Below are 72,089 nucleotides of genomic sequence, written 5' to 3'. Positions count from 1 at the left end.
ATACATAATGGCATGAGATTAGTGAGAGTGTGGAGTGTGGCATCTAGGAAGAAGGTATTGAAAGCCTTCTTACCTAAGCTTTTTTTGCAGGTGAAAGAGAAATGATGTGTCATAAAATCCATATGAACTATGAACACGGGACAAAATGCAAAGATAGATCTGTGTGCTGGTTGTTGTTGTTGTTGTTGTTGTTGTTTAGTCGTTTAGTCGTGTCCGACTCTTCGTGACCCCATGGACCATAGCACGCCAGGCACTCCTGTCTTGTGTGTGCTGGTAATCAAAAGCAAAACAAAAGCAATGAAATGCATCCATACAAGTTAGTTGACCTCAAGCCCCATTGATTATGATGCGACATAAGCCCATTCATTTCAACAGGAACTGTGTTGAACTTAACTTGGATGCAACTCAATGTTTTTTTTCTGTACAGTTCAGCACTGAGCAGCTTCTACAAGCTGTTTGGAGTCAACCTTACCCTGCTTCTATGAGCTATTCAACATTTAATTGGGGGAGCTATTAAAATAGCTTATAACAAAAAGGGAGAGAGAAAGAAACTGAACCCCATTCTGAGAACTGCCATGTTGGTTGGGTGTTGGAATCCATTAATATCTGGAGGGCCGCAGGTTGCCCATCTCTCCCCTAAATTTTGGGCTAAGAGGAAGCTGCAAATGCAACAGAAAATCTTTGGAATGATCCATCAAATACTGGGAAAGCCTCAAGGTTTTTTTGCGTGTTTGCCAAACAACAACAAAACAACAACAACAACAACAACCCTTAAAGAAGCAGCAGCTTTGATTCCTTTCAGGACAGGAGAAATTGGAGAACCATCACTTTTACCTTGTGGACAAGATTTTCTGAAAGTAGAAAATATGAAAACACTCAGATACATGTTCCTTTCTGCCTTTCTCATAATTCATTTGTGAATCACTTTCTATGAAACATCACAAAGTGATTTAACAACATGTATAAAGCTATTTTATATATAGGTAAAGGTAAAGGGGCCCCTGACCATCAGGTCCAGTCGTGTCCGACTCTGGGGTTGCGGCGCTCATCTCGCTCTATAGGCCAAGGGAGCCGGCGTTTGTCCGCAGACAGTTTCCGGGTCATGTGGCCAGCATGACAAAGCTGCTTCTGGCGAACCAGAGCAGCACACAGAAACGCCGTTTACCTTCCCGCCGGAGTGGTCCCTATTTATCTACTTGCACTTTGATGTGCTTTCAAACTGCTAGGTGGGCAGGAGCCGGGACCGAGCAACGGGAGCTCACCCCGTTGCAGGGATTCGAACCGCCGACCTTCTGATCAGCAAGCCCTAGGCTCTTCGGTTTAACCCACAGCGCCACCTGGGTTATATATATTATTTTATATATAAAATAATTTTATATATAAAAGCAGTCAAATCAATTTTGTATAACAGTTTCAGCAGGTATTCTTTAAGGTAACAGGAATTTATGCTTCTAATACATTGTGCATTCTTTTCTTTGATTTTTTTTTTTAGTGTTCTCATGTACCAAGGAATTTGGTTTTTTATGAGCTGTAATTTTTCTGCTCACAAAATTAGATTTCCCTTTTAATAAAAGTACATTTTATGAACACTCACTAATCCTTTCTCAGCCATGAGCTAGCACTTTATAATCCAGCATCCCTCATGGAACTATAACAAGATGGATGGAAGCTGGCTCAGCCTGCTCTGAGCCATCATCAGCACCAACAATTACAGCCTCATTTTTTAAAAATGCCATCATTATTAAGATAATTAAGCACTGACTATCTCTGTGGTCCATCAGTCGATGTCTATCACACCCATTCCATTTTATTTCTTCATTGCTTGATCCCTGGGACAGAGATTGCTGAAGAATGGCATTTTGCCATTATATTAGAAGCAGTAAGTTATTCATCTTGGATTCCCTCCTGAATTGGATTATATTTTTAAAAGCGTCCTGTGATCCAACTCTGCTCAGTGTGCCTGATGGAACTTTAATGATTCAGTGGTAAAAGTCAGTAATAATAATTGTCTGAGTTTTATTTCCCCTTGGAACAATTTCCCCCTTCATTCTGTCTTGCTTGCCTCCGGTGGAAGGCAGGAAATATAATAGAAGGGCTAGTGTCTACTTCTCAGTACAATGGTATCTACGTTCACCTCCAGTTACGTATCCTTCGGGATACGTGCGTGACAAACCTGGAAGTATTTTTCTGGGTTTCGCCAGGCGCGCATGCACAGAAGTGCTCCATGCGCCACGTGCATGGCAGAAGCTGCACCTCTGGATATGCACACCTCGGGATCCGACCGGAGCTCTGGAACAGATCCCGTGCACAACCAGAGGTACCACTTATGTGGGAATGTATCCCCCCCCAACTTCCCCTCCATCTCCATCTTCAGTAAATTAGGAATCACTTGAACATGTGTGAGCATTGAGAACTGGGTGCTGATGCAAATAAAACTTTATCTCTCTCTATATATATTTAAAACATTTCTATGCTTTTTTAAAAAAAGATAGGTCAGTGCTTTGCAACGTAGATCAGTGATGGGGAACATCTGGACCTCCAGATGTTGTTGGACTCCAACTCCAATAATAATAATAATAATAATAATAATAATAATAATAATAATAGATATATAACTTTTATTAAATTTTCTAATTTACATTTCAAAATATTCATTTAAACAACCTTAAATCAATGAACTCCCTTCTCTTTCGGTGGTTCATTTTGCATACCATACATCCCTGCATATTTTACATGAACTAAACCAGGCACTTCCAACAGGTAGATTGTGATCTACCAGTAGATCACTTGATGTCTGTGGTAGATCACTGGTAGATCACTGGCTCTCCCCAAACAAGCTCAACAACATTGGCTCCCCTAATAAAAGTTCAACAGTGTTGGCCTGCACCCCCCCCCAAAACAGGGCTTCCTTCCTAAAAGAAAAGCTCAACAACATTGACCTGAACCCCAAAGAAGGGGTTAGATCACTGCCAGTTTTTACCGCAGTATCTTGGGAGTTGGCCACTCCTGAGTAATCCATTGTTAAAAATTATTTTTTTATTTGTACCCCACCCATCTGGCTGGATTGTCCCAGCCACTCTGAGCCATTTTCATTCCGAAAACATAATAAAATATTAAACATTTAAAAAACCTCCGATACAGGGCTGCCTTCAGATGTCTTCTAAAGGGGTTGTATAGTTACTTATCTCCTTGACACCTGATTGCAGAGCATTCCACAGCGTGGGCAGCAATACCAAGAAGACCCTCACTAGCTATTTGCTATTCTACCTGGAGGCTGATAGGAGTTGGAGTTCAATGGCATCTGAAGGGCTGGGCCATAGGTCCCCCGCATCTGGTTTGGGTCTGTGTGTATTGTAACTCAGAGCAATCTGGATTTGTTGTTTTACATCTTCAAAATATAGAATTAATTTTGAACCAGAATATAGGAGAAATAACCCAGAGCAAAGCAAACTCCTGGAACAACAAGGGGACAAGATAGGGAACCTGGAGCTTCAACACCCATCAGCTAAAACCAGGGGGGGCTAATGGTCAGGGATGACGGCAGGGGTGTACGAAGGGGGGGCACGCATGCACAGTCTGTATGGGTGCCAAGCGTGTGCGCCCCGCCCCGGGTGCCAGAGAGGCTTCCTCCACCCCTGGATGATGGGAGTGTGTAGTTCAGCATTCCATGGAATGGTACATTCCATTTCACTGCTTTATGTAAATGGGAATGGCTGCCTTGTCCTGATGCTACTGCTGTTCCCACAACAACCTATCTGCTCCTGCCACCACCTGCCATTGTCCTGATTTCGGGCAAGATCTCACCCAGAATAGACATGAGCTTGTCCAAAATTGGTGCTGCTGCTTCTCTGCTGCCAGCAGAGACGGTAGGGCATGCGGGGCACTCAAGTGTGTGGGCCTGCTCTGCTCATTGAACACAGCGGGGAATACTTCCAAGTAAAAATGCCTAAGCTTGTTCTCTGAGTCTGTTTCTTCAACACCCATGATAAATCAAGTTGGCTTGCATTCCCAAAATAACAGAAAGGAAAGGAATTGTCTGGACAAGTCCTCTGCGATGGTTTGCCATGTGTGAAACCGCTACCAGAAATCAAAACACCTGGACAAAGTTGCCATATCGCCTCCGATGCAACATGTAATTGAATTCACACATTTGCTTACAAGTCATGAAGCGATGTTTGAGCGATGAGCCGTCGGATGACCAGTGTGCCTTTGTGAAAGAGCCCTCGGTGCACAGCAGCAGTGAGGTCATAAATCACTGAGTCATCCTTAGCCTTTCACAGCCCGGCATGACAGGAGCCAAAATGTTAAGGAGTAGGATTGCTTAGGCAAGCCAACATTGCAATACTAGGGACTGCACCTTCCTCCTCTAGATACAACACACACACACACACACACACACACACACACACATACACACACACACAATTTGAAGGCATCACTAATCCAAGGGCCATGCTGTGTGGCCTTTATTATAGTGCATTCACATGCTGTGCAGCCTTTCATAATAACCCAATTGATTTTTCTTGTCAAGGACTGGCAGGGTGCATGCAAGGTTCCCCTGGCTGGTAGAAAGCATGTGTGAGGGAGGGAGGGTGTTGTTCCAGGCTTGGTGGGACCTGACCTTCAAGCCAGGCGGTGGATCTCCACCCACCCACCCACCCATCAATCAATCAATCAATCAATCAGCACAGAAAACTGAATTAAGTCTGCTAGAGTGCTGGACAGCCAGTCTGGGCCACTCATTCAATATCTCCTCACTCAGCCCAAACTGCTATGTCAGTGACTAGCAGGACAACTGGATATCCTCCCTCCCTCTGACAGAGTGTGCATACAACAACATGCTATCCAAATCTTTTGTGTGTGTCCAGAGTTCACTCTTAAACTACAAGTGATATTCCAATCCTACTAACAAGTTTAACTGTTTACAATGGTCTGTAAGATAAATGATAAATTTCCTCGATTCCTTATTAAAATTTTGGTCTTCCTGATTTCTGATTCTCAATCAATCAGATTTTATTCGACCGTCAGTCAGAAATAAACATTTATCCCTACAAAAATTAAAACATCTAAACATCTAAAGGAACTTAAAACTTAGACCGACAATAAGAAGTAGGCTATACATTTAGACCCATGTCAAAGCTGTCAATTTTGACTTTATGATGCTTAAGGGCCAGAAAAAGAAATTTGGCCACCAAGGAGGCTGTTGTTCCAGTAAACTTGTTCAGCAGAAAGATTTCTGATTCTTCCGGCCATTTTAGCCATTTCGGCATAGTCCATCAACTTCATTTGCCATTCTTCTCTGGTAGGGACTTTATGTTCTTTCCCTCTCTGGGCCCATAACATCCATGCAGCCGTGATCCTAGTCGCATCTTCCAGACACCAGCTCCGTTATTGGTGGTGCTGGCTGTGGTGGACTTTGTAGAGGTGCTGAAGTGGTGCAACAGCTGCTGTGGGAGGAGCTGAACTGTCAGGAATGAGTCCTCTCCAAATGGAACTTTACCGCCAGCTGCAGAATACAGGAACAGAGAGGTTTAGACTTGACACAGGCTGAGCAGAGGCCAGAGCTGCCAGCGTTGACTCCCCCTGACTTTGGATTGCCGGTTGCCAAGGGAACAACTGAGAGTGGGCCAAAGCTCTCAAGAAGATCAAACAGGTGTGAACAGACAAAGAGACAGTCTTTCGGAACAGGAAGAGGTTGGAGCTGATCCAATAAGTCCAAAGAGTCGGTGAACGGGAGGGCTGCTAGACAGGAAGGAATACAAGAGACGTAAGGGGCGAAAGTTCAATATCTTCTGTAGGAACCAGAAGGAGTCTTCAGAAGACTCATCTTGAGTGATAATGCCGGCGGCTTTGTTAGAGCCGTCCGAAGCTATGTTTTTGGTTTTTTTGCAATAAATCCTCCTTTTTAATGACCTACGCTTACTGTGTTATCAAGCCGGGAACCTCGACTCCTGACATCAACTATGTCAAAGTGGCATACAAGAGGACAGCCCCCCCCCCCCGGTAAGCAGGGACCATGATCCAAGTGGGGGACCATGTGTGGCTCTCGTTCCATGATCTGAATTGGAAGGGGCAGTGCAAGCAGTGGACCCAAAGTGTACCAGTCCCTTTGAGGTGGATGAACAGATCAACCTGGTCGTGTTCTGCCTAGGTCTGCTGCTCTCCACGAAGGTCCACCCAGTGTCCCACAGGCCATTACTTTCACCGGAGATCCTGGGACACCATTACCACTGTGCTGTACAGGAGGGGCAGGAGGAGGTAGCATATGAGGTGAGGCAGATCCTGTACTTCCGTCACCAGGATTCTTTTCGAGGTATCGGGGGTGATGTCAGGGACTGGCAGGGATGTGTGTGTGAGATGTAGGCGGCTGGGAGGGGGCAGAGGCAGCCCCAGGAGAGGCGGCTAGTGATTTGAGAAGTTTGGTGCCACTGGCGAGGTGGGAGCCAGGGCAGGGGGAGAGGGCCCAAGCAGTCAGAGGTGGAGGTGTCAGTTTGCATTTCTTGGTGCAGAAAGTATTGATCTGATGTGTAGAGATCTTTCCTATTCTACTTAATTCAAGAGGGTCCTGGAAGCATCTCTGTGTGAAAGAAACAAGCAGAAGGTTCATGGTGTTTGGGTTATACCTTCAGAGAAGCTGAGTATAGCTGGTTTGAACTAGTTCTCTCACCTCTTCTGTCAAGATCACGCCGACTATAAATGTAAGGCCAGAAGGAGCCTGGGTTTCACTTTATCTATTTTCCTTCTGGTGTGGTGTCCTGTACATAGTATGCTATAGCGCTAAAGTTTAGACTCATTATAAGTTTAAGTGAAGTCTGCTGCAACTGGATTTCTTATGGCCAGTGCCAATTCTGAATGCATTGGATTGGTAACCATTATGCTCATTTGGCTTCAGTAGCAGCAAAGCTCTGCTGGATGAAATATTAATTGCCTCTGGTGTATTTTTTTGGGGGGGGGAATCCTGCAACATGTTTAAGTTTTTACTCTGCTAACTTTATACAGTGCTGCCTCGCTTAACAAATGCCCTGCTTAACGAAATTTCCCCTTAACGAAAGGATTTTTCGAGCGGAGGTTGCCTCGCTAGACGAATTCGTTTTACGAAAAATTCGTCTAGCGAATCGCGGTTTCCCATAGGAATGCATTGAAATTCAATTAATGCGTTCCTATGGGCAAAAAAAAAATAATATCAAAAAAATTCAATGCATCCCTATGGGATTCGCTAGACGAATTTTTCGTTATAAGAAAAGACCCGTGGAACGAATTAAATTCATCTAGCGAGGCACCACTGTATTGGAGTTCTGCTCTGGATCAATATTGAGTAGAATTTCATGAGAGGAGGTGGAGGGTGCAGGCTGGAAACAGAGGAAGAGGACCAGGAGGGGCTTGAAGAGGGAAGTGCAGTGATGACTTCTGTGCAGGTTGCATTTTCACTCTTCGTCAGACGAGGGTACATAAGCCCGGTGCGTGTGTGGTCTCACTGTTGCTTCAGCTGCTCCACTGGGCCTGGAACCTGGAATACAGCTAAACAGACACTAGAAGTGTGTGCGCGTGTGCATCCAGTGCACCTTAGGAGCTGCTGTAAGTGTGTGCTTTTTTGCAAATAAAGAATTAACAATCTGCCGCTTGCTTTCCTTGGCTGGGTGTGCGCAGGACACCCTTGCTGTAAACAATGAACCCAAAATCAATGAATACAGTCACTTCAGGAGCCTGTAGGAGGAATTATAGATCATTTTTGTCTTCACAGTCTGTATAATTTTAAATCCTCGGCTTCTCAATAACGGAAAACCAGCCTTTTTGTTTCTTCTTGAATGAGGCAAAGCAAATACCAGTTAACTCAGTAGAAAAAGGATAATCATATGCTTCAGCAGGCAAATTTGGTGCTCACAACCTTTTTTTTTGGAATAGAATCAGTAGAGCACAGATCTGTATTTGCATTTCTTTGCCTTATATTGTGAAGCTTTGCATAGTCAGATCACTGATCTTTTGGCCAGTTTTAAAAAGAAGATTAGGCAAATTCATGAAGGTTAAAGCTATCAGTGGGTACTAGCCACAATGGCTATCTTTTACCATTACTGTCGGAGGCAATGTGCCTTTAAATACTCCATACTGGAAGCTGCAGTTTGGGGAGAAACTGTTGCACTTAGGTTCTGACATCTCCAGCAAAGTCCGGAGTAGTTATTATCTATTCCAACTGAAGTTAGATACCATTGATACATAGCTTGAAAACAGTTTTCTCTTATGTTTGCATTTAATGAGAATTTATGGGCCTTCCTCCAAAGATTTCCCCAAGTTTCCATGGGAATATAAAACATCCAATATCTTTCTGCCCACTTTGTCATGTACTCTTTAGCTTGCTTTCGTTCACAGTCATATTTCAACACTGGGTGATATATTTTGGGAAAGCCTAACACATGACAATTTCTTATGCGATCACTATATCTCAATAGGTTATTTTTCTCCTAATCTTTACAGATGTAATCTGACAGTGATATCACTGTATATTTGATATCTAAAGCCTGTGTTGACTTGAATCCTCAGATTTTGACCCAAAGCCAGACATTTCTTTGACAAAAGTGAAGGATGTAAGCAGTGGCAGAGGAAAGGGGGGGTGCAGGGTGTGTGGTCCGCACTGGGTGTCATTGTAGCGATCAGTTTAAAAGTTAGCCAGGTTGTAGAGGATTAATCTTAGTAGAACTCTGAGAACCCAAGGGGGAGGGGGAGGGGAGAGTATAAAAACCCCACCCCAGGAGTCAGTTGGGTTGTTGAGTTGGTTGGTTATTCGCAGAGAGAGCTGGTTTAATATTGAGGTGGATAATAGATAGTGGTTATAGGCAGACAGGATACAGAGCTGTGTGATTATTGACAAATATTTATTTAGTTGACTTTAGCGGTAATAGGCCGGTAATTTATATTTAGAGGTAATAGGCTGGTATAGGAACCATCTGTAATTTGGAACATCTAAGATTTGTACTGCAACCATTAAGCTTATGAACACAATAAATCATCTTGTTTTGTTTACCTTATCCTGGTCTGAGGTGTGTGAGTGTCTGAAGGTATTTATTTTGTCGTTGGCACATCATCAATAGACCGTGAAACGTCCAGGGGTGATGTGCAGGTCAGAGTGATAGCGACAGTCATCACTGGGGTGTGTGTGACAAAATGAGTTGGTTTTTTTTACAAAAATTGGGCTCATGAAACATTTTAGGAGTGTCGTGGTGCCTTAGGCGCCTGCAGGCTGCACACTGCCTGAAACGGCAACATGGCACATGCTTCTGCCTACTGCCTCTCCCTCAGCCGTCCTACAGCTGAGGGGGAGGCGGCGTAAAGGCTCCAAGCATCGGAGAGGCTCGTCCTGCCCCCAAGGGTGGATCGCTCTGCCCCCGCCTGCAGGACACGCCCCCACACCAGGCACCCGAGCAGCTAATAACAGCAAGTTAAAAGGTAAAAGTAAAGGACCCCTGACAGTTAAGTCCAGTCGCGAACAACTGTGGGGTTGCAGTACTCATCTCGCTTTACTGTCTGAGGGAGCCAACGTTTGTCTGCAGACCATTTTTCCAGGTCATGTGGCCAGCATGACAAAGCCGCTTCTGGCGAAACCAGAGCAGCGCACGGAAACGCTGTTTACCTTCCTGCCGGAGCGGTACCTATTTATCTACTTGCACTTTGATGTGCTTTTGAACTGCTAGGTTGGCAGGAGCTGGGACCGAACAAAGGGAGCTCACTCCGTCACGGGGATTCGAACCGCCGACCTTCTGATCGGCGAGCCCTAGGCTCACCCATTAGTTAGGGGCATGTTATAGGGTGAGGGTGGTGAACAAAAGAAGAAGAAAGCTCCTGTGGGATACTGTAGCCAGCACAACACTGAAGATTTTTTGGAATACTTTAGTTCTAACTATATGTTTCATGGCTTCCACAAACATTTTAATACTTTGTTCTAGGGACATTTTTTAAAATTTGGCATAGAAATGTTTATTCCCAACAGTACAATGTTCAGACATAGTATAGTGGTACCTCGACTTACGAATGACTCGACTTACGAAGATTTTGAGTTACAAACGGAGCTCCATCCGCCATTTTGGATGCGGTGCGCATAGGATTTTTCCGACTTCCGATTTTTTTCGCCAATGCATTCCTATGGGATTCGACTTCCGATTTTTTTTTTACTTACGAATGTGCGTTCGGAACGCATTAAATTCGTAAGTCGAGGGACCACTGTATGTATGATTACCTCCCCTCTATACATATAAGATACACTTGCAATATTTCTCGCTGCTATGCAGAGCAAGAAAATAGGTTGTTGCCTGTAATTATACTGTAGGTACTCTCAGGAATATGTTGCTACAGGTGAAGCGATACCTGCAATAAAATGTTGCCTCCAATCTGGCCCCATCTGCATGTACCACTCTGCCACCAGTGCATGTACCAATCTGGTGAGAAATTGCGCAGGCAGGTAGGGTCTCAGCCTGCGTACCAGATGGAGCTGGTAGACAGGTTCCCTGGACACAGAATTGACCTGTGCCTCCATGGACAGTTGTGAGCCCAAAATGACTCCCAGGCTGCGCACCTGGTCCTTCAGGGGCACAGTTGCCCCATTCAGGACCAGGGAGTCCTCCACACCTGCCCACACCCTGTCCCTCGGAAACAATATTTCTGTCTTGTTGGGATTCAACTTCACTCCATTAGCTGCCATACAACCGCCTCCAGACACTCACACAGGACATTCACCGCCTTCACTGGTTCTGATTTAAATGAGAGGTATGAAGCAATCTGCCTGCCAATCACCTGACAGCAGATGATTGATGGAGGTCCCACCCACCTAGCAATGTCCCTTGCCCAGCTCTTTCCAAGCTGATTGCACAATCTAGCCATGTCTCTACCTGCTTTGCCTGCCAAATTTGGCCTGTGGACTAGAGGTTCCCCACCCTGGTGTAAAGTCTACACTGTAGACATTATTGAGCTAGATGGACCAGTAAGACAGCTTCTTATGGGTCGTTGGAGAAAAGATCCTTTCGGGGGAAAACTTTATTTACTCGAACAGACCGACAACTCCTTCCTCAGCTCCTCTCATGGCAATACCAAATTTCTGTTTCTTGAAGTAGAATCTGCTTGGAAATAAAAAGCCAAAGCGATAAAGATGCCTGCAGTATCTCACAAAGAGTAGATTTTAAAAAGAAAACCCTATTCCTTTGCTCATGGTGCTGCTTGACTCTTAAATAATGATAGATGGTTCCTATTCCCTGCTATGTGACACAGATATTGACTGTTGGATTTTTTGTTTGATTTTTATTTATTTATTTGTTAAAAGTTCATTTCTGTCTGAGCTGGATTATCCATTAGGCTAAACACAGTACTGTATAGAATCGGGAAAGAGTGGAACCCGTTGAGTGTAATTATGAAAGATTGATCCTGCCTTGAGAACAGAGAAAAACCACAGAAGGGGCTAAGAAAGGACAAAATTGATCTGTTAAAAAAGTGCTAACAATATTGTGTGCACAAGCAATTGTTCATTTAGCAGCTATAATTCTACCCAAGTCTGACCAACAGGGCTGTCAACTGGTTTGTGGAGACTCTGAGCAATTTTTCCTCTGTTGGGTAGGGATGGGCATTTCGGTTTCTCTCTCTCTCTCTCTCTCTCTCTCTCTCTCTCTCTCTCTCTCTCTCTCTCTCTCTCTCTCTCTCTCTCCAAATCTGAAGTTCAGTTCTCTGCATTTCCACATCGGTTTGTGTGAATCTGCTTAGCCAAAACTTCTTGCCTGCCTGACAATAGAATAAACTTACAGCCCTGCCGCTTTCCAGAGCAGCAGAAGCCAACAGGGCCCTTTCAAAAGAGACAGGAAAATACTGGCGGGCATGAAAACTGGACTCCAAAAAGTAATTGTTCTACCTTGGGATCATATAAGCCATTTCAAATAAAAATGTGCCATGAACTTTAAAAGCAGAAGGCTTCCTTAAGCACAGCTGCAGCAGGAAGGAACAAATGAACAAACGAGAGCTTGCTATCATACGAGGTGCATTCTAGTACTGTCTTTGTGGAGGTGTCAGAGATTTTTGTTTTGTGTGTGTTAATAAAAACTATGGAGCCCTGCGTGCCTCTTTTTATTGCTGCTTCTAGTCATTGTTCTTTTGATTAAAGCTGCTCAATCTCTTCCTCATTATTGTGTGCAAGGAAAGCCTTGGGTTTCTGATTCCTAAGGTTGGCATAGTGTTGGGATGCAAGCTACCCTCTCAATTGTTGGCCACAGCCAAATTGACTGAGATGGAGCAAGCGGATGATGCCTGTGATTACCACCTCACATAGCCAGATTCAGGCATTCATCACAAGAGCAGCTGGGAAGAGTGGGGATGAGCATGCAGCCCTGTATAGGGAAGACTTTTAATGTGTAATGTTTTATTATGTTTCTATATATGTTGGAAGCTTTCCAGAGTGGCTGGGACAACCCAGTCAGATGGGTGGGGTACACTAATAATACTAACACTAATACAACCTTGATGGCAGAAAGTGAGGAGGAGTTAAAGAACCTTTCAATGAGGGTGAAAGAGGAGAGCGCAAAATATGGTCTGAAGCTCAACATAAAAAAACCAAGATCATGGCCACTGGTCCCATCACCTCCTGGCAAATAGAAGGGGAAGAAATGGAGGCAGTGAGAGATTTTACTTTCTTGGGTTCCATGATCACTGCAGATGGTGACAGCAGTCACGAAATTAAAAGACGCCTGCTTCTTGGGAGAAAAGCAATGACAAACCTGGACAGCATCTTAAAAAGCAGAGACATCACCTTGCCAACAAAGGTCCGTATAGTTAAAGCTATGGTTTTCCCAGTAGTGATGTATGGAAGGGAGAGCTGGACCATAAAGAAGGCTGATCGTCGAAGAATTGATGCTTTTGAATTATGGTGCTGGAGGAGACTCTTGAGAGTCCCATGGACTGCAAGAAGATCAAACCTATCCATTCTGAAGGAAATCAGCTCTGAGCGCTCACTGGAAGGACAGATCCTGAAGCTGTGGCTCCAATACTTTGGCCACCTCATGAGAAGAGAAGAATCCTTGGAAAAGACCCTGATGTTGGGAAAGATGGAGGGCACTAGGAGAAGGGGACGACAGAGGACGAGATGGTTGGACAGTGTTCATGAAGCTACCAACATGAGTCTGACCAAACTGCGGGAGGCAGTGGAAGACAGAACTGCCTGGCCTGCTTTGGTCCATGGGGTCACGAAGAGTCGTACACGACTAAATGACTAAACAACAACAACAATACTAATACTAGGTTCCCATAATCCAGTGATCACATTTTGACTAAGATCTGGCAGGCAGATAAAGCTATCTTCAGATCCAGATCTGACCCCTAGGTTGTTATCTGGCCAACTCTAGGTTGAAGGAGTTAAATTTTCCTGATTATAACAGTCAGCTTAATACATTTCTCTATTGATAAGGAATCACACAGGCTGAATGATGCCTTCTCCAGCATCCCTGCCCTTGGGACCAGTGCAAGGCTGGATGTTCACAGGATGAGTATGTGGCCGTGGCCCCATTAGAAACAAATATTTAGGCACATCCTTGGTGATGCTGATAAGCTGAAGTAGAACTAAAGGCTGGCTTTTTACGACCGACTCTGTGAGAAGCTAACCTGATGGGGTGGGGTGAATGCTGTTGCAATTAATGTGGCGACAGAACTCTTTATCAGTTTAACAACAGGGCATACATTTTCTTTCATGGCTGACAGCGATTGAGCTGCCAATTTGTCGCCTTCTGCAACTTCCGCCAGTGCCCTGTGAATTGCTGCTGATTCCCAAAGGCATGTCAGTGTTAAGTGACAACTTCCAGAAAGCTTTATCGAAAGCATTGAAGGGGGTGTGTGTGTGTTACCAAAAACATTACTTTTTTGAGCGACAATGGCTTTCAAGAGCAATGGCTTTGGCGGCTCGGAATCAGAAGGAGGCTTCTGAAAGGAGAGCCTGCAAAAGTATCAGTGATCAAGGAGGCAAGTGAGAAAAAGGAAAAGGAGGGGGAATGAAAAAGGAAGGAGAGAAGTGAAGTGAAAAAGAAGGCAATACAGCCACAAACAAAGGAGACACAAGGCTTGCATTGAAAAGATAAGAGGAAGAATAGTGCAGAGCCCTGCATAAAGCATTGCATTTAAAAAATGTATATAATATGGGACAAGGTTGCACTTTCCATGCATGCACCTCTGGCTAGGGAAGAGCCTTCCTAGATAAGTATGTGGTTTTCTATCAAATATGTTATATCTGATTGCAATATTGGTCATTCATATCTGTATCAAAATGCTGTTGGCACTGACAATCCAACCCATAGCAACTAAATATTATTAAGCTCAACTCAGCCTCATATTGCAAAGCAGAAAGTAGAGCCTGGCCACCCAAAAACCAGCAATACCCTCATTGCTGGCAACAGATACATTCTCCCTGACACAGTGAGCCACTGCATGCTTGGCAATCTCACATGTGAGTGCGCCTTGCCCCATCTTTAAAAGCTGGCTGGGTGGGTGTGCCATCCTGTTGGGACAGCTCCATTGTTTCTGGGCAGTTGTGACCTCCTTGTGCTGTTCTTGAACTCCTTAAACCTGGACTGCTCCCTGCAGCCCTGGTAGCCTTTCCTTTCCTGCCATCTAATCTGAGTGTAGCAGCTGCTGTTTTTGAGCTTTTTATCTCCTCTCTGCTTCACGAAAGATTTATTCCTTTCCCTCAAGCAAAAGCTTCTGCCGTCGTGGGCTGGATGGGGGCCTGGACAGTGGCTCTCTGGCAAGCAAGCAGGTGGTACCAAGGTGAAGGATGAGGAGCAGCTGATGAAATCCTTATGGTGATGAAAAGGTAGACTCACTGGGGGAGGGGACCTAGTGCCCTCCAAAACCTGGAGCCAGCACTAGATGGTTGGTCTTGTCATCCAAAATGTTTGGAAGGCCCCAGATTACAGAAAGCGGGTATAAACACAAGGAGCCAGTGTATTTACAAAACCAAAATGCCTTATGGATAGAGAATCTCCTCCCAATTCCTCCCAGTAATATTGTCAGTGAGAAATATGGTTGTGTGCAACTTCCAAAGCAGCCTGAATGTTGAGACAGCACGCACATTTAATCTATTGGTAACAATCAAGCTGAGTCACTTGATTAACTTGATTTGCTTCAGCTGTCTCTTGTCTGACAAACAAAAGCATAACTCGAACCATCTTTGATTGCATAATTGAATGGCATTGTCTCTTGAGATTAAAAAAAAAAGAGATTCAAAGTTTTGGTGCAACGGCAGAATACAATGTGAGTGGCAGAAGGGGGGGGGGAACAAAACAAAACACAAGCAGGGTTATTTGCCTGAGGAATTAATGGAGCTGTTTTCCCAAAGTTAATTTCTGACTCTTGAAAGTTCTTAAAACAACCGAGACTTGGAGGAGAAGTATCAGGCCATGTTGCAATGTGTTTGTGACATCTCCTCACTTTTTCAAATGTGTGGATACAGATAATAATTTACAGGTGCTTCACATGTGCATCTTGATGCATGGCGGCATGATACAGACAGCAGGTTTACCCAGTGGTTACTTGCACAATATGGTAAATTTTACCATGCACCAGAAACTTTCCCTGCCACAAATATGCAAAAGTAGGTGATGGCATCAGGCACTTGGCTGGAAAAAATTGCTACTGACCATGATGCTCACTGAGTGATCTTGAGCCAGTAAGGATAAAATGGAGTAGGTGAGAAATGTATATACCACCTTTGGAGCTCTTTGGAGAAAAGATGGGATATAAATGTAGTAATAGACACATAATACATACCTTCTGGGTCCACAACTTTGCAGGTAAACCATAGAGAAGTGACAATGGGAAATCAGGTACAATCAGAACACTCTTTTGATCCATTCTTTCTTCCAGGCCAGAGGAAGTAGATCCGGAACTGAGCTTATTGAATCCATCTTTTGCTATCCATTTTAAACCCCAAATCCAGTAGGGTTGACATTCTGCTCAAGTCAAGACCTTGATAGTTCTACACAAAGATAGATAGATAGAAACTGCACAATTATTAAAACCATCATAAAAGTGCTTAGAGGACATGAGAAATCATGGCAGTTTACACCAATTGGCAATAAAACTTGACTATTTTTTTAAACTGCAACAGGGATAAACTAGTTATGTGGTTCAGGCTTTTTGGTTATTCATCCCTTGTATAACCTAAGGACCTTCCACCATCGTATGCTACACTGACTACCCCAATATTCTGATTTTATTGTATGTTATTGCTTCTCCAGTGAGAAAACACAGAATTATTTCCCCATAAACATTTTTAGAAGGTTTGCACAAGAACGTCCTGGCCGAAGAATAGAAAGTGGCTTGGGCAGCCTGTTGTGCAGGCCTTAATTGATAGCATGGAAGCAATTTCCATTCCTGTATCCTGTTCCACCTCTAGAAACTAGTGCTATAAATAGGAAGGTGAGAAAAATGCCAGGACCCTCTCATGCCTGGCCCAGGCAGGTAACTTTGAATGCATTCTCCATCAGAAAGATTCTTAAACTTTGCCAAAGGAAGCTTTCCTAAACCGAAATAAACAAGACACACAGTTTTCACCCACAACGAACTGTCTTACTGTTTTCATAACTTTTAAGGCACATAAAAAGGCAACTGGGGGATGGTTGGATGTGCATTCAAAGAGGCACCCACAGCATGTTTTGCAAGTACAAGGTTCTGATTTCAGCCCCTACCTCAAGTAGTTTGCTTCAATGAATATGTTACCTCTTCTCATTGTTGAAGATCTGCTCCTCAAAAGACTCCTGTATTATTCCCCTCCCACATTCATATCTTCATGTTGCTGCCTGTCTGTGCCTAGGATCTAAGCCTACTTTTAAAAACAACCTTCAAATCATTTCTTCCTCAGCTGCTTTTCTTCATTTCTTGTTTCCCTTTCTGACATTTGTGAAATGTCTTTCCACAATGGTGGCTCAAATGGTCTGATAGTACTAATTTTGTAGGATGGATGAACAGGTGATTAGCCTTTGTTTTCCCTGGCTAACCCTCTGATTTTGACATCCGCAGGGGATAGCCCTTTGTCCTGGATTTCAGGTGGTAGCATGTTTATTTCATTTGTTTAGATGGTCCTTCTTTCTCAGTGATTCTGGCTGTGTCTTCTTCTGCCTGTTCTTGTAAAGTCATTACATTCTCAACTGGTTCTTTTTGAAAAACCTCAATGTTACCAATGGTCAATTTACCTGTGGGAGCCAGTGTGTGTGGTGTAGTGGTTAAGAGCGGTAGACTCATAATCTGAGGAACCGGGTTTGTGTCTCTGCTCTTCCACATGCAGCTGCTGGGTGACCTTGGGCTAGTCACACTTCTCTGAAGTCTCTCAGCCCCACTCACCTCACAGAGTGTCTGTTGTGGGGGAGGAGGGGAAAAGGAGATTGTTAGCCGCTTTGAGACTCCTTCGGGTAGTGATAAAGCGGGATATCAAATCCAAACTCTTCTTCTTCTGTGTGTGGATTCAGAATTCTGTAAGCTTTGGCATGCTCACTGAAGCCAACAAGAATCTCTTCCACTGCTCCATGTTTTTTTCTGTTTTCTTGCTGCATTTTTCTTCTTGAACTTTTATGCAGCCAAATACATTGATATGAGTGATGTCATATTTTGTACAAAGTTGTACAACGTTTCCTCAACTGTCCTGAAATGCAGTCAATTTTGTAGGTAAGTAGCTGTGATTACTGACTGTCACCAGTATTTTTTCTGGTAGTTTGGAGTCTTATCATTTCTGTAAAGACTCTCTTTTTTTTCTTACAGGAACCCCATTTTGCTTAGCTTTGTATGGTACTGTCTTTTGATGCTCTATTTATTCCGCAGGTTCTCAGGAAGTCCTCAACTTTCTTCCCTATGAACTCTTCTTCATTGTCAGTTTGGATTGCAAGTGGCTTGCATTGAAGATTGTTGGTTGTCAAAGCCACATAATGCCGTACATTTTCAAGCACTTCATCCTTCCCTTTCACGACATACATGGCCGTACCTTGAGCAGTCATTGATAAAAGTGACCATGTCTTTGTTGCCTCCTGGTGTTGGTACCTTCACTGGCCTATACACACCATTGTGCGTGCAGTAAAGAGGTTTTGTGGCTCTGGTCAGTGACTTGACCTGGCCAGTGAAGCTCTTGTAGCCATAGCTCTTATGTTGCAATCATCTCTCATGATCATGGGACATGCAGATATCTTAAAGTCCTGTATCAATAGGAATCTCTGTGGTTCTTTTATGCTTTTTGGGTGTCTGTGTCCCAGTTGGTGATCAAGGCTGCTGCTTAAGGCAGTGGTTCCCAACAGGTGGTCCGGGGACCCCCAGGGGTCCGTGAGCTATGCCAGAGGGGTCCACAAGATGCTATTAGAATTAAAAAAAATATTAAATATATTTCGTATGATAACAGATTTTTTGTTTTGGCCGCTTCCTGCATGAGCAGAGTCTAGCGCAAAACTAGAATTAGATAGAGGCAGTAGTTCTGCTGTATGCCGTTAGGGGGTGCTTTACAAACACTACTGTTTTGCAAAGAGGCAGCGCGCACATTCTAAACGCTCACCTCCCCAAGATGCTTTGCGCGCGTCGGCTTCATTTGTGCGCTACTGCGCAGGTACCCTGTCTTCTCCATTCCCCTCCCTCCTCCCTGGCACGCGCTGCTTCTTTGCAAAACAGTAGTGTTTGTAAACAAAGCATTGTTTTTCGCGGAAGCTACAGTTCGCGTAGTTAAAAATGGACCGTTGGTTAAAAAGTGGTTCGTTAAACGACAAAGGCCTACAGATGAAGAGGAAGATAATGCATTTGATGTTCAAGCAAGTAAGTCAGAGACTCTCGAACCGATCTTCTCAGTGTCCATTGAACCTAAATCGTCGGCGTCCCTTGAACCTAACCCTTCCAAGATCAGTGTTAAACTTACTGGAAAAATTAGATTAGGAATTAGGAATTAGATTTAGGATTAGGAATTAATGGGGGTCCTTGTCACAATAGCAGCTCAATGAGGGGTCCTCGAGAAAATTTTGTTGGGAACCCCTGGCTTAAGGAATCAGTTGGCCTACTTTTTGCTGAGGTGGTAAACTTGTGTCAGAGCTGAGCTGCTTAAGATACCTACACCCTTGTGCAAATTAATTGAAACAAAGCATGTTTTCTATCTTACTTGTAATCCTGTACTCAAAACAAACACGAAAAGTCAGCTGGTCATTATTGTGTTGGAAGCCTGCAGCCAATAGAAGGAATGAGGCACTTGCCACAATATACTGAGGTTCTACGAAAGAGAGTTATTCCAGAGCTGGAAAAGAGGTATCTTGACGGTACTGGGATATTGCAGCAGGACCTAGCCCCCGTCACACATCAAAAGTGGTGAAGAAATTCATGACAGAGCCGCAAATACAGGTACTTGATTGGCCAGGGAATTCCCTGGATGTAAATCTGATTGAGAATTTGTGGGCTGTATGCAAAATTCGCCTCCGTGCTGTAGACTGTACGACAATGGAGAAGCTCATTCAGGCGCTGATTCAAGTGTGGTACAGGGATCCGAAAACCAACAGTGACTGTTCGAAACTAGTAGACTCCATGCCAAACCGTGTTCAAATGCTGCTTAAAAATAGGAGAGGTCATATCCGTTACTAATGTACGTTTATGTGAGTTTTGTACATGTATATGCGAGTTTTGTACAATAAGCTACATTGCTTGTTTCAATTAATTTGCACAAGGGTGTACAGAACGGCCAATCAGACATCTATGGGAAGCCCACGGGGGGGACATGAGTGCAAGAGTCTTCTCCTGCTGTTGTTCTCCAGCAACTGGTATTCAGAGACATATTGCCTCTGATGTGAGATTTAATATCTAGCTATCCTAACACTTTTCCAGCTCTGCAATGTCCTTTTAGGGGCAGGAGCAACCAGAGCTGCATTCCCAATGTGGTTGCTCCTTGTAATATTGTACAATTTTACAACGCTGGCAGTTCCATTTTCAATCCTTTTCCTAACCATCGCCAACAAGCCAGTTTTGTTGACGTTGTCAGTTAGAAATCCAAAGGACACGGGTCTGAAGTCTTAAATATTTGTGCATTTCTACCACCCTTCAATGTTTGTTTTTTAAATCAAGGAAGCTGTGCAGCCAATTAGTTTTTTTTATTTCACAAATGAGATCATTTGCATAATAATAATAATAATAATAATAAAGAAAACCCAGTTGCTCAGAACATCAAATGAGCCAAGGCATTCAGCTTTGTTGTTGCTGTTATTTCTCCCTCCACAAAAAGGGAGAAAACCTGCAATAATTTTTGAAATAAATAAAGGATCAGAATTTGTATAAGGTGCCCACATGAAAAGCTGAAATGCACAGCCATCATCTATACAGAAGTCATTCACTGAAGGTTTACCAATGCCTGCAGTTTATGAGAAGGAAAATTGGAAGCTAGGGTCGTAAAAGAAGCACCACATGGCCCCTAGTTCTGTGCATTTGCTTATCTTCCTTAGAATGTGTTTGAGACTTTGACACAGACAGCTGTTGCAAAAAAAAAAAAAAATCAAAAATCAAATGAGGGGCAGCCAGTGAATTACAGTGTATTCCTGGTGAAATGAATGTTAAGAGTCTTTTAAGGCCAGACATAAAAAAACACCCGTGAAGAATATGATTACTGATCATCTTCACACGAATTAGAGACCCCTGAAAAACATCTGCTATGAAACTTCCTCAATCGATTCATAGTTTTTTTCTAGGGGATATATGAGGTGTTACTGTAAAAAACAATAATTTTAACATGTGTATTGTTATAAAAAGCTGTTGTAAAATGCCTCGTGATGGATGGAACTCTAAAAAGCAGGTTAGAAATCTGTTAAATAAATGCTCCTTAAATCAAGTCTGTGGATCTAGAATAAGTGCCCATGTTGGTAATACGTGAGTTTAAGCAGCAGTTCTTGTCAATGGATATCAGATGGCAGGGTGGGGGATGCAGGGGTCAAAATCCACATACAGTGGCACCTCTACTTACGAATAACTCTACTTACAAATGGAGCTCCATCCGCCATCTTGGATGCAGTTTAGATAGGATTTTTTCTACTTACGAATATTTAGATAGGGTTACTTCGACTTATGAATTTTTTTCTCCCAATGCATTCCTATGGGATTCGACTTACAATTTTTTTCTACTTACGAATGTGCGTTCGGAACGCATTAAATTCGTAAGTAGAGGTACCACTGTACAGTGTACTGGGTTCAGGAAATCCTGTTGGCACCCCTGGAGTCGATCAACATCTGGAGCTTCACAAGTTAGCCATTGCTGCCTTAAATTTAAATGATGGGCAAACTCCCACCCCCAAATAAATCTGTAATGGGGTTCATCATATGCACTATTTGAGACTACCGTGTTTCTCCGAAAATAAGTCATACCCCGAAAATATGCCATACCCCCAAAATATGCCATACTCTGAAAATAAGCCATAGTGATAGGCAGTTTAACCTCGTAGGTTATACTGTACCATACTTATAAATAAAAAAAAGACATCCCCTGAAAATAAGCCACTGTTTTTTTTTGTTTTTTTTGAGGAAAAATAAATATAAGACGGTGTCTTATTTTTTGGAGAAACACGGTATGTGCAGAGTTCCTTGCAGCTCATTTGCTGAAACCAATTGCAGATTCCCTCACTGGCGGTTCCCTCACTACGAGAAGCCAAGTTACAGGGAACCAGGCAGAGGGCCTTCTCGGTAGTGGCACCCACCCTGTGGAATGCCCTCCCACTAGAGGTCAAAGAGAACAACAATTACCAGACCTTTAGAAGGCATCTCAAGGCAGCCCTGTTTAGGGAAGCTTTTAATGTTTGATGGATCTCTGTATTTTAATGTTTGATGGATTTCTGTATTTTAGAATTTCTGTTTTGTTGGAAGCCGCCCAGAGTGGCTGGGGGAACCCGGCCAGATGGGCGGGGTATAAATAATAAATTATTATTATATTATTATTATTCAGGAGAGGCTGGTTGCGTGTACTCGAGTGTCCCGATTTTTATCTGAAGCCTCACTGGCACGCTGCTGCAACAGTTACACCTGCTCTGCAGTAATACTCCGGCCTGGTCATAGCTCAGTTGTTTTATAGATTGTTGGCTTAATTGTTTTATCCTTCATTTACTCTGTTGTTTCATCCCTCGTTGCCTTTCAGTGGACTAGCTGATCTCTTCAGTAGACAGCTGCATTAGCACTTTGAAGTAAGTACCATCCTGAGGTTATATACTGCCTCAGGTTCCAACCCCCCTTCTATTTTTATTTTTGCAACTCTGCACACTCCAGTGTGATTGACATCTAGTGTCTAGAGCAGGGAGGCATCTTGGACTGACAGCTCCATGGAGGCACAGGTCAATTCTGTGTCCAGATCAGCTGTCTACCAGCTCCATCTGGTATGTAGGCTGAGACCCTACCTGCCTGCAGACTATCTCGCCGGAGTGCTGCATGCTCTAGTTATCTCCTACTTGGATTACTGCAATGTGTTCTACCTGGGGCGACCTTCAAAGGAGACCCAGAAACTATAATTAATCTAGAATGCGGCAGCTAGACTGGTGACTGGGAGTGGCTGCTGCCGAGACCATATAACACCGGTCCTGAAAGGCCTACATTGGCTCCCAGTACGTTTCCGAGCACAATTCAAAGTTTTGGTGCTGACCTTTAAAGCCCTAAACGGCCTCGGCCCATGATACCTGAAGGAGCGTTTCCACCCCCATTGTTCAGTCCGGACACTGAGGTCCAGCACCAATGGCCTTCTGGAGGTTCCCTCCCTGTGAGAAGTGAAGCTACAGGGGAAAAAAGGCAGAGGGCCTTCTCGGTAGTAGCGCCTGCCCTGTGGAACGCCCTCCCACAAGATGTCAAGGAAATAAACAACTATCTGACTTTTAGAAGACATCTGAAGGCAGCCCTGTTTAGGGAAGTTTTAAATGTTTGATGTTTTATTGTGTTTTTAATATTCTGTTGGAAGCCTCCCAGAGTGGCTGGGGAGGGCCAGCCAGATGGGTGAGGTATAAATATATTACCGGTATTATTATTATTATTATTATTATTATTATTATTATTATTATTATTATTACCACCTATGTGAACAATGCAAGAAATCCATTGGGGATCACTGCTGATCGTGGGCAGAGTCAGAACCACCAGAGGTACTCCCCCTCCCCTAACACCCCAAACAGCCCTAGTGCCCATGCTGAGGCTGTAGCAATAATAGGTAGCCTGGCTCTCAAATGTTATTAAAATGCTATGCAGAAGACTAGGTAAATCCCCCAAGTATCATTGCATATTCCAGTAGGTTAAGGCTTTCCCCCCTCACTGAGGTAGTTAAGTATGTCAGGACTAAAGGTAAAGGGACCCCTGACCATTAGGTCCAAGTTGTGAACGACTCTGGGGTTGCGACGCTCATCTCGCTTTACTGGCTGAGGGAGCCGGCATACAGCTTCCGGGTCATGTGGCCAGCATGACTAAGCCACTTCTGGCGAACCAGAGCAGCGCACGGAAACGCCGTTTACCTTCCCTTCCTGCCGGAGCAGTACCTATTTATCTACTTGCACTTTGATGTGCTTTCGAACTGCTAGGTTGGCAGGAGCAGGGACCAAACAACGGGAGCTCACCCTGTTGTGGGGATTCGAACCGCCAACCTTCTGATCAGCAAGCCCTAGGCTCTGTGGTTTAACCCACAGCGACACCCGTGTCCCATATGTCAGGACTACACTGCTTAAAAATGCAAATGAGTCACATATGAAGCAATGCACAACAATTCATTTTCTGGTCTTTAGGTTCCGCATCCACATGTAGCAAATTACATTCCAGCGAACGCTTGTTGCACGGGAAGAACTGAGTCAGTGACATTGGAATATAATGACTCATTAAAGCCCATTTTCTCTATAAATAACGGGCTGTAATGCTCGTCCCTCCCTTATTAGCCGTATCTCCATTAATCTGTCTATTTTGGCAGTGGAGAGAAAGTGCATATAAAATACTGAATTGGCTGGGAAATAAATGCCAAACGCTGCTTCCATGAGAACGGTGCAGTCTAGATCATTGATGGTCGAGACAAGCTTTGCCCGTGCCCTAACATATTGATCTAAGCATAACAGGCAAATCTCAAGCCTTTGAGTGTGTTTTATATTCAGAATTTTAGACAACGGAGGCCCATTGCACATTGCAATGTTGCTTGCCACAGAAAAGGAAAGCCAGTATATGAAGCTGCTCCCACATGGCTTATACCAGAGTCCAGGGGTGAGGAATCTTTCTCAGCCTGATGCCTGCATCCCCTTGTGGGGAACTTCCAGTGGATCACATGGGAGAGAGGAAGAGTAGGAGGCTAAGAAAAGCACTGCCCCTTCATCCCACCATCTGCTACACTGGGGAAAGCCTAATTCAGCCTTCTTCAACCTTGGGTCCACAAATGTAGTTGGACTACAAATCCCAACATCCCTGACCACTGGCTAAGCTGCCTGGGGATGATGGGAGCTGTAGTCTAACAACATCTGGGGCCCCAAGGAGGTGAAAGAACTGTGGTCTAATTCATAGCCTGTTTGGAAAGTGCTTTTCTTTAGGCTGTAATTGTATGCTTACTTTTCTGTGTCTACTTTTCTGGGAATAAATTGATGGGATTTACTTTTGAATAAACATGTATAGGATTGTGCTGTCGATCTCTTTCTGTTTTTTACTCCCAGTGCCTACAATGACTTACTTGTAATTGTTAACTAAGCATTTGGTAGTGTACTAGTATTGATTTTTAAAAAAAGAATCGTTCCGCTTTGGTCAACTGGTTTTAACAATGAGCTATTATAAATGTGGTATACTGTATGTATTTCCCTGCTACATTTTTAATGCTCCTCACATTTAATGACATCGATCCACAAGAAATCTCCTGGTGGCAACTGCTTCTAAGTATCTGTGGAGTAAAGAATCTCTCACCATGCCCCTCAGCAATAACAGACAAAGTGTATTAAAACGCTACATCAAGATTTAAACATTGGCATTTCTTGGCTGATGAAGAATTTTTCCCATTCTCAGTTAAACACATTGAGTGCAAATGTATTTATTGTTCTTAACAGGCTAGAGGCCTTTTTCACTGCATCGCTGCATCGGTTCTTTCATTGGTTTGTTTCTGCCCTACAACATGTCCTTGAATTTTGCAATGGCAGAGGGAGGGCCAGAGGAGAATTCTCCTCCAGTAGAAATTTCCTACCCCAGTGACAGCCCCTGGCCTTGTGTGCATCACACTGAACATATCATCTAAATGGATTGGATGGAAAACAAGGTCACACATGGAACAAAGTTTCTACGAGACATTTCCCAGCGCGGGCAGAGATGCAAAGGAGGGAAAGTATTGGGTCAGGAAAACAAAAAATGAATAATAATAATAATAATAATAATAATAATAATTTATTATTTATATGCGGCCCATCTGATTGGGTTGCCCCAGCTACTCTGGGTGGTCTCCAGCAAATTAAAACATCACAATAAGCGCACATTTAAAACACATACCTTCCACCCTTGGAATGGTACTTTACCCACCATAGAGCTACAATTCCCAGCACCTTTAACAAAATATAGTTTGCATGATTTCTAGTGGAAGCCATGTGTGTTAAATGTGCTTCAAACACACGGTGTGGACTATGACCTCCCCTTTCTTGGGGGGTTTGTCAGAAATGACTGAGCAGTACATTGCCGCATCTCTGCGCCAGTGCTAAACTTCACCTTCTGCTATTCACTATGCCAGGCACAACACCAAAGCTGTTTGGGTTTTTGACCATATTTCTGCATTTAACATGCTGCAAGTGACCTGCAAGCTCATTTAGTAATGTGGCAGCTGGAAGCTCTCCGACCCACGTGGGAGTTGCTCCCATAATTAATACAGCAATGAAGGCAGAAGTGAATGAGCCATGCTAAAAGGCAGCTTCCAAGAGGCCATTAGGACACACGGATAAACCAGGCAGAGATTCAGAAAGCAAATATACTTTGGGATGGAAAGAGAACCTCATCAAAACACATAACACACACAGCAAATGGGAGTACGGTAGTGGCACACAAAATCACAAAAAGATGTGCACCATCGAGGTAAGGTAACTGGGGCACAGCTTTATTTAACTTCAACAGAACAATGTTTGCAACAGACTCTGTGTAGATGGAACTGCGGCTTTGTTTTTTGTTGCTCACAGGACTTCTCCCTGCCCTGTTTCTGACCACCCCGAGATGCATCAAGGCTGTTGGTAGACATCAAGAGAGCCAGAGACTAATATCAATGGCTATGTTTTTAGGCTAAAGTAAAACAGCAACAAAAGAGGGCAGGCGGCTCCATGAAGAGCTTATCTTTCTTTGCCTCTTTTCTCAAAGCAATAGCTCTTGATTGAAATGGTGTGGCATCACTATAGGGATTGGACTACACAGCCACTCTTGTACTGATAGCAAATCAAGTAACAAGGCAAGAGAAAAATCTATACGAGAGCCATGAGTCTACTCACCATTTTCAGATCAAGATTCCTCCTTTTCTTTTTGTTTTGTTTTTTGTCCAAGAGATTTCCCCCCCCAGAATATTCTAATTCCTCCCTGAGTCTTCAAACAAGCCAATTTTAAGGAAACACCTCAAAGCTGGTCTTCTTCATTTCAAGCAGTTTTGAAGCCTCTGTGGAAATGCTGTATATTTGACATTACAAGAAATGTACAACGAAGAAGCTGAATTTTTAAGACTATTGTCTGAAAAGGAACTCTCAAAAGGTACTTACGTAATTATATCTCCACCAAAAACTAATGCCATGCTAATCATCTGCAAAGGTTTTTTGTGTGACATTTGATTAACTTGAAAGAAGATAAAGATTTTCACTTCTGACAGTTCACAAACCCTGTATTATTTCTATAATTAATTACTCCGTAGGGAGTCATTTCAAATTATTAATTAATATGCCTTGTTTTAATTAATATGAATGTGCTCTGTAAGATGGAGCTTTTTGATGCACATTTATCCTATTATTTCTTTTGGAGCAGGTTTTATGAAGTTCACAGTGGGTCTTCAAGTTCTCTTTGTTAGTTGAGTCAATTCAGGTGCTCCAAAGCCTTTGAAAAATATAATTAACATTGCATTCAGGAATAGGTGAATGGTCTTCCAGGTCCTAGCCCAACATGCTAACTATTACATTCGTTCAATGACATTTGTTCATTAATTTTTTTTAATTTAAAATATGTTATCAAGTTGTCCAAATGTGTCTTCTCTTCCCCCTCCTTTCCTTTTTCCTTTTTTTACTTTAGCTCATTGCATGCTTGATGCTTTGGGGGACATCAGCAATCTCGTGCCTTTAGCAGCTGTGTGGTAAAATTAATACAAATGAAAAGTGCAAAAAACTGAACTATTTTGCTGGTTTTTTTATATGAACTTTTCAAGCACACTCTTATTTATTTTATTTAGAAGTAAGCAAACCCTGCAGTGTCCTGTGGAGCTTTGCATGAAAGTGAATGTAGGATAACAGCCTTTCCAATGTGAGTTTCCAGCCAAATCCCTTGCTTTATGTGTCTGTGTTTTGAAGCAGGATTGAGATAGCACAACTGAATCTAGAGAGACCTAGATTTCCGTTCATTCCTGAGGAAGTATGACTTAACTTTGTGTACACTCATAAGACTAAGCATAGGACTAAAGCTCTGTTAGATGTTATATATTAATGAAACAACAGTGCCCAAATGGTCACTATTTCTTTGCAAAGGAGGAGGCCAGAGAAAGAATCAGAATGGGTGGAGGCCAAGCAATTCTTCTTCCATCTGAGAAGCAACTATGACAGCCAGTGCTGTTTTCCTAGAAAAAGAGATGCTGGAGCTCACCAGGAACTTCTCCCTTGTTCTCTTAGACTGGCCATGGTGTTAATCTTAAAGGCACCAGAGCTGAGCTCTCGTGAGCTCTGGCTGGAAAAAAAGGCCCTGTTGACAGCGACTCCTTCTGAACTAAAGTAGATGCTTTACAGTTTTGTTAGTGTTGCTTGTAAAACTGCAGCACTTAAATATCCACAGTGCGTTTGCAACAGAGAAAGATGGGAGCAAGCAAGAAGTTGACCTCACTGGCCATGCTTCCGTGACATCCTTGCAGCCCCACCAGGTTTAGTGGGCACCAGCTGTCCTTGAGAAATGCCTTATATTTGCTATACATGGCAAGGTTTTCTAATGGTAAATAAGAAAATGAACAGAATAGAACATATATTGAGAACCAAAAGCCATCAGTATCAAAACACCACTTAATCATATGGCCTTGTCCTGGAAATCTCATTACTTGGAGGCAGAAATAAACTAGTAACTTGCTCATCGCTGGGAAAGATGGAATACCACAGTGATTTAGTAGCAGACTCCAGTTATTCCATTGCCTCTCAACAGCCATCTTTGCAGCTACTAATGCTTTGTGCAATTCATGTGATCATATTTAAATCAGCAACATTTCAGCAAAGCAACTGTGTCGTAATCTACCACCCCTGAGGTAGCCGCCATCATTTCCCAGAAAAAGTGCATGATTAGGCTAGAGCTTGAAAAAAAGAGAGGACAATCTAGTCTAGTCCAATCTCCAAAATAAGATGCTCTGGACCTGAAACATGCCAAACAGAGGCCAGTCCAGCCTTTCTCTGCATTGCATCGCAGCTGTGACCCTCCAGACATTGTTGAAATCCAATTCCCGTCAGCCAGCGTGGTTAATGATCAGGGATGGTGAGAGTTGCAGTCCGATGACATCTGGAGGGCCACAGCTTCCCCAGCCCTGTTATGCATAGAACTGTAGCAGGACAGATGTATTTTACTGTCAAAAATGATAGAATACAGCACTGATTCATGCAGCAATGCCAAGGCAGAAATATTTATTAAGTATCAGTATTTTAAAAACTTGCCAGCGTTTCTCATCGGCCCAACAGAAGCTGTGTGTGATATTCATCAATGTGTCAGTCATTTTTCTGTGGGCGATGGTAATTTTTAAAACCAGATGAGGGCAAGGCATTGTGCTATATTTATATTGTGGTGAAGCTCACAGCAATTTCAGTGGAAATAAAAAAAAACAAAAAATGGGCCGCTTTGCTGATACTTGAAAGTGCGCTTCCCTAATGGAAGGCAATTGCTGGTAATATAAATCAGCAGCTTTCACTTATGGTAATTGAGAACGTCAGCCATGTAGATGCTTACCTTTGTTTTCTGGTGGAATGCAACTGTATTGTTAACTCTGTGGAAATTAGGTTGTTTATCAAAAACTGCCTGGCAAACATCTGTGAAGGTGGTATGCAAACTTTTCAGTCATTTGGGGCAGCCTAAATATAGCCCCCTTTCTCACACTGTTTGAAACACTAACCAAATTGCCTCTTCCAAAATGAAATGTCCTCCTATGACTCCTGTCAAATTGGATCATCTCCCTCATAATGCAATAGCACAGGACCAGTAGCAGCAAAGTATCTGCTTTGCACACAGAAGCTCCTAGGTTCAATCTCTGGCAACTCCAGGCAAGGCTGGAAAAGAACTTTGCCTGAAATCCTGGAGAACTGCTACTCAGGGATTCAAACCACCGACCTTCTGATCAGCAAGCCCTAGACTCTGTGGTTTAACCCACAGCACCACCTGGGTCAGGCTTGCATGCCATTGTTTGGCATACTGCAGCTACTACTGATGGTGGATAGGCAGATGTTAGAACACTTTGAAGAGAAGCAGAGGGCACTAACCATACTGATGGTAACCAACCAAACTGATTTCTGGTGCCAGCCCTGTTTGTCCAGTGATATCTGGAAGCCAAGGGGTGAGTCTCAGGACATGCCGGAAAGGCTATCATTATCCAGGCAAAATCCCAACCTGAGCAAAAGCACTTCCTGTTGAGGAAAGTCAATGGTCAGCCTTGGTGAACTGATTTAGTCCAGGATCTGGGAATCCTTTACTGACCAGGGTAGCCTTCCCCAACCTGGTACCCTCCCCTTTGGACCACAAGTCCCATCAGGTGGCTGGGAGAGATAGGTGTTGTAGTCCAAAACAGCTGGAGGGCTCCATGGCAGTCCGGGGATATGTTAAAATCTGTAGCTGCAGTGATTCCTCACATGGAGCAGCCAGGGGCTCCCAGCAGCTTCTCACCCTGCTGGTGATAAACATTTGCACTTTCCTGGGAATCCTGGAAACAGTGTATCTGAAGAAGTGTGCATGCACACGAAAGCTCATACCAAAATATAAACTTAGTTGGTCTTTAAGGTGCTACTGAAGGAATTTTTTTATTTTGCTGGAAACCATAGTTCTGTTAAGCGATTTTTAGTGCAATTCTCAGCACCTTCCTCAAGCTACAATTCCTAGGATTGGGGGGCAGGGTAAGCCAAGATAGTGTGTGTATTTGCACACCCGCACACCCACCACAAATCTGTAGAATTGATTTGCCTATTCTCTCTTTGCTTCCTTCTTTCCATATGGTGAACTCCTTGAAGGAAATCCCTAGACACATTGCAGTTTCTCCCTTTTCAAAAAGTACACTTTGATATTCAGAGAAGCAAAAAGCACCTTGCCAGGAATATGACATATGTGTTGTGGGATTTGAAGAAGTGAACAGAAAAGCAAGGGGTTTCTCAAGCAAGTGTCTAACAGCCAGGAACAACAACATTATACCATATGGTTCTCTTGACATATGTCAGGCTCCATGGACCTGATCCTAGCTTCCAAGCGACATATGTCACTTTCTTATATATAGCTAGCAGCCAAACAATATACTTTTCAGGGTTTTGGGGTTGTTGTTGTCTTTTGCTAATGAGAGTCCCAAAGATGGGCATGCAATACCAGCACTGAATTGAAAATAAAAGACAAATGTGTGAAAGGAATTAAGAAATGAGAGGCAATGAGAGTATTTCACTTGATAGCCATAATGGAAATCAAATATTGGAATCACAGTTGAACTTCCTGTTGAGCGTAACGGAATCTGTTCATAGACTGCAGGGGTCTCAGTGGGTGGCTTGATACTTCCAAATATTCCGTTTTATAAAGTTGCAATTTCTGTAATTTCCTCTCATTCCCCTTTAACTGGAATTGCCATTGCTTTGTCTGGAAGGTGAAAGCAAGCTTGAAAAAAACCCCAACCATTTAAAGATGCCTTGGGAATATAGGAACACTGTGTTAAACTTCAGTCGCTTCCTTTTCAGTCTTTGCCTACCAAAGAAAATAAAGGGCATGTCACAGCGCAAGCCATGTATTTCTACTCAGAGGTAAGAAGCAGGTGGGGATGTGGGGAGATGGAGTGGTGTAGCCATTACTGGAGCTACCATAGCGATTGGTCTTGGATTTATACTTCAACCTGTTGTTCCGCCTTAGGCAGTACAATGGCTTGGGCCAGGCAAGCTCCAGGCTGGCATGTGAATTAGAATGCAACTATCCATTGCTTTTTATATTTTTCTAACTAGCATGATACACTTCTTCGTCCCCCACCCGCCAAAATACTGAAATATCTATAAAGTGGCATTACAAAAATATATATATACAAACATGTATATTAGAGGGTAAAATGTTTTGCAGTTCAGGCATGCTCCTGGACTCAGGCTTCTGTGGTAGCCAGGAATGCATTTGCACAATTAAAGCTTGGGCCCATTCCTTGAGATGTCCAATTTGGCCACAGTGACACACACCTCGTTTACATCCTATTTCGATTACTGTATCATGCTTTGAAAAGCGCTCAAAAACTGCAGCCAAATTGTTGACCGGAGCTGGTTACAGGGAACAGTCCCACTGGCTACCTGTCTGTTTCTGTGCACAATTCAAGGTGATGGTTATGACCTATAAATCCCCACATGGTTAGTTCCCACTTATCTGAAAGACTGTATTCCCTCATACAAACCTGCCTGGGTTTTGAAATCTCCAGGGTGGGCCCTTCTCTTGGTTCAGACACCTTCAAAGGCAGGGTTGGCGAAGATGTAGAAATTGGCTGTCTCAGGGGATGCCCCCAAGTTCTGGAAATCTCTCCTTGTGGTTTACTGACTGCTTTCAATGAACGGGCTGGTGCTGTGCTGCTTTTATTATAATTCATTTTTATGTACTGTATATAGTTTTAGTTCTATTAATGTTTACTTATTTTTTCCCTATTTTTTTTAGTCAGTCTTGCTTTTATCTGTCAGCTGCCTTGAGCCCCCCTAAGGGAAAAAATGTGGGCTATACGTAAATATATAATGATGATGATATCTAAAATAATGCAATTTTTATGATTTTTTAAATTTTAAAAAATGCAGATTAATATGGAAATGGGATGGAATGGACTTATGAATAAACATAAGTGAAACCGAAATAGACCAGAAACACATCAATTTGCCCATCTGTACCTTAGAGTAAGTTCTATCGCATAAAAATGCAGCTTACTTCAGAGCAGATATCTAGAGGATTGCACAGCATGTCCCCGTTTAATATTTCATATTCCAAATACTGAGAAGGCATATGCACAGAGCAATCATGCACTGAAATGAGCCCAAAACAACTTTTGCAATCACAACCTCAACTTTTAGAGCCATTGCTGATCCAAGGACAGCTAAGGAAGCAGCAGGTGAAAGTGAGTGGCCGTCACACAATTAGTTTTCAGCTTGTGGCAGTATAGATGAGAATACTTTTGAGACTGTTTCAAGACAAGGGTGCATCATAGCAGTTTCCTCCTGCAGAAACCAGTAATTAAAATGGAATGGAATGCACATAAGCCAATGTGCTATCCGGGATAAGCACATGGGTACATCATGCTGAGCTTTGGTAGGCAATTACAATCTATGCTGACTGGTTTCGGCTTTCTAGGGCCTCATACTTTCCCCAGCACCTGCTGCGTTATTTACTTGGAAATGCCAAGGGTTGAACATGGGACCTTTGGCTTGCAAACCAAGCTCTCTTCCACTGAACTCTGGCCCTTCCGCGTGTGAGGTCTGAATCTCTGCTCACTGCAAAGCTCATTGGATTGTCCTAGCCAAGTTGCAATCGTTCAGTCCGTCATGTTCTCCTTCATAAGGTTAAGTGTTGCTTTCAAAAGTGCTCTGGTTTATGGCAGTATTACCAGGTGAATAGCAGGAAGCCCAGAGCCTTCTCTGCATTTCTGTAAGACTCTTGCTAAAGCACCTTAAAAGCATTCAAGGGATTTCAGCGCCATTAATCTGGCGCAAGGAAAATTGGAAGCAAATGGAATAGCGACAAAGTAATGGTATACATAACCGACAACATCAAAACTGTGGCAAACCGTACTTGCACACCACTCTGAACAAATTCTAGAATTCGAAAATAATGAATTGGACACATTTGTGCCCATCCAGGAAAATCAGGTGATTAGGAATCCCACATTTATGAGAATTTTAACCAATGAGAATTTTATAAGCACCCCTTTTTTTGGCGACCCTGCAGATGTTCTTGATTAAATGTCTGCATGTGCGTGGTGTTTTAAGCCTTAAATGGTTGATGCGGAGACACTTATGGTGGGAATGCATTGTGACCCTTGTTTTAACAAGTGGAGACTAGCAGTTCACTGGAACTGCTACATGAACTCAAGGAAGGAAAAGTGAGAAACACATTTTGACAAGGTATACCAAACACAGATCCTGGCAAAAGAATTAATGAGCAGAACTGTGGATGGACTCTGGTCTCCAGGGAGCAAGCAAGGCTGCCAGAAAGAAAAAAGAACTGGGTTAGCTCACTAGAAAATGTAGAAAGGATAAACAAATTCAATGAGAAGATTGAAAATATTAGCTACACATGAGCATTAGTTTCAGAGCAAATTATAGCCCAAGATTTTGGTTATCCAAATGTAACAGCTTTGAGGCAACTGAGTCATCCACAACCCACAAGGGCCACATAATTTTTTTTTAACCCTTGCAAGTTGTAGTGACCAGACGTGTTTAACTAATGGCTTAGCAAAATTTATTGGCGAAGGGTGGTCCAGTCTCCACAGGACAGTGGATGATGAGCTATATAGTAACCTTGTGATCTCACTATCATAGGTTTAAATTAATTGAAATGGGTGGGTGCAACTAAACTACACTCTTAAAAAAATATAAAAAATAAATTTTGGTTCTTTTCAGATTCTGTCCAGTCTCATTCTGAACAAACAGACCCTTTGATCACCTGAAAATAAAGTGGGTAGGAGTTTTATTTATACATGTTTTAATGTTCATACAAAAAGTTGAAGTGGAAGAGAAAGGCCTCTTTCATTTCCTACCTACTGCATTGCCCTACATCGAAGCCATCATGAAAGGTGGTCATGGAAACCGGGTTGTGATGTGGCTGAAAGAGTTACTCTCCCCAACGAAGACTAATTCTACCATGATAGTTCTGCTTCTGAGTTCTACCTGAAAAAGAAGAATATCAGATGAGCCTTCTAGATGAAGCCAAAGGCCATTTAGTCCAGCATCCTGGTTCTCAATGTGGCCAACCGGATGCCCAGAACACTCCCCCTCTTCTGTGGTTTCCAGCAACTGGCTCTCAGAAGCATAGTGGAGACACAGCACTATCATTTTGGCGAGAAGTCACTGATAGCCTTTTGTTGTTGTTTAGTTGTTTAGTCGTGTACGACTCTTCGTGACCCCATGGACCAGAGCACGCCAGGCACTCCTGTCTTGCACTGCCTCCCCGCAGTTTGGTCAAACTCATGTTCGTAGCTTCGAGAACACTGTCCAACCATCTCCTCTTCTGTCGTCCCCTTCTCCTAGTGCCCTCCATCTTTCCCAACATCAGGGTCTTTTCCAGGGAGTCTTCTCTTCTCATGAGGTGGCCAAAGTATTGGAGCCTCAGCTTCAGGATCTGTCCTTCCAGTGAGCACTCAGGGCTGATTTCCTTCAGAATGCATAGGTTTGATCTTCTTGCAGTCCATGGGCCCAGCTCTAGGCTTTTCAGAATTTCTTTTAATGAATGAGAGCATCTTGATAACACCATCAATGCATCAAGGACATATAAAACAATATTTTCAACGGCTGCCACAAAGGATCAAGATCCCTCTCAGGGATGAAGCAGTCTCGTAGCTACCAAACCCTTTTAACAGCATGCAATCCAGCCTCAGGAGCGCTTCTTCCTGGCTGCTTGAGAAAAATGTGGAACTACAGGAATAACAAAGCTGAAAGAATCATTGGCTGAGAAGTGGATCATTCTTAAAGGGAGATGTGACAAGCTGGCAATCAATTTCTCAAGGTCCAGCAGCAGAAACCATTTGACAGAGAGAAGATGTCAAGCACAGGATAACTCAAATGCACGTGTCTGAAAAAGTACTGAGGAGCAAACTGAAATCCTGGCTCTGATTCTGCATTATATCACCAGATTGCATCATAGGGCTGTCCTCTCAAGCATATTCTAAATTACTGGCACTCTGCTGAGTTATTTTCATCAACACTTGCAAAGAATAGAGATAGATTTGCTTTATAGATTTGTACTCCCTAATTTAAAAACAAACAATAACAAACAACAAAACCAGTGTCACTTTAATAACATTTGCGCTAGGGTAATTAAGATAACACCAAAGTTTAGTTGGAACACAGGAACCCTGAATAATGCTGCAAGAATGAAATGTTCCTAACTAAATGGGAGGGGGAAAATCTTTACCCAAATGGAATGGGCATATTAGGCCTGTCAAATAAATCTGGAGTTAAAAGATTTCTAGTAGTTAACCATCCAAAATCCCAATAAATCCAGTGGTAACTCTCCTATTCAAATCAGTGGTGTTTGAGATTGGGCTCTAAGGGCATTTAATAGTGCTGTTTACTGTGGGTTTTTTTTTTTTTAAAGCATCCACTTACACATTAGAAGCCATTTACGGAGGGAAATACATTTTATTGATCCGGCAAATGTCAGGGATAGGGATGCAGACTACCATGTACAATCCATTGACAGTTTAACTACAAGCTAGCAATATGTATGTTTCTTAAAGGTAAAGGGACCCCTGACCATTAGGTCCAGTCGTGACCGACTCTGGGGTTGCGCACTCATCTTGCATTATTGGCCGAGGGAGCCAGCGTATAGCTTCCAGGTCATGTGGCCAGCATGACAAAGCTGCTTCTGGCAAACCAGAGCAGCACATGGAAATGCCGTTTACCTTCCCGCTGTAGCGGTTCCTATTTATCTACTTGCATTTTGACGTGCTTTCGAACTACTAGGTTGGCAGGAGCTGGGACCAAGCAACGGGAGCTCACCCCGTCACAGGGATTCGAACCGCCGACCTTCTGATCAGCAAGCCCTAGGCTCAGTGGTTTAACCCACAGCGCCACCTGGGTCCCTAGGTATGTTTCTTACCTATCAGTTAAAAAAGTCACTCAACTCTCCAATCCATCTTACGTTTATTCTTTTTTTTTTAGTACATACTGAAATAGCTATACATCCAGATTATTCCGGTTGTTAAAATGGCTTTGCTCTCACTTTGTACTACCAGGATCTTATAAAGAAAGAAACATTGCAATGAATATAATCCAAAGACCCTATATTCTTCTTGCAATTATTTCAATGATTGGGCAACGTTTTACAAAGAACGTATCTTGCAAAGGTCATCTCTAAAAGCAGGTAGGGAAGCAGGAAATATGATAGTTGCACCACTTAATGGACTACTTTAAAATAATGTGCTGTTGACTTTTCCTACAGGAATAATGTTCTGTGAATGAAGTTGGATGATGCTTAGTTTACTGGGTGCTGACAACAAAGGAGGAAATCTATTGGGGGAAAATGGTACAGAAGTATACAAGCAGTAGGGGGGGGAAGACTACAAAAGCTGCTGGCTTTTCTTCCCGGTGCCATACTTTGCCTGAAGTTCAAAAGGACTTTTTTTATAACCAAACAAGACATTTTAAGGGAATTTACGTGTCTTATCCACTATCACCCAATCAAAAGATATCATTTACATTGAAATAAATCCGAGAGATAGCTAGTTTAGGATTACATCTAGTTCCATGTTAGGAGCCATAGGGAGTTTGGGCTCTTGGTAACTGACTTTGCTGAGATTGCTGCCATAGTGGGCAATCTATGGTGGTCAATGTAATAGCCATTCTTCAGCCACACAGTTTTAATAGAGAGTAACTGAAGCATTGTGGGATGCAGGTGGTGCTGTGGGTTAAACCACAGAGCCTAGGGCTTGCTGATCAGAAGGTCGGTGGTTCGAATCCCTGCAACGGTGTGAGCCCCTTTTGCTCGGTCCCAGTTCCTGCCAACCTGGCTGTTCGAAAGCACGTCAAAGTGCAAGTAGATAAATAGGAACCGCTCCGGTGGGAAGGTAAACGGCGTTTCCGTGTGCTGCTCTGGTTTGCCAGAAGCGGCTTTGTCATGCTGGCCACATGACCTGGAAGCTGTACACCGGCTCCCTCGGCCAATAACGCGAGATGAGCGCCACAACCCCCGAGTCGGTCACGACTGGACCTAATGGTCAGGGGTCCCTTTACCTTTAACAGCAGCATTACAAACTGTTGAATTCTAGCACTCAGTATAAGGCAGCTTCTCACATTTCTAATTTCAGTTTCAGGTAGATTAAGGTGGGAAATCGCAGCTCCTTGTTCCAAGCTCCTTGTTCTGAATAGGTTCCATGCTTCTTCTCTGCCACTCCCTGTATCTGCAGTGAATATCACCTGTTACAGGCTGAACTGCAGACTATCAAGAAAACAACAGCCATGCCCTAGTCATGATGTATTAATGGTGTGTCTGTTAAAATTTCATGAACATTCATTTCGCAATGGACATTATCATGAAAGCCTTGGATGCCACAGCTGCTACCATCTTAATGTGAGAGGGCAGATGATGTGAGGTGCTTTCTAGGTCTGCAAATCTATGCCCTTCTCTACATCACTGATGAGCTGAGAGGACAAAGCATCTCTCTACATTATATTTTATCATTTCCCTATGAGCCTCAGGGTTGTATATTTAACCCCATTCTTTAGGTGAAATTGAGAGCTAGCAGCTTGCAGAAGCATAGCATTTTGGCTCTGTGGGGATTTGAACCCAGGTCTCCCTGGTTTGAATCAAACACTGCAACTACTATACCACACTACCTCTTTGCAACGGAAGGCCACAGATAGAAAGTTTCATAATATTTCTGTGCAATCTGGGATTTTAAAATAGATTCTAGTGCTGCATTTCTAATTTTCTAGATGAATAACAAAGCTGTGGGTGGGAGAGAGGATGGAGATGGGGTGGAACTTGCAACCCTGACATGTCAACAAATTTACAAAACTATGTCTCTTCAGAAGAGACGCTGCTAATTTTAGAAGCAGTTTTGAAACGCAATTAGCTGTTTGCATCCAATTAATAGCAGCTGGAACAACCAAAATCTCCCAGCCCTGCAATTTATTATGAGCAATGATTTGGATCTAAACGAAAGACATTCCATCTAATTGCGAAGGTTCAGATTCTGAAGGCTGCCCATTATGTCCCTCTAATGTTAACAAAACTACCAGAGGTATAGCCCATATGCAGATTGCTCACTTTTTGAGCTGCGGAGTGAGAATAGCTGCCAAGCTATGGGTGCCTACTTGCATCACCGAAGCAGTTTTTTAAAAAATTGGAAATATGCAATCCCTACATGTTACATTGACCAGGACAAAGAAGTACCCTATAAGTACATTTGTTGGGATTTACCGGAGTTCTTTTGCCCTAGGCATTTTTGCCCTAGGCATTTGTGTGTGTGTGGAGAAAGAAAGCTGTAAATCAGGCATCCCCAAACATCTGGAGGGCCAAAGTTTGGGGATGCCTGCTGTAAATAATAGGTGACTGAACCTTGGGGACCTTGTTTACTATTGGAAGGTGACCCATCCTAGAACAAGTGTGATGGACCTCTGACCCTCTAGATGTTGTTGTACTACAACTCCCACAACCCCTGACCATTGGAAGTGCCTGCTAGGGCTGATGGGAGTTGCTGTTCAGCCACGCCTGTTACAGAAGGACTACACAGAAATTCTGCTACTGTGCAGATCAGGCATCCCCAAACTGTGGCCCTCCAGATGTTTTGACCTACAACTCCCATGATCCCTAGCTAACAGGACCAGTGGTCAGGGATGATGGGAATTGTAGTCCAAAACATCTGGAGGGTCCATTTTTGGGGATGCCTGGTGCAGATTCTGCAGTGGAAAGTGCACCAAGGGGCATAATTACACCCCAAGGTGTAGAAGAGGCATTCACTATCCCCCAGGCAGGAAGCCTCTTCATGCCAGCACCTGGCCCTGCTTTGTGTTTTGGTGAGTAATTAGTTCATGGAGTAAAATGGAATAGACTCCAGATAAAGTTTAGATAAGACTGTAGCTTTGAGGTTTTTGTTTTTTTTTAAAAAAACAATCAAACAATATATACAGTGGTACCTCTACTTACGAATAACTCTACTTACGAATGTTTCTACTTACGAATGGAGCTCTGTCCGCCATTTTGGATGAGGTTTAGATAGGATTTTTTCTACTTACGAATTTTTAGATAGGGCTGCTTCGACTTACGAATTTTTTCTCCTAATGCATTCCTATGGGATTTGACTTACAATTTTTTTTGACTTACAAATGCGCGTTCGGAACGCATTAAATTCGTAAGTAGAGGTACCACTGTACTCGTATATACTCGAGTATAAGCCAACCCAAATATAAGCCGAGGGACCTAATTTTACCTCAACAAACTGGGAAATCTTATTGACGAGTATAAGCCGAGGGTGGGAAATGCAGCAGCTACTGGTAAATTTCAAAAATAAAAATAAATACCATCCTATGCCTTTCCCAGCTGCCGCCTTGCACAGAGCAGGCATAGGACAGGGGTTCGGAGAGGCGCTTCTCCGAACCCCCAGTCCTGTGCCTTTCTCCACCGCCGCCCGCCTCACTCGAGTATAAGCCGAGGGCGGCTTTTCCAGCACATTTTTGGTGCTGAAAAAGTAGGCTTTTACACAAGTACATATGGTAAATTTTGTGATCCCCCCCCCACTTCAAGGTTTATACTCATTCATCCTGTCTGCAGCAAACTTTTTAACCCCCACCCCACCCCACCTCACCTCACCCAAGTTTAGAGCTGCTCTCTTTCTCTGCATTGCTTTGTTGGATAGAAAGGCAAAGTCTGGTTTAAAAAACCAAAAGCAACATTGACCTCCCTACCTCCACTGTGTCAGGTTCTTTGCTTGTTTGCCCAAACTTTCATACCGAGGCTGTATCATTTCCCCTCATTACAGCAGCATGCACTGAAAAATAGGGAATCACATGACCCTGACTACCAGCCGCTAACAGATCTGAGATTTCTGCTCCTAAGCCAAAGGCCATTAAAAAAATTCTCTGGGAAAATCCAATTAAAGTAGGAAAGGAAAAACTGGACACATTTTATTTCCAAAGAGGAAAGCAGAAAATACAGTTATGCCAGGACTCTATGAAGACTAGAACTTCTCTATACTTGTTATTGCTTCGGGTTTCAGATAAGGAATATTCTAACCACATCCTGGTTAAGTCACTATTGCATTTAAATAAGTCTGCTGACTTCCATATTATGCACAGTCGTAGTGACATGACATTCTTTGTCTTAACTCTGATGCTGAAATACAACTAAATGGGCCTTTTTGAGGAAAACAAGGACAGCTGTTGAAAGCAGAGCAACAAAAAGTGAGCCTCAGTGGTGTGTAAGGACATTTGCGAGTTTCACATGAAGCTGACACAGAGGCTGGGAGCTATCACAGTGCTGGAGCAATCAGATCACCACAAGTACAAGGCAAAGCAATAGGAAACCATACAAGTTCTTCCTCAAAGTCAAACACCTTTGTTAGTGATGGATTGAGGATGAAATCTGTAAATTGTGCCGAGGGCCTTCGGGCGGCTCCCTCGTTGCGAGAAGCCAAGTTACAGGGAACCAGGCAGAGGGCCTTCTCGGTAGTGGCACCCGCCCTGTGGAACGCCCTTCCACCAGATGTCAAAAAGAAAAACAATTACCAGACTTTTAGAGGACATCTGAAGGCAGCCCTGTTTAGGGAGGCTTTTAATGTTTAATCAATTATTTTATTTTATTTTCCTGTTGGAAGCCGCCCAGAGTGGCTGGGGAAACCCAGCCAGATGGGCGGGGTATAAATAATAAATTATTATTATTATTATTATTATTATTATTATTATTATTATTATTATTATTATTTAAATTTTAAACCTCCTGTCCCATGTGTGTTGGAGAAGTATTAAACAAGCTGTGAAGCCCTTTTAGCAGAGCAACAACACATGCACTTTTGCAGCTTACTGGAAGCTAGGAATTAGGCAATTACACCTTTTATCCCTGTTTATTTGTGGTCTTCTGACCTTCCCCTCTTTGTCACTGTTGCTAGGAATGAACCACACATTTTAGTAAATGCGAAAAGGTTTGCTTACATTTCAATGCAGGCAGCAAATACATAAAAGTGGTATGCAGGTAAAAATACTACTCTGTTACAAAACAAAAAAATCATTTCCAAAATGGAGTCTGGGTTCTGAGTAGAGCTCAGGCATGTATATCTGCTCACATTGTTTGCTTGAAAGAAGAGCGAGCGAGCTCAGAAAGGAAGCACACAAGATTATCTCCTTTGTTAGAAATTTCCACCAAGGCATTAAGGAAGTGACTTCATAAGTCCCTTCTATATTCAGGAACTCTTAAGAATGTCAGGCCCTTATGTGCTCATCTGGCAATCACATATTTGTGATTTTGACTGGAAATCCCACAGTTAGAAGCCAGAAGAAAGAAAAAGAATCAGTCCTGAGGAAGACTTACACATACATAAAGAGCTCCACATTAGAAGACTTGTAGCTAGAAAATCCATTATGTCTGAGGTGTTATAAACTGACATGGATAATCTGGGCATAGCTGCCAAGTACCCCGTTTTCCCCGGGAAACCCCCGTATTTTCTTTCCGTTTCCCGCAGGTGTCCCGAATGGCAAAATAACCCGTATTCCCCCGGATTATGGAGCTCCTGCCGGCGGTCATGTTCTTCTGGTGCCGCGCTGGCACCGGAAGTCGCTCCTACGCACTTCCGGACATGCGTAGAAGTGACTTCCAATGCTGCTGTGCCCATTTTCAAAATGTCCGTAGCACCAGAAGTCGCTTCTACGCACTTCTGGACATGCATAGAAGTGACTTCTGGCGCTGCGGACATTTTGGAAATGGGCACAGCGGTGCCAGAAGTCACTTTTATGCACTTCTGGACATGTGTAGAAGCGACTTCCGATGCTGCTGTGCCCATTTCCAAAATGTCCGCAGCATCAGAAGTCACTTCTACGCATGTCCGGAAGTGCGTAGAAGCGACTTCCGGTGCCGCGGCGCTGCTGATCCCGTATTTTTCAATCCGGAACTTGGCACCTATGAATCTGGGTCTATTCTTTGATGGCCCATTCACATTGTTTTCTGCTGCCTTAGATAAGAGGAGTAGATCTTGTGGGTTTAGTTATGGGAGAGCTGATATCAGCTGAACTTTAGGAGAAATACACTGATGATAAGAGCTGCTTGATGGTGGATAAAGGCATGGTGGCCTTACCCTTTCTAGATATATTCAAGCAGAGGCTTGCCAGTCATCTATTGAGGTTAACTAAGTATAAGTTCTTGTGGAACCTTCAGTTATATAATTTTCAAAAGAAGCATTGAATGTGAAGTGTTAAATGCAGGTGATTGGACTTCACAGATCCTCAGCTCTTTTAAACGAATAACAGATGAGCCAGAAAAACCTACTCACATAAAAGTAATTTGACCTTCTCATGTCATATTAGCTGTTAAGCTGTAATAATGTTTCTTTAGAAGGAATCTCAGCCTTAAAGGAAATATTTAAGTGATAGATTGAAGAACTTCCACCAACACGAGCTACTTTAATATTTAATCACATTCTCTCCCTTACCCTCCTTGTCTAGTCCCTAAGGCATCATATTTCTCTGAATATGATTTGTGGGGAAACTTATTGATCCTTTGAGTTATCCCGTTAAAGCCCATTGAACTTATCTGCCCCCACCTCAAAAAAGACAGATTTCAAGGAAGAGATTGCTGAATATTTGTGCCTTCCTGTTTCCAAAGTGGAGGATTATGGTTGCCAGAGATGCACTGGAAGCAGTTGATGGTGCAAGTTCTAGTAGGAACGGGACTGGTGCTATTCCCCTGGGTGGGACATATTCATAGAGGTGCCAATCCAGGGCTCGAGTCAACTGCAATTCTGACTCTAGACTGAGAAGACTTATCAAAGAGGACTGGAAGATGGGTGCTTCCAGGTGGAAGGTTCCTAGTGCAACAATATCAGTTCTTTTCTGCTGTGAGCTACAAGCAATTAACCAGTCAGACTTCAGAAGGTTTTTCTTTTCAGTGTGTACATTATGCTGGGTTCCATTTCCAATATGTGGATGGCACAGCTTAGTGGGCAGTGTTTCCTGTTCCCCATTCCCCACACTTCATGGTCCCCACACACCCATTTCTCAGCACCGTTTTGGCTCTTTTGTGTGCATGTACAATCAGCACATGGGACGCGGGTGGCGCTGTGGGTTAAACCACTGAGCCTAGGGCTTGCCGATCAGAAGGTCGGCGGTTCGAATCCCCATGACGGGATGAGCTCCCGTTGCTCGCTCCCAGCTCCTGCCAACCTAGCAGTTCGAAAGCACGTCAAAGTGCAAGTAGATAAATAGGTACCGCTTCGGCGGGAAGGTAAACGGTGTTTCTGTGTGCTGCTTTGGTTCCCCAGAAGCGCCTTAGTCATGCTGGCCACATGACCTGCAAGCTCCCTCGGCCAGTAAAGTGAGATGAGCGCCGCAACCCCAGAGTCGTCCGCAAGTAGACCTAATGGTCAGGGGTCCCTTTATCTTTACCTTTACAATCAGCACAAATGCACTAATTTTCTTCAAATTATTAGTCGCACATCTGTGATTTTTCTTTTCCTCTTTTCTTTACCCCAGTCTGTATCTGCATCCGATTTGAAATTGTTTTCACATATTCAAATTTTTAAATTGTTTAAATTGAATTTATGAAATGGTTTCCATTGTTTTTATTGGAATCGCTTGGAGCTCTTTTATGAGAAGCAATTAAAAATGGAATCCTGGCAATCTGCCCCATCCCAATGGGAGATTCCCCCCCCCCCCAAGGGATCTCCAGGGAGATGGTGGTGGCAGGACTTTCTGTCTAGAAGCCCAGCTCTAGATGATAGCATCCCCTAGTAGTTTGCTTGAAGAGGACCACCTCAAGCAGTTCACATTGTGTTGGACTCCAACATAAGGCTGTCCCCCTCCGACTGACCAGCCATTGACCAGGACTCAAGTTGTTCAATCAATGGATCCATGCCACATGCCTACTCCAAACCTATTTTCTGTAATCAATAAAGTAATGGCCTTATTTTAAACCACAAAAGTGACTCAGGACTGTTTGCTTATTGCTGTTTCCTGCCCGCTTCACTGCCTGCGAGCCCTCAAATGAGAGAACATCTGGGCAAATATGTTAACAAAATAAAATAGACCAGTATATAGGAGATAAGGCTACAGGGATATTTGAACCAAGTATACACTACATAAAAATGGGAAAACACAACAAATCAGAAAGCACTGCCAATACCAAGTCACTGATGGAATCCAATGACTACTGGAAAGGAAACAATTTTGTCAACTAACACAGCAGCCTAACATTAGCTTTTTAATTAAGAAAGGAAATCAATGGTTTTTGATGTTCTCCTTGGTCTCATGAAAAAGCATCTCCAGATTATATTGAATTAGACTAGCAAGGCAGAATAATCAAGTGTATCTAATGAGTACGATTAATTATAACTGAATTTCCTCTGATAGATATTCATCTCAATCACTTTTAAAATACATACACACATATATGCATACATAATTCTAGATATATGCCACCTTTCCATAGTTCAACCCATGCCCAAGGCAGTTTACAACATGAAAAAAATACCTAATAACAAAAGTAGTCATAAACAAATAAAACATGAAAAAATATGCAACCAAACAGTTCAATTTCCACATAAATCACAACATCTAAAATAAAGATACAAAAAAGGTGGGAATTTCAAATTTTCTCTTGGCATTTTCTTTTCGCCCCAATCTTGTTGGTTTGGTTTGGTGAAAGGAAAATAGAAATGGTAAAATAAAATAAATTCCCTGGATGCCTAACTCCAGGTTTGGGGAAAGTAAGTACTTTTAGGTGAAAGAGCTCCAGCAGATTTTTAAAATCACAAAACATGCAGCAAATTTAAGCATGGAAATATAGGCAATTAACACCTTTAAAATATTCCCTTCTAAGTTGCTTCCAAAGTTCCCCATTTCCCCTGGCATAGAAAGACACCACAATTTAGTAAGTTAAAAATGGTTTACTTACAGAATTCTTCAAAGGTCAGAATCATGAGCTTTTCTGTACAGCAGCAAGAAAAGACAGGCGGTGTAACTTAGATTCCAAAATGACAGATATTTCTAAAGTATTTGTATAGGAACATGAAGTTGTTTTGCTTGAGACACTTGCTCTAAGCTTGAAGCAACCAGCTTAGACTTCCTTACTGGTAGGTTTCAAATGGTGGAAATGAGAGTTAACCTTTCCTCCCAAGGCGAGAGGGAATACATGATGGTCTTAACTCTTCCATGGATTAATTAGATTTAGGCATGTTGTTTGTATAAGGCTGATTTATCCCACAAATATAGCTAGCTTTGTGATTAGCAAAATTTATCCAACATTTTCTAAACCTTTATTCTTCTAGGGAATAAAGCTTTTTACACCCAGGAGGATAGCTGTGCTAGCAGCAAAAACAGGATCTTGAGGCAGGTCAGATACTCTACACAGAGGTTTTGTTCATATTCATTAGATACATTAGTGAGTTTAAGGAGTTGCATTGTTGTTTTTTAACAGAGTCATGGAAAGCACAGGCTACCTTGGATCACCTTTCACCCCTTTCTCTCTTCTCTCTTCTGCTTTTCCACAAGAGAAATAAAACCTCTCACTTTGGGGAGAAAAGATTTGAAGGACAGAGTTATGAGGGGGGGGGGGGGAGATATGAAGGGAGAACCATATAGATTTTCCATGTCTGAGACGTCTCAAAAGAAAAGGGTGGGGTTGTTTTTTTATGGGAGGCTAACCTGTAGCATTCCAGATGTTGCAATTCCTATCCAATTCATGGTAAGGGATGATAGGAGTTGGAGCTCAAAAGCCTCTGGAAGTAGATTCTGGCCTTCTGCATCTTCCCATCTGAATGATGACAGGAGATAGATGTTTAGAGATAGAGAGAGTATATATCAGGGGTGGCCAACTCCCAAGAGACTGCGATCTATTCAGAGAGTTAAAAACTGGCAGTGATCTACCCCCTTTTGGGGGGTTCAGGTCAAGGTTGTTGAGCTTTTTGGGGAGGAGGAAAGCCCTGTTTTGGGGGGTTCAGGTCAAAGTTGTTGACCTTCTTTTAGGGAGGAGGATGCCACATTTTTGGGGGGTGCAGGGCAAAAATGTTGAGCTTTTTTTAGGGGAGCTAAAGTTCTTGAGCTGCTTTGGGGGGAGCCAGTGATCTACCAGTGATCTACCACAGATGTCCAGTGATCTACCGGTAGATCACGATCTATCTGTTGGACATGCCTGGTATATATGATTCAGCATAGGACTACTAATCACCATCCTCCCCCAAGTAGGTGCCATCTAGATGTTGCTGGGCAGCTACAACTTCCACAATTCCTGATCATTGACCAGGATGTCTGAGGCTGATGGAGGTTACAATCTAATATTGCTAGAGAGCACCAGGTTGGGGATGACAGATATACACAAATTAGAAGGATTCCCACTTCCTTTAATCTGGCTGCAATTGATGTTACTCTTGATCACATTGGTTTACAACTCAATGGAGCTTATTCTTTACTTGGGTGCACCTGAGGAATGAGCGCACATGGTCAGAATTTCAGGGGTGGGTGGAAATTACTGCCTGCCATGCCCTCTTGAAATGCCACACCTGAGGAAACTAGCAATTAATGCTTATGGCAAAAGACTCAGAAAATGTTCATTGGAAGCAAGCCATGGCAAGGGGGAATCTGATGAACATTTAATATCATTCTATTAAAAATTGCAATTGGAAGAAAATTCAATTAAGACCATCTGTGTGATTCACTTGCAGGTAAATGTGTAGAAGATTGGACTCCTGTCTGGGGAGATAGTAAAATAATGATTTCATCAGTTACTTTATGCAGTCTGCAAAATTTAGCCTGGTGGCATTAGGGAAGGTAGATTTCAATTAGAAAGAAATAGTACCTTTCCAGTACTATTCAAGTAAAATCTAAGCTGCCATTTCAAAAAAAATTGAGCCATTCAAGAATTTTAGTTCCAACTGTTTAACTTCCGGATAACAGCTTTATAATGAAATTTGTATACCACATTTTATCCATAGATCTCAGATTGGTTTGCAAGATAAAAGCACAAACTGCTGTAGTTCAAAAATCCTAATATTCTTGGGAACTGTTCTTCATTCTGTGAATGCAGTTGAGTCCAACCACCTCCATATAACACAATCCATATAACAACAAGAAAAAAGAGTCTATAGGTAGGGAAACTCTGGTCTTCCAGCATCCTTGGATTCTAATTTCCATGAGCCCCATGGCCAGAGAATTGTGTTCCAGCAATATCCGGAGAGCCACAGGTCACTATCCCCTGACACAGAATAATGAACATCAGCTGCAAACGGAGACATAAACCCTTTTAACAGTAGATTTTCAAATGCATTGAACTGATTATTGTTGGAGACAGTGTGTTAGCAACTCCTCTAGAGCAAGTAAAAACAAAGCTGTGAAAACAATAGTGTAACTAACATATGGCTGCCCAGATGTTGCTGAATTACGACTCCTACAATCCCTGACCATTGGCTGTGCTGACTGGGGCAGATGGGAATTGTTTCTCGGCAACATATGGAGGTATAGTTGGCATCTGCCTACCTTGAGAGACAATGGAGAACACCACACCAAGGTCCCAATGCATCACTGCTACCCTCTCCCTGCTGGGAAGCCCCATCAAGCCAAGGTGTTGGGAAGCCTGGACAGCAACTGTGCCCCACCTGTGCCATTTCATTGGCTGCTGCAGCTGTCATAGAATTCTATGTGGGATGTAATCCACTGGGAGCAGTCAAATACAAAATTCCTTGTTTTGCTAGAGTGGACATGCAAGGGAATGTTGGGTCCAGCCAGTCAAAACTTCCTGTTCCTCCTGGCCTGGAGCATCATTCCTAGCATGTGACTAGTGGGCAGGCGTGACCATTCCAGACCTGGTAAAAGGTCAAGGCATGCTGTCACTCTCTTTCTTTTTCCATCTTCTTTTTATTGCTTATGAATAAGATTGTGGTGTCTTTATTCTTTTAGGAGGGATTTAAAAGGGAATCTTACCAGGAACATACAATTCAATCTAGGGAGATTGAATTGCATAATAGTAAGAGGCTCTAACAACCCTGCAACCAGATTTCTGCTGTGCGTGAGAAGGGGAATGTAATCTCTGCTAAGTAAAATAACTTGCTAGCATAAGTTAGGAAGGATATTAATAAACAATATAACTTCTCCTGCCACCCTGAACTTTCCCACATTCTACTCAATATTGATGTAGAGTAGACTCCAATGTATAGTCAGCAGAGTAAAAACTTGTAAACATGTTATATAAACACATTGCAGGATCCCCCAAAATAGACCAGAGGCAATTGTATTTCATCCAGCAGAGCTTTACTGCTACTGAAGGGAAATGAGCGTAATGGGATAACCCAAACAGCATGAACCTTCTGCTTGTTTCTTTCACACAGAGAAGTTTCCAGAACCCTCTTGAATTAATTAGAATAAGAAAGATCTCTATACATTGGATCAATATTTTCTGTACTAAGAAATGCAAACTGACAGCACCCTGCAGAGCCACAGGTTTACTGCCCTGTGTCAGGTTTAACACCTGAATTTGTGTCATGATGAGATTATTTGGCACCCAAAGAGATGAGTGCCGGAGATCTGTGCACTGGGTCTTAATAGTCACATTTTTACCTAAAACAACCACTGGGATAAGGTGAAGACTCTAGATCTGATCAGAGCAGCAGTGGCAGAATAGCTTCTTCCCACACTGTATCCATGAGGTAAATAACCTGCTCTATTTATTTATTTAAGGATCAGAACCCATATGAGCTTATAAACAGATTTACCAGACTGGAATGTAATATGATTTTTAAAGATCAGATTGCGTCCCCCTTATAAGCGGATTACAGAAAACCTGTAAATGTTTGTATGCAGTCAGGGCAATCTTTTTTCTTCAATAGCATTAAAAAACCACCCAGTACTATTGTTAAGAAAAGTTTCCTTTAACTTGGGGGGGTGAGGAATTTTTCTTTTTCTATCAAAGACCAGATTCCCTCGGGGACTGTATGTTGGTGGTGGGTGGGACCGGAGTCAAAAGTGTGTAGAGCGACCCCCCCTCTCTGTCACCCTTTTCTCTCTATTTGCACCTCTCTCCCTTTCCCTCTCTTTCTGCCCCTGCCGCCTTCCCCACCAAGCAATAGCTGCCAAGGGCAGGATAAATACCTCTTGCCAGAAGTATGTAGTTATCACTTGCAAAGCACTTTTCTCCACTCCTCCTTCCATTACTCCAGTGATAACCAATGTTGTGCTCTCCAGATGGGACTATAACTCCCACCATCCTCGGCTATTGGTTGTGCTGAGTGGGGCTGATGGGAATTGGAGTCCAGTAACATCAGGAGAAAACCAATGACAAACCTAGACAGCATCTTAAAAAGCAGAGACATCACCTTGCCGACAAAGGTCTATACAGTTAAAGCTATGGTTTTCCCAGTAATGATGTATGGAAGTGAGAGCTGGACCATCAAGAAGGCTGATCGCCGTAGAATTGATGCTTTTGAATTATGGTGCTGGATGAGACTCTTGAGAGTCCCATGGACTGCAAGAAGATCAAACCTATGCATTCTGAAGGAAATCAGCCCTGAGTGCTCACTGGAAGGACAGATCATGAAGCTGAGGCTCCAATACTTTGGCCACCTCATGAGAAGAGAAGACTCCCTTGAAAAGACCCTGATGTTGGGAGAGATGGAGGGCACAAGGAGAAGGGGACGACAGAGGATGAGATGGTTGGACAGTGTTCTCGAAGCCACCAACATGAGTCTGACCAAACTGTGGGAGGCAGTGGAAGACAGGCGTGCCTGGTGTGCTCTGGTCCATGGGGTCATGAAGAGTCACACAATTAAATGACTAAACAACAACACCAGGAAGGCATCCCTCAATTTCCCCACCACCACCAATGAAATTAGGTGCAGGTAGGTAGCCGTGTTGGTCTGCCATAGTCGAAGCAGAACAAAATAATTCCTTCCAGTTGGTCTCTAAGGTGCTACTGGAAGGAATTTTTTTTTTATTTTGTTTCAATGAAATTAGGCTGAGAGTTGTGTGTTATTTCCCCAAACCTGCTTCCACTGTTCAGAAGAAATTATGATTGACTAATAATATATTGTTATAAGTTGTGGGGGCGGGCTGTCGTAAAGCCTAGAAATTAATCAATGGTAGGATTTTGGTTATTAGAGCTAGGGCCACTAAGAAACAATACAGGGCAATCGTCCTTCCCTTTGCCCTGAGGTGTGAACAGAAAAAGGAGAATTGGAAGGTTGCCAAGATAACTGGGCGTGATGTCACAGGAAGAGCCTGGGGCCTGTAACGAAAAGCATGGCATAGCTGGAACAAAGGACAGATCCATATTGGACCGTTAGGCTGAAAGCAGGCTGGAAGAGAGACATGGACTCAAGTGATGTACTGTTGTGGGGAACAAGCCCCGCTTGAGATGGCCATTCTGTAAGATCTATGTAGACCAAAGGTGTAAATTAAATCATATTTCTTAAAGCGATCACAGCACCTGCTGCTTCTTGATTCTGAAATTAACACAGACCCTGGATGAGTGCCTGGACCTCCCTGGAATTTTGCCGCCACTCGGCAGAGAGTGGGGGTGGCACCCCACTTTTGTAACAATATTAAGCTGTGACTGAAAATCCCACAAAACCACAAATTGCAAGTATGTGTATCCCCAAATGGCAAAAAACATCTGCAGACATATTCCCAATATGACGTGCATATGGCAACAAAATGGAATGTGAGCCTGGTTGCAAGCTTATCTTTATTTTGCCCATTTCCCTTTGTGAGAGTGCTGCCTTCACAACAGTTTGCATGTGGGGGTGGTTGGTTTGCTCATCAAATGCATTCCAGCCCCCACTCAAAGCTCATCTAAGCAAGACTGATCAGAGGGCTGCCAACATCTTGACGGGTGAATTATTAGAAAATGTAAGTATTTTCCTGTTGCTGAGGTGCAAACAATCTGGTAAGTGCAGTAGCAGGAGAAACTTCCAATTAATTTCACAGTTTTTGTGATTTGCCATTTTGCCTCCTCGGTAATGTGTATGTGTTGAGTAGGAGAAACTAATCTGTGAGGATGAAATACAGGCTAATTGGAAATTTGCACCTTGCAAAATGATCCCATTACTTAGTGTTTGTGTGTAGGGGGAGGCTGCTACATATACTGTATAACCAAATTACAGTGTGCACCAGAAACTGCGTTACAAGAATATTTCGTGTGGGTAATAAGTTCGGTAAATAATCATTATGCATATATATTGAAATTTGTTGAATATATATTTCACTGGGATGCCTTTCTTACAGGGCGTAATTTGCTGACTGAGGGGGTTTAGGTTCCAGTGGCCTTTCCATGGGTGGAGAGGCACCTATGGAAGTGGGATGACATCTCCACTGGTGGTTTCCCCACATCCAAAATGCTTATGAGGAGCTGTTAAACATTAAAAGCTTCCCTAAATAGGGCTGCCTTCAGATGTCTTCTAAAAATCAGATAGTTGTTTTTCTCTTTGATATCAGGTGGGAGGGTGTTCCACAGGGCGGTCACCACTACCAAGTAGGCCCTCTGCCTGATTCCCTGTAACTTGGCTTCTCGCAGTGAGGGAACCAACAGAAGGCCCTCAGTGCTGGACCTCAGTGTCCGGGCAGAACGATGGGGGTGGAGACGCTCCTTCAGGTATACTGGACCGAGGCCGTTTAGGGCTTTAAAGGTCAGCACCAACACTTTGAAATGTGCCTGGAAATGTACTGGGAGCCAGTGTAGGTCTTTCAGGACTGGTTATATGGTTTTGGCGTCCACTCCCAGTCACCAGTCTAGCTGCCGCATTCTGGATTAGTTGTAGTTTCCGGGTCACCTTCAAAGATAGCCCCACATAGAGCGCATTGCAGTAGTCCAAGCGAGAGATAACTAGAGCATGCAACACTCTGGCGAGACAGTCCGCAGGCAGGTAGGGTCTCAGCCTGTGTACCAGATGGAGCTGGTAAATTTCAAAGAATTTTGCATACATACCAACCTTTTACTGAGCCTGCAGTGGGGATTTTCTGTTCCGATAGCAGAGCTGGAAGGGAAGATTCTGAAAGAGAAGCAGGTTATTGCATAACCTTCCCTGAAAGGGGTTGTGGCTGTCTGGAATCTTGAACAGGAGCTCTCAACACTGTAACGTTTTATTGCCGGTGATACTTTTCCTTCAGAAAAGCTATTTAGACTGATAAGAACATAATTCTTATTACCCAGATCCCAACAGCATAATCACTGCATAGTAACAATATTTTACACAGTGGCTTGAACCAGGATGTATCAAAGAAAAATCTGAACAGAGACAGGATTCACGGAGCCCTTCTGACAGGACGATCTATCAATTTCAGGAACAAAATCTATTGCATTCATTATAGCATATGTTTTTTTTAAAAAAAGAGTTCCTTCTCGTCTGAACAAAATGGAGGAAGTTGCCCTTTAACATGTATGCACCTTCATTTTGTACCTTATTGCAGAAAAGCAATAATTGTGTCCCCCGCAATTAGCCTTGAAAAATGAAAGCAAATGCGCCTTTCCCTCCACCCAATGAGTGGGAGTTGAATGATTGCTAAAGAGCAGCTCCTTCAGCAATCAATAAAGAGATGACACAAAGAAGAAAGTTCCAGGGCTCCTTCCATATTGAAATAAGCAATAAAGCCATCCCTTGAGCATCTCCTAAAAGATTTGAAGGATTTGCTGCTCATGTATGATGCCAGCTACATTCGCTCAGCAGGAAACTTCCCTCTAAGCAATGCACGAAGGTGATGACTACAATCTGTTTGCATACTGTGATTACCATAGAGAATTACCTGCCAATAAAAATACAATTTAAAAGACATCAAGAGTCAGAAAACGTAGGTAATAGGCACATTAGGAAGAAATCCCCCCCCTCTTTTTTTGGTAGACTAATAAGGTTATTATGGGGAATTATGTGTGTAAATTATATTTCTGATCTAGTGGCACTCCAGAACTCCTTGCAAGCAGGAGGTAGCCCACGGAGCTGCTTTAAATCTCAGTGCATGTTGTTTCTGTGCCAAGTGTTCTGAAGTATTGAATAATCCTGGAATATACTCAGGGTTCCTTCAAGACTGACAGCTGCCAGCATGAACAACTGACATCCCCCCTCCTGTACCAATTTCAAAACCCACCTTTCTGCCTGCATTTTCATATAGATGCTCTAAATGTGTCTATCTACCACCATGTTCCATAGCATCTCATTCCTCTCCCAGCCCTATACAACCAATCTTGCCCTCTTCCAAAAGTTTTATACGGTACCCTAAGAAAACACTGGAATCCTGTATCCAAGAGAGGCTGGAACTACTGGTAGACTGAACAGGTAAGATGAAAGGTGTGTATACATTCGCACCCAAAACTGGGACTGTCCCCCCTGGTGGGATTTTCCTGCACCAATAACCTCCAAGCAGCAGAGTCACTGCCACTGACCAGGAAAGGGAAGGCATGGGGAGGTGTTGAAGTTATACACAGCTCATCCCTCCCCTTTCACTCCCAGGATACAGCAATGATGCCTTTGCCAGGAGCCTATTACTGTGGCTCTGCTGTTAGTTGTTGTTGTTGTTGTTGTTGTTGTTGTTGTCCAAAATGATCAGTGGTGCCACTAGGGATGCAGAGCTGAGTGTGGCCCTCCTGGCCTCTCTAAGTGGCCCTCAAGGCTTTTGCTGAGCCACGTCCCTCATCATCCCTGGTCTGGGCCATTCTTGAGTCCTTGCATAACCTACTGTAACCTACTGTACAAATGTAACATCTATTTCTCTGCCAACCTTTCCCTCTGGCCTTGCCCACCATTGCCATCCATCCCCCAGAAGGTTGCCCGGGAGGGAATGCAGCCCTTTGTCTAAAAAGCCCATTCACCCAGTCTTCTAAGAAGATTTTTTTTTTCGCCAGGTGAGAGCAGGAAGAATGTGATAACCCAGATGCATAGGGCATTGCCACCCCTTTTTCATCAACTGCTCCCAATTCACTGAGCTGCAGTGGGAGAGCTGATCTCTGGAATGTGCTTCCATATGCCCTATATACCTTGAGAAAGGATCTCCCCTTCCCTCTTTTATGAGGCTTCAAAGTGACATTTCTGAAATGCATTTCTTTTAGTAAAGGGGAGATAAAGCCACCTTTTAAGAAGCAAAAGTGAGCAGTTTCCATCAGCTGATAAGTCGCATGTATAGCTGAACTGCTTCTACTGATTGCATTGAGAACTTAACCTTTAGAAGCAGCCACAGGAATGCTGACCTATTATTTTATTCTTCCAAGCTCATCAGGAGAACTAAGCTAGTTTAAATTGGATTCAAGAAACAAATATAGGTGGAACTACACTTTACGTTATGTCATGGAAGTGCCGCAAACAATGGCATTCCTGGGGTAGCTGTAGGTTTGACAGGAATCTTCATCATTGCCCTTCTTCCCCAGGGACCAATGCACTTGCACTCTGGGCAGCTTCCAACATATATAAAAATATAATAAAGCATTAAACGTTTTTTTAAAACCTTCCCTATGCAGGGCTACCTTCAGAAGTCTTTTAAAGGTTATATAGTTACTTATCTCCTCGGCTCAGGGGTCATATAACTCCATACCCTCCAACATCTCTGATAAAAATAGGGATGTCCTAAGGAAAAGAGGGACATTCCTGGATCAAATCAGAAACCGGGATGGCTTCTGTAAATCCGGGACTGTCCCTGGAAAATACGGACACTTGGAGGGTCTGCTATCAGTAAATGTTGTTGTTTAGTCGTTTAGTCGTGTCCGACTCTTCGTGACCCCATGGACCAGAGCACGCCAGGCACTCCTGTCTTCCACTGCCTCCCGCAGTTTGGTCAAACTCATGTTCGTAGGACTACTTGTGTAGAAGCAGCCCGTCTATCAGCTTTTTTCTCACAAAAGGATGCAACATTATGCATACAAGTTAATCTTACTGTGAAGTTGGAGTTTCCCATACTGGCACAAATCAGTTTTTCTGGGTTTGACCAGTTGCTTGCAGCTGCTTCCTGTAACTATGACAACCTTTATCCAAAAATAGGTGTGAAAGCCTGTCCACCTCTAATTTGTTGTTGATGGACATCCTTAAATTGGCCATTGATGTTTTTTTTTTTATCATGAGTCATTTCTGTCCCACACTTAACTCTTCAAATAGTAGAGGTTTTGCCTTCAAACTACTAGTAAATTGGTTGTTTTGGATGGGGCAGGATGTCATATGGAGGTGCTATTTTTATCTTTTGAAGGGTGGACTAAGAATTCACATTAACTGTACCATTTTGTGAGGCCTGCTTCTACCTCTCATAGCAGGGATGGGGAACCCATGGCCCTCTAGCTCTTGTTGAACTACAGCAGGCATAGGCAACCTTGGCTTTCCAGATGTTTTGGAACTACAACTCCCATGATCCCTAGCTAACAGGGCTAGTGGTCGGGGATCATGGGAGTTGTAGTTCCAAAAACACCTGGAGAGCCAAGATTGCCTATGCCTGAACTACAGCTTCCATAATCCCTGGTCATTGTCTAGATTAGCCAGGGCTGATGGAAGCTGGAATCAACAACATCTGGAGTCACATCTAGAATTGGTTATCACCTATATTGTGCCTTTGCCCTCAATGACAGATTTGCCTGTCTAGCTATCTATACAGCAGGCACCCCCAAACTTCGGCCCTCCAGATGTTTTGGACTACAATTCCCATCTTCCCCGACCACTGGTCCTGTTAGCTAGGGATCATGGGAGTTGTAGGCCAAAACATCTGGAGGGCCGCAGTTTGGGGATGCCTGCTATACAGCTTGGAAGCATTCTAACCTTACGCAGTGTGATATTTTAAGGTTTCACTTTCCCCCTCACCCAAACATTATCATTAAAGCTAGCCAGTTCCTGCACTAACCCAAACATTTTTTTTTTATAAAAAAAAGCTCTTAAGAAATGATTAGAATAGAAACTCAACCAAAGTAGGGTAGGAGCACCATGTAATTATGCATGCTGTACACTGCAGCAAAGTAGTTATCATGCTGATAAGGATGTGTAATCAGCCATTTACAGCAAGTCACTTGGCCAGGACTCACTTTCCCCTATAATGTCACTGCTGTAACAATAGATGCATTTAAAAGAGGCAAGGAAACTACTAGTCATTAACACAGCACTGGAACTTTTTTGAGTTTCAGTTTTTAGCTTTTTGTGATGTAGCACTGATTAGACTGCTTTGGGCCTTTCTTTCATTGTCATTACACCATCTTCAGATAGGCTTTCAGAAATATCAGACATCAAATACTTTTCTCAAGTCTTTTTTCTATGGATTTCCCCCCCCCCCCGAAAACAGACAAACACACAAAAGATTTGCAAAAGCAGTGATAGGTTGCTGCAGCCGAGGTTCCAAGACATCCCCCCAATAACTCACACTTCACACAATATTTTAAGTTTAAGGTTTTTGGCATTAATTTGGCCACAACTTTATTTAAATACAACTGAATGTGAGTGGTTGCTTAGGCCATTGGTTCTTGCCATCTGTCCCCCACCTGGGACAGATCTGACTCCCACTAGCCTAGTAGGGGAGCCAGTAGGTAAGCACCCTTACCAGGAGAGATCGGGGCAGGGGCCCACGCCCTTGACCTCATCCCTCAGATGCTCCCCGAGGCTCATGCCTGGCCCTGGCCCCTGGCAGGGATATGCGGACTACATGTATAGCCCCAGGATTCCTTTAAAGGAATACCCCTAAAGGCAGCAGCATCCATGAGGGGCAGGCCCAACCAAAATCCGTACCCCTCCACCATCCAATCTGAACCAATACCTAACCGCCAACCTTACAAGTTGTGACTTATTGCAGCGTAGAAGGCAAAAACCACCTGGCACCATCCAATCAGCCAAGTGGCAAAATTCCTACCAGGCCCCTGATCCAAAACAGGCGACCCCATGAGAGGCACAGCAAGGTCAAAGCAAGAACGCCTAAAATTAGAGGAGGGCGGGCGGGAGATTCGTTGCGAGCAGCAAAAGTGGAACTGAAAGCTGCTCCCTAAGCATATATAGGGTAAGGCTGTCAATCAATCATTTGCTACATGCAAATTTCCCCAGCAACAACACATCCACCAATCACACATGTGGCCATCCAAACTGACCCGCCTCTCCAACCCTGGGATGTCTTGTTAACCCTTCCGCAACCCATGTTCTCCTCTATGGGGAGAACCTGCTTAATCCCATTGGGTTCCATGCTAGTCTAAGATCTTACTCCAAAGGTCTGGAACTATAAAATGATCATCAAGGTCAGCTTTCTGTTGATCTGGCAGCTCTCCAGCTGGTTGTACTCTGCTAGACATCCCTGCATGAAGCTTTGCACTCTTATGCTCTCTGGGCCACCAGCCACCAATGAACTAAAGCAGAGGTGCTTATGGGATGCTCTTCAGATATTGGTGCCCTACAGTTCCCAACATCCTGGTTTCATGGAATTCTACTCGGTATTGGTCCAGAGCAGATTCCAATGTATAGTTAGTAGAGTAAAAACTTAAACATGTTGCAGGATTCCCAAAATTTGACCAGAGGCAATTGTGTTTCATCCAGCAGAGCTTTACTTCCAACCAGGTAACTACCCTGTGTTCTATGCGGGGATTCCTCTGAAGACCATATCCAACCACAGTTCATGCTGCTGGTACAATAACCATTGCCAAGGCCACCTCAAAACATTAAAAGCTCACGAGGAGAAAATCCAAATAGCCCAACTGTAAAAAATATATGTAAATGAATAGAATCATAAATTCATTTATTCATTTATTTGTACTTTTCGTTTTCATCTCATCACATCTCATTCCAAGACAGTTAACAGACAGGGGAAAAAATGCAAATTAGATCACAATGAAATACAAGTGAATATTTATTTAATTAAAACAAATAGCATAAAAATAACCCGCGGAAGAGCTATGTGACTGCATATTGTAGTGAGGTTGTAGTGAAAGTGCACTCTCAGAAGTACCATGGGCTTGGATCCCAGTATAAATGGTTTACTGTAAACACTGGTGTCTAATTTTACTCTTATTTTTGGAATAGAAAGTAGCTAACAACAAGATCCATTAAAAGATTAAACACCAATTGCTGCTTATCAGCCAGTGTAGTGTGGCTGTTACAGAGTTGAATTAGGACCTGGGAGACCAGAACTGACACCTCCACTCAGCCATGAAGCTCACTGGGTGACCTTGGGCCAGTCATGACCCTTAGTCTAATCTACCTTACAAGATTGAACTGAATATAAAACAGGGAAGAACCATGCATACCAGCTCGAGCTCTCTGGAGGAAAGGTGGCGTCTAAATGCAATAATAAATAAATAAAACAGCAACCATCAAGACACCACAGCTAAGAGCAAAAGAGAGAAAGGGGCAAAATTCCACCAAAATAGGGCAAAAAAAAACCCTCAAGGAAAGTAGCAGGAGAAACATCAAAACAAAGCAATTGGCTGATTCCAAAGGTGTTTTCACCCTGGGTACCTGAAAGCCATTATGCAGCTAGTTTCGTCCCTTTGAGGAAGGCAACCTCTTAGGGGTGTTATTGAGAAGAAGACATTTGCCCTTGTGAAGAATCAATCTGCTTCAGTTGGTGGATGCTAATGAAACAACCCCTGTGTTGCAGATTTGAGTAAAATACCAACTGAAAGGAGGCAACACGTCGACCAATTTCACAGGCGAAATATATCTGGTTTTATCTTTGCAAAATATAACAACATGCGAGACAGTGATCCGAGGTAATAAAAAATGCTCAACGAGGGGTGCTTCCTGAACTGCATTCCTAATGCGGGATCGGTGTTCACTGATTCGTGTTCCCACAGACCGGATTGTTGACCCTATATAAAATAAATTACATGGGCATCTAATTAAATATACTATTATTTTTTAGCTAACAATCATTCAGACTTGGACTTGCTGTACACCGTATTGTGGATTAACAGGAGGAAGGGGAATGCTAAACGCGGTTATGTAAAATTATTAAGACAAAAAGAATCACAATTTATTTTTATGTTCAAAACGCTCTATCCAGAAGGATTGAACTCTGAGTTAGATTTGAATTGTTTCATCTAATTATATTACTTTCAGGATCTTGAGGTTGCATGTTACTTTAAAATTTCAATAGCCTTGATTAACTAGGGTGTTACCTGTGGTGGAACTGTATATTAAGCTTTCTATGTCTTGCTTCAGGCAGCAGGGGTTACATATGTTTATGACCCCTGTTCCACAGATTGCTTACAAACGCTAAGGTATGTTTTATTTTGGTATTTTCCTGTATTTTTTCAATGTTAAAATATTATGGACTGTATAGACTCGTGTTCATACCGGCCATTGGCCTTAATATGATGTATGACATAATTACAGTAATGATATTTATTTGATTTATTTTTTGTAGTTAAAAAACTGAAGAAGACCAAACTGAAACAGTATGATTACCTTGGATCACTGTCTCTCATGTTGCTATATTTTGCAAAGATAAAAACAGATATATTTCGCCTGTGGAATTGGTCGACGTGTTGCCTCCTTTCAGTTGGTGGATGGACACGGAACAGTATCTTATATAATAAACATGTAACAAGATCGAAACAAAATAAAAAAAAATCCTTCCAGTAGCACCTTAGAGACCAACTAAGTTTGTCATTGGTATGAGCTTTCGTGGCAATGACAAACTTAGTTGGTCTTTAAGGTGCTACTGGAAGGAATTTTTTATTTTGTTTCGACTACGTCAGACCAACACGGCTACCTACCTGTAAATGTAACAAGAGCATAGCTGCCAAGTTTTCCCTTTTCTCGCGAGGAAGCCTATTCAGCATAAGGGAATTTCCCTTTAAAAAAGGGAGAACTTGGCAGCTATGAACAAGAGCTTACCTATTGCATATTGTCTGGAAACTATAATGGGGTTAGCAATTAGTTTGGGGAAACAAACTGCAGACAGGACTTGTGCTAAGTTCTCCCATTTGCACAAGATTTCTGCCTGTAGGGTGGAACGTCCTTTCCCTCTCCTCCACCTATGCACCCCCCAGATCTGTTCTGGGTTTTCCTCCAATTGTCTGGAGCGGTTTTTGGTTTCTTTTGCAGGATATCGGGCTGGGAGGCATATGTGGAGAAGGAGGAGAAGTTCCACTGAACAAGTGGAAGACCTTGCAAAAATGAGACAACCTTGTTGGATTCCCCTCCTTTTTAAAAAAGGGCTAAGAACCTTGCACCACATGTTGTGAATTTAAGTTAGCCAATATAAATGGTTTATTTTACTGACCCTCATTTTTTTTCAAATGTCTAACATGACTAAGAGTGCTTTTTGTCTATACTTTCACATGCTGTTATTCCTTTTCTTAAGACATATTTATGTTATTTGTAGAAATATGTTCAGAAAAGGCTGAGTGAATGTCACCCGCTGAATTTATCACAGAGAGGTTGTTTACCCCATGAGGTTGCCTGGGGTCTCTGATTACCAATTGCGAAATGGATGTGGAAGGAAACATCTTCTAGGTGTTTTTTTTTTTTAAAAAAAAGTTTAAAAATCCTTGAGCTGATTGCAAATGTAGAGACTGGAATGACTGCATGGATTGTAGAGCATTATTAAGAACATCCAGTTCTTTGAGGTGAAATATTGTTTAACTACCAGAGGGGAAAACCAGGAATAATTCAAATGTTTAATACTAGTCAGTCCAGTGATTCTATGGCTTATGGTTGTTAGCTGTTGGAATGCAGCCGTGTATTTATAACACCCACAAGTGTTTTTGTCTTGAAGCATCTTTTGGAATGGCTTGGAAATTCAGAATGCTGTTGCTTACAAAGTGTGGGAAGATCGTAAATAGGAGACAGGGGGGAAAAAAACACACGCCAGCGACAAAAACACACGCCATGACAAAAGAGGAAGATAGGCAACTACAAGAAATAACAGGATTGGAGGTAGTAAAGAAGACTAAATATCTGGGAATATGGATAACAAATAATACAAACAATTTGGTTAAAGATAATTATATTAAAGTTTGGAAAGAAGTCAAGAGGGATTTGGAAAATTGGAACAAATTAAATTTGACGTTATTAGGTAAAGTGGCTGTAGTTAAAATGAACGTCTTGCCGCGAATGCTTTTCTTGTTTCAAATGTTACCGATATTGGGTACGGGGAATAACATATTTAAACAATGGAAATCGGATTTGACGAAATTTATTTGGAGCAATAAAACAGCTAGGATAAAACATAAATTATTAACGGATTCCAAAGAAAGAGGGGGGCTAGCCTTGCCAAATCTTAAATTGTATCACGATGCGGCAAGTTTTTTATGGTTAAAAGATTGGATAACCCTAAAAGACCATGAATTATTAGACTTGGAAGGAATTGACAATAAATTCGGCTGGCACGCTTATTTAATAGATGGGAAGGTAAGAGTTCATAAAGGGTTCAACAGCCATTTAATCAAAAAATCCCTTTTAAAGACCTGGGAATGTCATAGAAGGCTGCTGGAACCCAAAACGCCGAATTGGGCATCACCAATTGAAATAATGACAATCAAGAAGGTAAATTCAAACGGGAAATGGGGGAGATATACAGATTTACTGCAAGAACAGGAAGGTAAACTTGGATTGAAAAAATATGAAGAAGTAAAACAACATTTAACAGGGTGGCTGCAGTATTGTCAGATAAATAGCAGATTTAAAGAGGACTATTTTAAAAACGGCTTCCAGAATGAACCATCATTATTAGAAGTTAACTTGTTGCAAGGGGATCGGAAAGTTATAAACAGGATGTACAAAGTATTATTGGAGTGGGATTTAACGGATGAATCCGTAAAGGAAACAATGATTAACTGGGCGATAGATCTGGGGAAACCAATCCTAATGGAGAGTTGGGAAAAACTTTGGAAATATTCGTGGAGATTCACGGCGTCAGAAACGATCAGGGAAAACATGGTTAAGATGTTTTATAAGTGGTATCTCACGCCGGTTAAAATTAAAAAAATGTATAAAACCCATGATAATCTCTGTTGGAGATGCAAAAGAGAGGTAGGGACATTTGTGCATATATGGTGGCACTGTGATAAGATTAAAATATTTTGGAATGCAATTTTGGAGGAATTGAAAAAGATATGTAAATATAACATTAAAAAAAACCCGGAATTTTTTCTATTAGGGCTGTTGGGAGAGGAAATTAAAAAACAGGATGAGAAAATATGTTTATACGCAACGGCAGCTGCAAGAATTCTATTGGCGAAATATTGGAAAAAGGAAGAAACTCCCAACATTAAAGAATGGCAGGAAAAATTATTAGGGTATATAGAATTGGATAGACTAACAAATGTAATAAGGGGAGGGAGCTGGGAAAAATCGGCGAAAAATTGGAGGAAATTTGGAGAATATCTTAAAAAACAGTGCCCCATGATAAAAACTTGGATTTGCTTTTAACACCTCGCAAAGAGTGAATTCAAAAAAAAACAAAAGAAACAATGCAATAAATATTAAGCTATTAACCCGGGAAGAGGACAAGCGGAAGTCGGTTAGTAGGTGAAGGGGGATTATGTATGAATATCGTGTGTACATAGGAATTTATGGAATATAAGTATTATAAGCATTACAAGAAGATACAGGTATTGATATATGGGCTAATTTACATTCAAATTACACATCAGAATATAGATTTTGATTCTATTTTAGATTTAAGTTTTGATATTAATTTCGTGTTATGCCTTACGTTATGTTATAATTTTTGTTATGATATGATTTAATTCTAATTTGTATTTGAATTACGATTTATTGTTATTTAGACATCGTTAGGCTCTTTTTTTGTATTTATATATGTATTTGTTTGTGTTTTCTTTTTTTCTTTTTTCTATTTTCTTTGTATTTTTAATGTGTGTTTTTCTTTGGTATCTTTTCTGTGTGCTTGTGCATTTTAATCTCAATAAAGTTTAATTTTTTTTTAAAAAAACACACGCCAGCATGAGCAAAGTGTTATGATGTACAGAATGCCCTCTCACTTCAGGGAAAATGTTGGCATGGAGCAAATACTGCAGCTGGTTCACACACAGGAGAATAAGAAGGGCCTTGCTGGGTCAGGTCAAAGGCTCATCTAGTCCAGCATCCTGTAGGCTCATCTAGTCCAGCATCACAGGGGCCACTCAGATGCCCATGAGAAGCTTGCAACCAGAACCTGAGTGCAACAGTCCTCTCTTCCATTTGTGATACTCACCAACTGGCACTCAGAGGCTTCCTCCCTCCAAACAGTGGAGGAAGAATCCAGCCATTATGGTCTAGTAGCCATTGATAGCTACTCCTCTTTTTGTCTACTTCTCTGTTAAAGTCATCCAAGTCAATGGTCATCACTATCTTGCAGGAGCAAAATCCATGATCTTTGCCCCTTGATGCATCTCTCATAGTGGTGTCAGCGTTCACTGTAGCAAATTTATAAGAACAAAATCCTTATTTAGAAAAGTGGTACTTAAAACAAACGCCTAATGTTTGGTTAGGTCTGCCCAAGAGAGGCAGTTTTCAAGACCTGAGGTCCAGACTTGCAGCAATTTCTGGGTCTCCAAGAGTGCATAGGCACCCAGCATATCATTTTGCTACTACAGACATACCTCGGGTTACAGCCACTTCAGGTTGCGTCTTTTAGGGTTGCGCACTGGGCCGAACCCAGAAGTACCAGAACGAGTTACTTCCGGGTTTCGGCACACACACATGCACAGAAGTGCTAAATCGCACTTTGCGCCTGCACAGAAGTGCTGAATTGCGACCCGCAGGTGCGCAGCAAACATGCCTCCCACACAGATGACGTTTGCAACCCAAGTGCCCACTGTATTGAAATGGAGAATGTGGTGATATGGCAATATATTTTCTGTACATAACTTCAATCTCCAGCTCAGGAGTATCACAATGGTACAAAGTATTTATGTGTCCTTCTCATGTAGCACGAGAGATTGCTTTCTGCCTCCTTGCTCCAGGTGTAACAAAATAGAATATCTATTTATTAGTTGAGGTTGTTGTATTAATCTATTTTCCAGGAACAACCACCCAGACCTCATCCTATTTTCCACTTCAACAAGTAGGGCTTTTTGAAAACTAGATATTATGTTTTGCCATGGCTGGGTTGGGCAGGGATAGATCAAGTTAAATGATGTGGTGAATGTGTTGGTGTAAAGGAAACAGATTCAGAGAAGTGGGGCTTTATGAAAGCCAGCTGCAATATTTTCACCAGGCCTGAAGCAGGGGCGTACCCAGGATCAAAACTAGGGGGAGCAAGAGAGGGGAAGAGAGAGGGAAAGAAGGAGGGAGGGAGTGAAGAGAGAGAAGGAAGGAAGGAAGGAAGGAAGGAAGGAAGGAAGGAAGGAAGGAAGGAAGGAAGGGGTGAGAGAAAGAGAGAAGGGAGGGAGGGAGAGAGAGAAAAAGGAAGAAAGAAAGAAGGGGGAAGGAAGGATGGATGGAAGGAAGGATGGAGCTCCCATTCCCCCCCCCCCCCCAGCTCAGGCTGCTTCTCCCCCCCCCCCCAACGTTCCTGTCGCTGGCTGCAGCCGCAGAGGGGGCGGAAGCAGCCCAATTTCCATAACCTGCAGCGACTTTTCCCCTTCAGTTTTTGGAGGGGAAAAGTGTGGGTTATGGTCTGTAAAATACAGTATTTTTTTTTTGCTTCTGGGGGTGGCAGGTGCCCCCCGCCTCTCGCTGGGTACGCCCATGGCCTGAAGACAAGCTGAGAATGCTGCAGATAAGTTGCCATAACATATCAGCAATTTCCAGCTATACATAAAATGGGTGCAAAGGTATCAGAAGTGGAGAATGATACAAGATCCAGGCACGTGCTCCTTTGAAGTATGCTTTTTAATGCTTGCACCTCCCCCCCTTTTTTAAATGGGCCCAGTTTCACGTCAGTCATCATAATGCATGGTTTCCCAATGGTAACAGTGGTTACCCAGACCTTGTTGCTGGTTGAGAAGGTACCCTCAGGACAGTTCAAGCTTCAGGGCCCCAAAATATAGGTCTGCCACTGTACACACAAAAATGTTTTCTCCTGTTGTGACAAGAACTAAAGGTAGAGCCTTCTTGTAAAGCAGGGGTAAGAAACCTTATTCATCTCAATGGACATATTCCCTTTAGCACAACCTTTTGATGGCTACATGCCCGTGGTAGGTGGAACCAAAAAGAAAAGTGGGCAGAGTAGACTACTTTCTACACCCTCTCCCATACTCCTTAAAAGCCAGCAAGAGGAATGATCAAAGACACATTGCAGAGCAACTGAAAGAATTTGCAGGTGGTTTTCTGTTTTAAGGAAAGTGACGCAGAACCCAATTGGGGCTGCTAACAGGTTGTGAAAAGCAGCAGAAAGGGGTGAGTCGATATGTAAGAGGTTAGGCAATGTGATAAAGCTTCCAAAAGTCTTATTTCCGCAATGAACATTCACAGCCCTGAACTTTCAATACAGCACTAGTGGGATGAATTCCCTATTTGCTTCAGTAATGCCAGTAGGTCTCAGGTACAATTTAAATGGCAAGCTGATTTACCAGCACAGCAGGCCTGTCAGTTTCCTTCACAGTGTCATTACAGTATTTCACTTCCCATTCTGAATATTCTAACAGTGGTTTCCTAGTGTTAGCAATCAAGTTCAGATGAGCACATTACAACAAAAGAAGCAAGCTACTTGAACTGTACACTTAGTGTATTAATAGAGCTAGGATTTGATAACAGCAAACAAGGAACAGCATTAAAGTTATTTTGCTAAAGCCACTGTGCTCTGTGCTCTATTATCTCTATCATCTATCTATCTAATCTATCATCTACCTACCTACCTATCATCTAGAGCCAAATGCCAATTTTCAAGAATTTGCAAAAATTAATTTGGTCCAGTAACTCTTGCCTAATTGAGAACCTCATCTAGAAAACTCAAAACTGAGGCCCAAGACATATCCAGGAAGAAACTAAAACACATCACCAAAGTAATGAATTCTAGACTAGTATCCATGTAAATCTTATGCCGCAAAACCAGCTAAGTCTTGTGGCACCTTGAAGACAACTTTGTTATGGCATAAGCTTTCACAGATTATAGTCCATTTCATCAGATGCTTGACGTGTTATCCTAAGCTACAGATACATGTATTCATGGTTGGGTGTAGGATTGCAAAAAGTGAGGCTAGAGGGAATGACCGTTCCCCACATAAAGAGGAGGCGAATTTTGCGCAGTGCAGTGCAGTGCAGTGCAGTGCAGCCCCCTGGGATCCCTTAGGCAGCCCTGGAAGTTTGGAAGCCGACACTGCCTACCTGGGGCTGGATACTGGTGTTCTCTGCCCACTCAGTTAGCCGTCCAAGCCAGCTCAGGGAGGCGTGCCGGGGGTAATTGGCCAGGTAGGTACAGGTAGCCTTACCTTGCACACGGTGGAAGTAGAACCATTCTTGGGAAGCAACCGACGGATCCAGAGCTTTCCCACCCTCCACTCCCTAAATTAATGCTTGCATTACAGGTTATTTCCTTCCACAGGCGTACACGCACGCAGGCGCTACTACGACAAAGCTGCTGTTGAAGGGCTGGAAAGGAATTTCCCTGCATTGGCAGGTTTCGCCTTTCCCATAGCAGTTTGTCACAACTTGGCAGATGCAGGCCTTGGGTGGAATCCTTTAGTCATTTACATAAATGGGCGGGGCCTGGGGGCGGTGACCCCCGCCCCCATTGCGGCGGCGATAACAGGGTTCCTGTAAATGGGGCAAAAGGGGAGGCATTGACCATACGCATAGGCCGTCATTGCCCTCCCCCTCCAGCGGCAGCGATCGAGGGGGGGGCGGGCTATCTGCTTGAACATATGTTCTCCAGAGTTAGCCCAACCCCCACACATGCTGGGCAACCCTGGGGGCTGGGAGGGATATACGCCCAATGCCTGAGCCAAGGTCTCCCTACATCTGAACTCTTAATAAAGTTGTGGCCAATTTTAATCCCAACAAACATGGTCTTATTCCGCTCGGGGGCTGCCCGGGGTTTTGGGGGGACTCCGCCTGACTGCGCAGATGAAATCATGCAGAAAAGTACAGACATTAATAATTGCATGCTTAACAGTGATAGTTCATAAAACAGTTTCTGACGGCACAGATGTCCTGTCTCATTCAATCCAAAAGTGACCAAAATGAATGGACTACCATAAGTTTAGTCATGGTCATTAATTTCAGTGGGTATCGTCTGAGTAAAACGTAGCTCAATAGCATCCTTGATGCATTGTAATTTCATATTGATGTCTCCCTTTGAAGTTCCTTTATTTCAAATGAAGGAAATTAAAAATGATGTACTGTATAATGAATGTCATGAGGAAACTTTTATTTTAAGCCTTAAGGAACATTTTAAGGTACAGTACTGGGTTTATAAACAAACACAACTCCCAAGTCTGTGTAATTAAGAAGACCCCCTCTGGATTGAACCAAAGACCTGTCTAGTTCAGCATGTCCTTCTCACAATGGCCAGCCAGAGATACCTATGGGAAGCCTGAAAGCAGGACATGAATGAATGCATTCTCCTGCTCATCACTTCCAGCAATTGTTATTCAGAGGCAGATGGCCCCCGATTTTGGAGGTAGTGCATAGGCATTGAAGATAAAAACAATTAGAAATTAGGGTTGGAAAAGGAATGAAAATAACATGCTATCCCCTTTTCTGAGACTGGCATGCTAGAGCTACCCACTTTGCTACCCAATATTGGCAAATGCTAGGTGTTATGTATTGGTTTAATTTGTGTACAGTGTTACCTCTACTTACGAATTCAATGCGTTCCGAACTCACATTCGTAAGTCGAAAAAAAATGTAAGTCGAATCTTTGGGAGAAAAAATTCGTAAGTAGAAGCAACTCTATCTAAAAATTCGTAAGTCGAAAAAATCCTATCTAAACCACATCCAAGATGGCAGACGGAGCTCCATTCGTAAGTAGAAACATTCGTAAGTAGAGTTACTCGTAAGTAGAGGTACCACTGTACATGAGTTCCTCTGCTAGTCCTGTAACTACCTCTCCCGCTCCAGGGCGATTCAAATGGGTGCGGTGACAGTTGTTATTGGTTAACTTGTTAGCACAATTTGGATCCTCACTCTGATAGGGTCCCGCCAAAATCTAAATGTATCCTTTCCCCAACCCCTGCTCCTGAGAGTATAAAAGGAGCTCACCCTTTCCCTCCAGCCAGTCAAGATTCCTACTGCAATAAAGAAGACTGTTCTTGTTATACTTGACTCCTAGCAGTTCCTTGCTAGTATGCTGACTCACTACTCAGAGGTGACTTCACAAAGAGCTGAAATCGCACTCACGACATAACACTAAGGTTAGTTGACCACCACACCTGTTCTTACTGTGTGTTTTTCAGACACTTTAGGCTGAGCAATCTAATCACATCTATGGGAGCAACGTTTCTAGTTAACCAAATGACTGAACTCCTCCTAGCTGTCCTATGCTGTTATCAACATTTTTCAGCAGCATGGCCAGCTCATTCCTTTCCCATACAAAAATAGCAGCAGCTTCCAGCCTTCCCATGTAAAAAACATTTCCAAGAAACGGACCGTAATGATGACGTAGAAGCTTTGCTTTCAATAACTATCCAGGGACCTATATATATATATAAAAAGGTTGGGTAGTACTAATAGTTTCTTAAAGGTCAAATCAAACTTTGGGAAAGCTCTGAAGAGACATCTGCTGAAGGTCAGGGATTTCAAATACTTGATATATATGCCACTTCCCTCTGCTATTTAAAGAAAAGGATTTTGGAGATGCCCAAGGTACAGAAAGCTGTTATTTATTTATTTATTTGAGTTTATATATATATATATATATTTAAAAAGCAGCTTTGCACTTGCCTTTCCATTTCAGCAGTTTGATACAGCTTTCACCCTACTACAATAAAAACAGATGGCAGCACAGTATCAGGGAAATGCTGCTATTTCATGTAACAAGGCCACTCTTGTAAACCATAAAAGGTTTCTTGTCTGCACCATCCTCTCTAACTCACTGACACTGTGTACAACACAAAGTTCATAACCTCCCTGAATGAGCATTTTTGAAATCCTTTGATTGTTTACAAAGAGTACCTGAGTTGTTCTGACAGTACATTTCCCATTTCTAGGAAGCTTAAGAAGGAGGAGGAGCTGAAGCCAAAAAGGTTAAATTCGGTGCAGTTCCGGGACACTGAGGTTACTTCCCGATGACTTGTTTCCCAACCATTTGTCATGATCTGCGTTGCACAAAGTTTGCAGGGAGGTTATTTGACGCCAGTAGTTTATTGAGCCTGCTTTCTCATTTGTTTGCAGGGAAGTTATGTGTTGGCATGTTATCCCATGACTTCCAGTGCTTTTTACCATTTCTTTCCTTACTGCAAAAAGTCTGGGATCTATTTTGAAGGATAGGGGAGGAAGGGTTGTTATGCAGGAGTGCCAAATCCACTTTAATTGGGCAACCTGAATTTGCCAGTGCATGACTGAATCCCATCTGGAAAATAGTCTGGGAGCAGCTTGACACCTGTAACACAGCAATATGCCTCTGTTTTGATTCAGTATGACGCATCCTAAATCATCCAAACGGGCAGGAAAATCGGATAGTCAAACACAAAATAAGGCCTCACAGATGCAGCACTGTATTAACTCGGGGTATGTAGAAGGGAGCAGAAGAGTGAAGATGACTAAATGAAACTAGATGCCGGTAAATAATTGGGGTGTGTGAAAGTGGATTGTTTAAAGAGATCCAATTGTATGTGATACACTGACTAGATTCTTGAAGTGACCTTAAAAATGATACAAGTGCATTTCCACAATTCCAAAACATTACAAAGGTGTATTAAGCATGCCACAGGGTGGGGCCGCAGGGGCAACAACACTAGCTCTGCCCCCACATGCCTAATATATGAGTAATATAAACATCAAGTGTCAAGATTTCATCACTGTTAACTCACTTATACTATCCACCTAAAAATAAAAATCAGTGATATCTTTTCATAAATGATCTCAAAGGACAGAACGCCCTCCCATCAGATGTCAAAGGAATAAACAACTATATGACATTTAGAAGACATCTGAAGGCAGCCCTGTTCAGGGAAGCTTTTAATGTCTGATGTTTTACTGTATTTTTAATATTTTGTTGGAACCCGCCCAGAGTGGCTGGGGAAACCCAGCCAGATGGGCGGGGTAGAAATAAATTATTATTATTATTATTATTATTATTATTATTATTATTATTATTATTATTATTGATAGTATTGCATTATATTATCTTCTGTTTTATGAGTTGATTCCTATTTAAACAGAATATATTTTAATTTTTCATGGCTTTTTATGCTGAAAGCCACCTCAAGCTTCCCCTTGGGAGGAAGTTATTGTTGTTGTTTAGTCATTTAGTCGTGTCCGACTCTTCATGACCCCATGGACCAGAGCACGCCAGGCACTCCTGTCTTCCACTGCCTGCCGCAGTTTGGTCAGACTCATGTTGGTGGCTTCGAGAACACTGTCCAACCATCTCGTCCTCTGTCGTCCCCTTCTCCTAGTGCCCTCCATCTTTCCCAACATCAGGGTCTTTTCCAGGGAGTCTTCTCTTCTCATGAGGCGGCCAAAGTATTGGGGCCTCAGCTTCACGATCTGTCCTTCCAGTGAGCACTCAGGGCTGATTTCCTTCAGAATGGATAGGTTTGATCTTCTTGCAGTCCATGGGACTCTCAAGAGTCTCCTCCAGCACCATAATTCAAAAGCACCAATTCTTCGGCGATCAGCCTTCTTTATGGTCCAGCTCTCACTTCCATACATCACTACTGGGAGGAAGGCTGGGATATAAATTCAAGAAATATAGAAATCATCACTCTTGTTGCCCTCCATGAGTTGGAGGGAGCAATTTGTTATTTGGGCAGATTTTAAAAAATCGATTCTGTGTTCCATAAAACTAGCATAATTAACTCATTTTTATTTGTGCATGTGTATTCAAGGAATAACTGAGTCCGGGGATAATTTCATTTTATTTTCTAGCTCTAATTTATAACGCTTCCACCCCAGCAATAGGCAACACAATGGTCACACCACCTGGGGCTCATTCACCTGTTCATCTTCTAGCCATCTGCCAGCAATCTACTTCTGTGATCCTCAGGTCAGTCTCTACAATATCATCTCCAGACTGTCCATATTTTGGGGAACTATTGGAAGCGCATACTGCAACTTGAAGTTTGCACAATTAAAGTGATTTAAAGCACACTGTCATGCTAGTGCAAAATCATCATCATCATCATCATCATCATCATCATCATCATCATCATCATCACCATCAGTGCTTTCCCCCAAAATAGATGTTTAGGGATACTCTCATTTTCCTACTCATATGGAAATACTGCCCCTCAATGAGGCCAAACTTAGATTCACAAAATGTTTAGGGGTATGTGTACCACTACACCCCCCCCCGAAAAAAGCATGGGTAATAATAATAAATTAACATGCTTTTGTGTGTAGGAAGGTGACAGGAAAATGCCCTGAAAACTAGGGGATGAATATTATTATTATTATTATTATTATTATTAAAATATCTAAGTGTTGCAAACTTTGTACAATACTTTAAAAAGTCATTAAAACAAAAATAAAACCTTAAACCATCAAAACAACAACTGGAAGATATTTAAACACCCTTCAAGCAAATCAGGATGAATGTTCATCGTCATATGATATAACATCCTGGTAAGCAAATCAGAGTGATATAGTCTAACCATGTAAGTTTTGTGTAAGCAAATCGAAATGAATGGCAAATAAGCGGACCATCTGGAGGAGCCCCCAAATCTGACAGCAGAAGCATCGACCTCCAGAAACCAGTGGCAAAACATTTCAGTTTCCGTGGATACTCCACTACAAGATTGGTTTTTCCTGTAAAAGGAGGCTCCTAGAACATGTTAAGCTGTTTTTCACCCATGTTTCAGACTTCCAGGGCAAAGGAAAATTACTATCAACTATT

General features: G+C 42.7%; 1 long non-coding RNA gene across 1 annotated transcript; it reads right to left on the bottom strand.

The window, feature by feature from the left end:
- Positions 1-26,511: 26,511 nt before the first annotated feature.
- On the bottom strand, positions 26,512-52,266 carry LOC148687384 (uncharacterized). The gene is made up of 4 exons (XR_015947913.1): positions 52,202-52,266; positions 45,933-46,041; positions 45,184-45,216; positions 26,512-26,619 (listed from the first exon to the last, which is right to left on the bottom strand). It is a non-coding gene; the product is annotated as an uncharacterized LOC148687384 (long non-coding RNA).
- Positions 52,267-72,089: the final 19,823 nt, after the last annotated feature.

This window comes from Zootoca vivipara, chromosome Z1, assembly GCF_965207765.1.
Source record: "Zootoca vivipara chromosome Z1, rZooViv2.hap1.1, whole genome shotgun sequence".
Classification (NCBI taxonomy): domain Eukaryota; kingdom Metazoa; phylum Chordata; class Lepidosauria; order Squamata; family Lacertidae; genus Zootoca; species Zootoca vivipara.
Note: the sequence above shows the minus strand (reverse complement) of the source record. Positions and strands in the feature narration are given on the sequence as shown.